The 71,761-nt window shown below is 42.6% G+C and overlaps 4 protein-coding genes across 5 annotated transcripts; 1 reads left to right on the top strand and 3 right to left on the bottom strand.

Annotated features, from left to right (window-relative positions):
* Nucleotides 1-19,397: 19,397 nt before the first annotated feature.
* emp2 (epithelial membrane protein 2) lies at nt 19,398-32,441 on the top strand. Its single transcript, XM_080008956.1, has 5 exons — nt 19,398-19,459; nt 27,178-27,333; nt 27,452-27,560; nt 27,883-28,023; nt 28,974-32,441. Exons 2-5 carry the CDS (start codon nt 27,256-27,258, stop codon nt 29,141-29,143), a joined length of 498 nt encoding a protein of 165 aa, XP_079865082.1. The 5' UTR covers nt 19,398-19,459; nt 27,178-27,255; the 3' UTR covers nt 29,144-32,441.
* A 2,018-nt stretch (nt 32,442-34,459) lies between these two features.
* On the bottom strand, nt 34,460-39,844 carry lin7b (lin-7 homolog B (C. elegans)). The gene is made up of 6 exons (XM_080009089.1): nt 39,732-39,844; nt 38,489-38,607; nt 37,027-37,098; nt 36,667-36,876; nt 35,744-35,907; nt 34,460-34,561 (listed from the first exon to the last, which is right to left on the bottom strand). Exons 1-6 carry the CDS (start codon nt 39,805-39,807, stop codon nt 34,540-34,542), a joined length of 663 nt encoding a protein of 220 aa, XP_079865215.1. The 5' UTR covers nt 39,808-39,844; the 3' UTR covers nt 34,460-34,539.
* A 256-nt stretch (nt 39,845-40,100) lies between these two features.
* Nucleotides 40,101-48,689, bottom strand: snrnp70 (small nuclear ribonucleoprotein 70 (U1)). Its single transcript, XM_080008855.1, has 10 exons — nt 48,521-48,689; nt 47,792-47,945; nt 47,642-47,704; nt 47,466-47,520; nt 45,850-45,914; nt 45,687-45,749; nt 45,516-45,597; nt 42,099-42,200; nt 41,575-41,674; nt 40,101-41,415 (listed from the first exon to the last, which is right to left on the bottom strand). Exons 2-10 carry the CDS (start codon nt 47,936-47,938, stop codon nt 40,602-40,604), a joined length of 1,491 nt encoding a protein of 496 aa, XP_079864981.1. The 5' UTR covers nt 47,939-47,945; nt 48,521-48,689; the 3' UTR covers nt 40,101-40,601.
* A 15,800-nt stretch (nt 48,690-64,489) lies between these two features.
* On the bottom strand, nt 64,490-69,359 carry prmt1 (protein arginine methyltransferase 1). Of its 2 annotated transcripts, none has more exons than XM_080009691.1 (10): nt 69,310-69,359; nt 68,168-68,254; nt 67,876-68,031; nt 67,354-67,417; nt 67,117-67,259; nt 66,723-66,810; nt 66,517-66,632; nt 65,957-66,107; nt 65,699-65,820; nt 64,490-65,577 (listed from the first exon to the last, which is right to left on the bottom strand). In XM_080009691.1, exons 1-10 carry the CDS (start codon nt 69,334-69,336, stop codon nt 65,494-65,496), a joined length of 1,038 nt encoding a protein of 345 aa, XP_079865817.1. In that variant the 5' UTR covers nt 69,337-69,359; the 3' UTR covers nt 64,490-65,493. The 2 variants fall into 2 exon arrangements, with proteins under 2 accessions (XP_079865817.1, XP_079865818.1); XM_080009692.1 differs by having other exon boundaries at nt 68,168-68,263; nt 69,310-69,356.
* Between the last annotated feature and the right edge of the window lie 2,402 nt (nt 69,360-71,761).

The following is a 71,761-nucleotide window of genomic DNA, read 5'->3' as shown; positions in this document are numbered from 1 at the left end:
AAAAAGAGAAGAAGGTATGAAGTTAATTGGCTTAATAGAAATCACGTAATAACAAACAAAATGGTTATAATGTACCCTTCTGACCATGCTTAGTCATAGCAATACAGTAAATTTGTGGAGTGTGAGAGCGAAAAACCCATCTGGCAGCTTACTTTCTTAGTACATCCATCAAACAATCTAGACAGGAAAACTCTCTAACGGTGCCTCTGCCCCAAGCAACCACTTTTTGTACTCCAAATCAATTAACAGAAAAAGAAGAAGGGTTTAAAAAACTGTATAGGATGTTACATATAAATGCATACATTTAGAACCTCAGAAATAAATCAAAAAATTTGGCCAAAGTCATGCTGGTCAACCCATAGGACCTTCCAGTGGACCTTTCCCTGCCTAACACCAATGTCCCTCAAGACCACAAAAAAAGAAAACACTTGAGGTCCCAATGTATTCACTTCACCCTGTTACAGACAACTCAAAGAAAACAATACTAAATCAAAGTAATATGTCTTGCTAAAAATATCTAGTGTAGAGTACAGACTATTCATCCATATTACAGGTTACATTGCAATAAACAAACTCCAATATTATAAAAACATGCAGGACACATATGTATGTATTGAACTGTTGCTTTTTAACACCATCAACTTTTAATGATATTTCACTCGACACCCCTGATCATGATGCCCTCATTCAGGATCCTCCATCCATTTTCATCCTCCATTTTTGAGTGTCCATGTTTGAGTGTTCAAGTCCATTAGGCTACTAGGATCTCTGAACACAGCCACCCTCTGACCGGTCCTGGAAGAAAAATCACCAGCCAGTATCTTGCAAAAACATCAAATACAGTATAATAATTTCACTTTTGCATTATACTTCAACATTATTCCAATATATGATTAACATTTTCCATTTCCCCCCTTTGTCCATGCATTTTCCCATTCAAAAATAGTATTGAATATATGACGGAATCAGATATTCAGAATGGATATTTCTCTACTAGTGCTAGGTCCTCCTCCATCACTATTTCCTTCTCATCTTCACTGAAGTCATTACCACCCAATAGTGGCATCTGAACATTTTCTCCCGGCATTACAACTCCTACCCATCTCAATATCATGGCCGTAGCAAAGGTCAACAACACCGTACAAAAACAAAACATCACACACAGTGATAGAAGAGTAGCCTCCAGAACCTGAACTACTATAGCTCCTAGCGGTCCTAATTCATCTTGCAACCAAGCATTAGCTGACCACCCAGCTCCTTCTGATGGCCCAAACGCATCCCTTATAAGTTTCAACGCATCTATGACATTAGTCATGTTATCAGCGACATCAGGGATCAACGTATAACAGGCATCTCTGGTTAGATTTAAAGCCATGCAGAGACCACCTTGTTTGGCCAAAATATAATCAAGAGCCATGTGTTTCAGCAACATCAATCGATGACTCCTCTGGGTGTTTGACAAATATTCAAACCCTCTAAGGTCTCATTTGCAAAATCTTGTAGGGTATATGTGATATTATCAATATGATCGGCTAAGAATGTGACCCCATACCATGGAAACAATCTGATGGCCGATTTTTCTCCTAAAGATATCCTCCAATGACAAGACTCCAAATTGTGAAACTGTGCCAAGTCTCTTTTCTTCCTACTGTTGGAAGTCTTTGTAGAGTTACCCTCGTCTGGCCCTTGTCCCTTCCGGATAACAAAAACCTCATAAGGAAGTTTCAACTGTGCCATATAGCAACATCCAATCCACCCATACTGCAGAAATAAGTATGCTTTATCACCACATACCCACCAAATATCTTTAAATGTTTCTATAGTCACATTACCCGGTAAAGTTTGATTCTTTACGCTTAAAGTTTTACTCTGTCGACGATGTGGTGCATGAAAGGTCACTGTATATGTATCATCAACCGTCCTTTGTACACTTTGTCCAAATTGCATCATATAGCTTTCACATTCTGATATCTCCATACACATACCATCTCCACCATGAGTATCATTTGAACAAAAACAAGCTCTACCTTTCGCAGGTGTCACTTCCATAGCATCAGGTATTGCTGTTCTAATATCTTCATACTTATCAAAAGGATTTACATATGATAATTCTTTCAACCAGGAACAACTACGTCGATTGGTAGTGGATCTCATCCTCACAACCTCACTTGTATGATTACTAGGAGTTACAGAAGTAGAAGTTGTCATCATCGTTGTTGTAACATCCTTTTCTGCCACTGTTGTAGCTAGAGTAGTAACTGACGATGATACGTTAATACTCCTAGTTATTCCCCGAGCTAAGGTAATAGATGTCATCGGTCCAAGAGTAACCCTTGGTGTGGCTAGTTTATTTTGAATTTCTTGAGCAATCGTACTTATTTAGTAGGTTTAGTAACCAGACCTTTTACTACAAGCATTATCTTATGAGTTCTATATCCCGCTTCCCAATAATTTTGCCTTGGGATATATTTAAACTCTGGATCATCTGTACCACTTGTGGTTGTCCTTGTCCTTGAGCTGAGATCATGATTTCCATGAACTTCCGTTCTTCACTCAACCAGATAGCAAGATTCTCCTTTATTGGTGCAAAAATGGCTTCCTCAGATTCTGCCAACATTTCTCCTATATGCTTCTGCTCAAATCCTTCAGCCACCATTAAAGTCACATGTGGCACAGTTTTCACAATGTCATGCTCTTTATCAAGATAATCATCAGTGTTTATCTTCATAGCTGCTCCTTGTGGTCTCAAAATTATGTAGCACGAGGTCAGCTGTACATGCTTGGGTTGACTACTAAACCACTCCTCCGGATCCAGTTGGCCAGCTTTCTTTAAATATTTAAGAGTGCAATGATGTGGATACTCAGGGGGCTGAGCATCAGGGATATTTGCCACAATGAACTTCTCCCACATCTTGGCTGGCTCTAATAGCTCTGGACTAAGATTTCCAATCCAATACACTGAAGAAGTCTCGGTCTCTGGTGCCATTAATAATTGGTGGTAGACATCAGGTGGCACATCCACCAGACAACCGTCCGGTGTACACAGTATTGTACAATTTAGTTTGCACATAGCATCTCTTCCCAAGAGTGCAATGGGCATATGTTCTGATACCAATATAGGTAGTGTGATTTTCCGATTTTTATAGCTCAATTGGTTTTGTGAGAGGAATCAGCTGTCTCACATCCTCAAACCCGATTGTCCGTACCAATTGGTCAGACATAGGGAGATGTATAGCATCCTCAGGGCGAACACAGGTGAAAGCTGCTCCGTAATCTGCCATTACTTCCAATGGTTTATCATTTATTTTCACCTCTATTTTTGGATCTTGCTCCGGACCTGACACTACCACCTGACACCTCTCTTTTGAGTCTTCCGGGCACCCCTAGAAACCAGGTTCCGGACCCCTGTAAGGGTTTGCCAGTCCCCTGGGTGGCCGTGGTTGTCCTCTGAAACCTCCTCTGAAGCCTCCTCTGAAGCCTCCTCTGAACCTATAACAGTCACAAGCAAAGTGGCCAAGTTGTCCACAATTATGACACGCTCCTTGAGGCTGTTGGAAATTTCCTCCTCTACTGCTTCCGAAATTTCCTTGACCTCTTCCTCTCCATATTTGTGGTTGATCAAAAACTGGCTGTGGAAAGGAGACAGTGGGGACCACAGGTGGTTGAACCTGAATCTGTCCTTGCTGTGGTTGTGGTGGTAATTGATTTGGTTGTGACTGGCTCTGCATAACCACAGCTTCTTTCCTTTCCTTCTTCTTATTGTCCACCAACTGAATTTGGTTGAGTTTTCTGAGAGTCCCCTGGTCCTGTTCTTCTGGTCATGCTCCTTTTTCCGAAATAGCTCCACTTGATGTGCTATGTGATCCGTATGTGACACCTTTGGTTATGTTTCCAAGACCAACCACTTCTGCCAATTTGCTCCTCACTTGCAGAGACAGCCCCTTCTGTATTTTGGCTCAGAGAATGGATTTCTCCATTTGATTCAAATCTGGATCATTTCCTGTGACATTTCTCCACACTTGATGAGCCCTTGACACATAAGCTCTTCGATTTTAATGTGGGCCCAATGACTCAATCAAGATGTTGTCCAGGTGTACGTTTGTTGGAAATGCATCTCTCAATGCTCTCCACATCTGACCTCTACTTGCAGCAAACAATTCTGTATCATACACTGCAGTTGCCACGTATTTGTTAAGGCCTGCCGCCTGCAGGGTCTCCTCCATATCTGGGACTCCAATGAGGCTAGCCAAAAGTCTCTTAATATCTCCCATGGCAGGCTGTGTTCCCACCAAAACCTCTTCCAGCTTTGAGATCCACAGATGTGCTCCATCTTGAAGAGTGGGTAACTTTTCATGTATGTCAGACATGTGTATTCTGCCAAGGCTTGTACTCTAAATTTTGACCTTGAATTATCACTGGACACATTTTGTCCGGTCTCTTTCCTTTTCTTGGATGTAGTCCATACCTCAAAGTGTCTGGTGGCTTTTGAGGCTTTTTCTTCTGTCGTTTGTTCTCCGTTATTAGCAGTTATTGTAATTGTTTTTCTAATGTTTGTTGAACTCCTGGACAGGTGGAGTCACTTATGTCCTCGAGGCATCTGTCTATACTCCTCTCAATCTCTCTTAAAACCATGCGTCTGTCATCTCCTACCCCTGTACTGGCTGCTAACGGGTAAAAACAGGAAGGACCTTTTTTCTTCATCACTTTCATCCTGTTCACTCTCATCCGTGTTGTCCGTTCCTGGAACCACTTTCCTCACTGGTCGATCTCTATTTTCTCCGCTTTAGCCAACATTCGTCGTATCCTCCAATAGCTTCGTCTGAATCACTCAAAATCTATTTTCTAATTTCCAGACTTCTGACTCGTTGTCTGCTTCCCAAATGGTTCCTTCTCTTTGTACTGTTGGAGCTTGGGTACATCTTTATCGTTGTTTTAGCCTTGCCCATCTCTATTATTTGCTCATCCTCATCTTTGAAGAGGTAGTTGCCCTCATGTGTAATCAGTGGGAGCTGGGGATAAACATCAGTGAACTTCATCTCCTTCTCATAAGGCGGGGGCTTCTTTACAGATGCTGTATGTGAGAAGGGTGCCTTAATCTTCTCCATCAATTTTTCTGTTTCCTTATCATTTTTCTTTACTTGTTTTATACTCCGTTCCCATTTTTCTTTTGCAGCGTCGAACTATTTCTGTCCCTTCTTTTGGAACAGCTGCAGAATGCCAAGTTGTTTGTCTTTTCTCCGTGCCTCTCTTTCCTTTCTTACCTTTCTTTTGATTTACTTTATATGTGGACACAAGCACCTGCATTGTTTTAATCACATCCAGGTTAAGAGTTCCTTCAACTGGCCACAGTTGTTCAATGTCAGGCCAACGCTTGCTCCATTTTCCTGATATTTTTGCAATATCTTCAATAAGGGAATTATTCTTTCGCACTACATCAACAGGAGTGATTGCTTCTGTAATTTTAGTATCCATTTTTGACATCATCATGACCCTCTTATTTTCTTTTATTGTAAATCGAATCAAATTATTTAAAAATTATTCATAAAGCACCGTGTAATCACACTCAACCAAAAACAACTGAATTTACCAACCCCAAAGGAGACAAATAGCTTCCCACTCATGAAAGCAAAATCACTTGATCATCATCTGATGCATCTGATCACACTCATTTATCTTAAATTATCAAAATTATATCAATGTTCAATCCCAAAACAGCCTTAATCAAGGTAAACCATACTCAGATAATGACACCAATATTCACAGCACTCAACAGTATTTAAATCAAATCAGCTTTTCCACAAGTGATGAATCAAATCAATAATACTCCATTAATTAAGCAAATGCCATAATTAGTCAGTCCGTTGCCAAGTCTCCCACTAAATAATTGCAAATGTAATATATGAAAAATAACTACTGTAAGCCTATCTGTGAAAACAAGCTAAACATGTATCAATTATGTAGGTTATAACTAAATATATACACAAATAGGTAAATGCAGGTGTCTATTGAAAGAGTTTGTGGATAAAACCGCACTGGCCTTGTTCAAACTGGATTCAAGATTCCTATGCGCTGTAATCCGCAAGCTCCAGTGTCTGTGAAGCACTGCCAGATGTCTTGTCATCTGCCCTTTGGATGATCCAATTCAGACACATTCCATCTTCTCTGTCTTTCCTCCAGCTCTCACAAAGCATTGTAAAAGAGAGGAAGAAAGAAAAAAGAAAAAGAACAACACAAGAGTTCAGTGTCTTAGGATCACTCTAAATTCTTATACACACTGTAATACAATTCAGTGAGACATGCATTATCAGCTTTCTCATTTCTCGCGCATTTGAAATAAAGCAATGTTTACCTTTATTCATACAATGCATTTAAAAATCTTAAAAGTATATTAGTCAATCTGATATCACCTTCAATTAATTATTCTTATTCTAATTATCTATTTAATTTAATTTAATTTAATTTAATTTTTTTTTCTTCCAACACACTGAGAGAAAAGAGTAGAGGGGGGGCTTCTTCGCAGCTCCTCTTGTCAGGAAGAGTTAACTAATCTCCCACTCTGTATGAAGCACCACTACTTGCTCCACCTCTTAAATTTTAGCAAAAACTTCCAGTATAGACTGGTCGTCAGCGAGTGAACATCCTGTCTTAGCTCCCTTAGGATCAGTCCAATCCAATGCAGTAAAGCACAGAGTCAAAGAGCACACACAAGAGTCAGAGCTGTTTTCTCTCACTCAGCAGCCGAAACACAACACCTATCCTCTGGCAGCAAAAACCAGCTTCTCCTTCTATTTCAACAACGACTATCTGTTCTTTTAAGTGTAGTCACATACACACAACAAGCACGAAAAAGACAAAGAAAAAACCCACACACCAATCAAACAATCCACAAATCCTACTTACAAAATCAGACCAGGAGATTTTCTTTCTTTTTCTGAATGTGTACATGCATGTGTAAGCAAACTGTTGCTGTATACTCTACTCTACTCTTCTCTCAGAGGGCTCATATTTTTATAAAATGTATAAACATCCTGTAAAAGGCTCATATTTTTTATCAAATGTGCAAACTTCCTTAAAAAAGGCTCAAATATGTTTTATCACTAAAGAGGCCCAAAATGTCTCTCCTTATGTATTACTCCAACCACTTACCACCTATGTATACCTATTTAGTAGCACATATATTCTATATATCATTTACAAATACACACAAATATTACACAGATCTCTCCACGCATCATCAGCCGCGGCCCACACACACACACACACACACATACAAACACACACACACAGACATGTCTGTCCAGAAGCACATATGATCCTCCAAAGACTCCAACAGCGCTTAACTTTATATTTTAACGTAGACAAATTTATAATTCTGTAATTTAATCAAAATTTTCACTTTGGCCAAGCTTTTAACAAATTATCTTTTTAATCAGATTCTTTCATCATGCATGCTCAATGTACACTAGTTCTCCTAGGCTGGTTCAGCCCTGTTTTTCCACTTTTCTTAAACTTTATTTTTCATCTTATTTCCTCTTTTAAGCCTTTAACTTTTAACTCTTTTTCACTTCACTTTCATCTTTTTCATCTTATTTCATATTTAGCTAATTCCCCTGGCCAGGGTTATTTCCTCTTTGTTTTTCTTACACATATTTGACTATATTATATCTTCTTACGGCCAACTTTCACTCAGCAGCTAATGTACAGATGTCTTACCGTTAAGAAGATATGGGCCCTGTCTTCATTTATCATGCAGGGTTATTTAGTTACCTTTAGGTTACTAGCTCTGCCATTCTACTATTACTTTTTACTCCAACTTAATTCTCTTTTAACTTATTTCGTTCTCTTGTCTCTATTCTCTATTTCTCTTTTTCTTCATTTATTATTCTCTCATTCCCCTTATTTACATCTTTTACAACTTAATAAAGCCCAATTTAGATGGAAACTCACTCCACACATCAACACATCATCTCTCATCTCCGCACAATGTGCTCTTGTCAGTGCAGCCTACCTGCACAAAACACCACCGCTTCACAGACCACACCGCAGCTCATATTTGTGAGAGAACACTCACCCTGAGGTGTCAAAGTGGTAACTCGCTGAAGCTGACGGCAGTGGCAGGTGAGGCCCAACAGATCCTGTTCGTGACGCCACTTTTTTGTTTCTTTGTTGTCGCTGATGTGCTGATGAAGAAGGAATCTCTGCTGACGCTGACTTGATTATAATAATACGTTTATTACAAGGAAGAACAGCATCAAACCAGACTTGCCATGGATGTCTGGGAGAGCAAGGCAGCCAAATGCATTCTCTCTCGAATGAAGCAAGAGACTGTATTTTATACCTGTACAGACATACAACATAACATAACACATCTGGTTCCAATACATAGGACACAGTTCAGCACCTGTCTGACATAAATCTAAGCATATTCCTATTCTCTTCTCACAGGGGCCCCTTCCACTTCGCTTCTCACAGGGGCCCCAAAATAGACACTCTAATGTTGACGTTCTTCGTGTAACAATAGAAGCAACATAATAGAAGCAGCATATGTTAGTAATTATACTATACTATGGGCTCTTTCTTGGGCACCCAGTGCCCTTCTTCACCCCAAACATTCCAGACACCTCACTACCTACCTACCTATCTACAATATCTATCTACAGTATCTATCATGGAATACATGCAAACTGGCTCTTGTGGTGCAAGATCAAAATTGCGAGGCTATACCAATTCATCAGTTCCAGCCAGAACAGCAGCTATTTGACAGAACAAGCTCAAGTTTCACACAGAGTGAGAAGTATTCCGCGTGATGAAAGGTTTGACTCCTTTTTAAGATTCGGTAATTGACGAGTCACTCAGCAAAGATTAACAAATTTTTCAATTGATTCAGTTTGCGTCTCATGGTATCTTGCACGGTGAAGGAGGGAGGACTTCCAGTGAACGATGGACGAGAATCAGTAGACATCGGTGGTGGTTTAATTAAGAATTTGCCCAAGAATCGTTTCATTCTATCAAATCTTTTTGTGGAATGCGAAGAGATAATCATTCACACTCAACGTCAATTATGTCAAATGCCAAGACCTTTTTTGCCTTGTACTGTAATTTAGTCCTCCAGTAATTATTTTCAGTTCAGAAGTCGAACACTCACACGTCCACTATTTTGCCAGACTGACTCCTGATTCCTGAGTCATTTAAAAGATTTGTTCACAACGAATGAAGTGTTTGCGAGTCTTGCATCACTAATTATGAGTATGCCATACTAATGAGCACAGTCGAATGGGTTTTGTGACGTTTTTAGTGGATTTTTAGTCGATAACAGGACAGCGGTGTCCGGTGGGATTATTTCATTGTCAAAAAAAGTGTGCCATGGCAGAAAAAAAGGTTGGCAAACACAGGGATAGCAGGGATAGAGTGTGAAAAATCCAAAGCATAATAGTGGTCATAGGGGTACTGAACCGTAAAAGATAAGGGGCTATATGTTTAAATATCAATATACAAAGTGCCTTTGAACACACAGCTTTTGACAGTTTTCATTGCGTTTTAAGATGATAATTCTCTATATCAAGGGTCAGGAACCTTTTTGGCTGGGAGAGCCATAAAAGCCAAATATTTATAAATGTATTTCCTTGTGAGCCATATAATATTTAATAAAATGTAATGCAACTTAATGCGTGCAGTTTTTAAGTAAGGCATACATTTTTACCGATAACACATCTCTGAGTACTTAAAAAAGCGCTATATATAATAAATTTCTCTTTATTCTTCTTAATAATATTGTTGTTATACTGTAGCTAACCAATAACAAATGAAATACTTTTACCATTAATGTGACTCCTGGTGCTGCATGGGTTTGCTGATGGCCTTGTCTGGTTCATACGTAGTGAGGTTAAGCTTCATGCAGGTGTTGAGTGTGTGTGTTGAGTTGTGTTCCATCAGTTAAACGTGAGCGTAGCTTGGTCTTAATGTTTCTCAGATGCGAGAAAGACTGCTCACATGCATATGTAAAGCCAAACATGGTCAATACGGCAGTACTCACACGCTGCATTGTGTGGTATGTGACGCAAAGCTCGTTCCAAGTTTTAAGAATCAACTGGTCTTCAGTTTCAAGTTCAAGAGATTATTTGTCACATACATCTTGAAGTTTTCCCCATCTCTGTCCACTTGTGTTCAGCTGATTGGTCCGACTCGAGGCACGGAGTTTTCTTAATGTTTGTCTGTCTTACAGAGGGGATCGGCGCACAGGCTTGTAAGCAGCCCAGCAGTGGAACGCCCTTCCTCCTGCGCCCAAGAGGATCATTATTATCCACAATTATTATAATAATCCTCAGTGATATATATAATTGTGGCCTGCGTGCCGCATATTGAAATGAACAATAAAACTCTCGCCATGTCGGCGCACCACGGCCAGAAAGACTCCATCTCCCTCCCTAAACCCTCACCTGTGGGCAGAGACTCCCATAAGTGGCACCTGAGCAGAGACCCGGGAGGGGCAGGACGCAGGGTAAACGGCGGCCCAGAGTCTTTCTGTGGTCCGTAGCCGGTGCTTGACTACGCCCCTTTGTCCGCCACATTTAGATTTTGAATTTTATTTTCAAAATTGTAATTTCTCTTACTTGTTTTACTTTAAAATGACACAGAATAATGATTTATTACTTGTAAATTGTGATGAACAATTTTAGCTCAAAATTGTCTGGGAGCCATATACACTCATCGAAAGAGCCATAATTGGTTCCCGAGCCACAGGTTCCCGACCCCTGATCTATATACTGTAGTTCTCTCAACTCAGCACATTAAAACATTGCCATGCACTCCACACACACACACACACACACACACACACACACACACACACACACACACACACACACACACACACACACACACACACACACACACGCGCACATTAGTGGAATTGGGATTTCAGATGTTCTTCAGGGTTATTTGAGTTGGGGGGCGCCGACCAAAGGAATCCCAGACATCTGAACCACCATGGACTGCCACCCCGACCCCCACCACATTCCCATCCAACACCCAAAACCCATTACCCCCTGGCCTCATACACTACAGCCCCAACCCTACACCCCAACCCCTAAATCATAATCGCCACACTCCATCACCCCCACCTCATCCATTCTTCTCTCATGCTATTGAAGCACAGAATACGAACAGAACAGAACTTGACTTCCACCAAGAAGCCGACCCTTAACAGATACTTCCCTCGGCCGGTTTTAGAAGTTTTGTGCTTGTGCGGTATCGTTGGTGAAGCCCGGTGTTCAGCTGTGAATTAAGCAAACAGAGCGCTGCATTTAAACAGCTGGGGGGAGGGGTGCAACGCTAGATTCAAACAAAAATAGAAAGGAGACTATTTACGGAAGTGCTGGAGAAGTATTTACACTGTCGCGGGGGCCGAGCCGTGGGAGGGGTTCAGGGTGTGGCATAGGTAGGTTGGGTGCCCCGGCTTGACCTTTGACCGACAAAAAGGTCACCTTCGGGAGGATTAAAGACTGTCGAACGGTGTTGATTATTGTTTTTTTAAAGGTTTGCATTATAATTGATCTAGTTGGGGCCTACACTTTTCCACATGCTCATTAGTTAGATGTACCTCTGTCCCTCTCTAATCATTCAGAAGAGATACATAAAGAGCCACACACTAGAATGTCTCCATGGGTCAGGGTTCATCTAAGGTTACAGCTGTTCCAGCTGAGTGCCTGAACAGAATGACCCTGAGGGCTTACCGTCCCTCCAGAATTATGAGGATGTGTGTCTGTTGAGGGCTGGCGGGGTCGTCATAGTGGGCGGTGGCATTGCTGATGACAATGAAAATTTAAATATTTTCATAGTGTCTCAAGGAAGGAAAAGCCTGTTTGAGTGCACGGCTCTGTGTCAATTTGTGTGTCTGTAAATAGAGTTTGTGTAAAGGAAGCGCATTGAGCCTGGCTTGGGGCTTATTTTTGGTCACACAATGTCGGATATGTATTTTCCACAACACGAACGTGCGCATGCACGCACGCCGGCATGCAGGCACACACACACGCACACGCACACGCACACACACACACACACAGTCAAGAGACTTCAACTTTGAGGACAAAAGAAATAGCTGGACAGTTTATTTCCTACCAAACAAAAGGACAAGAGTGCTCGATACTTTCTGTGAATAGCAAACGTGGGGGGTCGCTGCAGAGCAAGAGCGAGAGGGAGAGACGAGAGTGAAGTGAAGCATTCATGAAGAATGGAGGAAGAAAGGAATTTTTTTATGGGGATTTTTTAGTTTTTTATTACCTGCATATTCCTGCTCAGGGTTGCCAGGGCACACGTTGACATCCACTGACAACCCAAATGGATCTACTGTATATCAGCCTTCCAGACAGTGAACCCTTTTTGAAGGCATTTTTGAACGCCCTGCTCTGACGTTGTCTGTTTTCTGGGAGGTGCTGCTTAAACAATGCCGAGTGTATTAATCACACTTCTACGTGATGGCAGCATTCTTATCAGAGTCAAACTTGCTCCAGCTGCCCTCTTTCCTTGTTGACCTGCATGTGTAGGGCGGCTCCACTGTATTTGTGTGTTGGATGTGAACCACAACATCGCTCAGTACGAGAGGCCTCTTGACCTACATGTTCCAGTCACTTCGCATTCAAGCTCTTTATTTTCAGGTTGCGGTGCGGGGATGGTGTGGTTTGAGCAGCCACACCTAACCTGGATCGAGGTAATTTAACCTAGGATCAGAATGAGGAGAGAGGAGCCCTGTCATGACCTGTGTCCATCTGCTCTGGGGCTTGTTATATCAAGCCCCTTCTCCACAATAAACTTGTGTTTTTTCTACAACCTTGTCTTCTGTGTCTCTGTGCCAGAGGGCCCTGACTGCCACACAGGTGTTTTGTTTTTTGTTTTGTTATGTCCCCTTTTCAGGCACTTTTATCACTTGATTCATTCATTTAATTTCTTTGTCTTAACATTTGTCCATTTGTCTTTGTCTTCTCTGGCAGCCCATCAGCCATCAATTTCTCTCTCTTCTCCCTCTCTGTCATCTTAAGTTATTGAAGCTTCATTGCATATCGACAAAAGAAAAAGTTAACATAGCATAAACATAATGCCTCTGTATTGATTTAATGATCCTTTACTGTCTTATATTTGGTTCAAATGTATACCCGACCAATGCCCTCATGCCAATGAAGCTTCATTGAAATTAAATTGAACAAACAATGAATAATCCATGTGCTCCTCTGTCTCCTTCTGGCTGTCTGGCCTACAAGGCAGTTGCACTTTAAACAAATAAATTTAAATCAAGGTATGCAAATAAAATGGAAAATAGCAATACACACTGGCTCCTCTGGACCTTGTTGTATACTAAGCTGGTTTGGCAACACACCCAGTTTGGCTTCCGATGTCCTATGTTAACTTTGTTTTTTCTGTGTCTTTTACTGGTTGGCAGCAGAAGAGCAGTTCATAGTCTTTTATGGACACACACACATGCAATTCAAATATCAGACAGGAAGCCCCTTGTATCGTCAAAAAGTTCCTGTTTGTGGTGTGGTCTGGTGTGGTGTGGGGATGGGATGGTTTGAGCAGCCACACTTGACCTGGAATTAGGTGATCAGGGTGGCAGCATAGCAGTTGCTCATTGGTTGGGCTAACAAGCAGCAGGTTAAAACCCCCATCCGCACACACACTCAGAATAGGGGCTCTGTCATGACATATTCAATCTGCTTCCTGACTAATTCCACCTAGCTTCCTCTCTACCATAAACTAATGTCTACAACCCATCGTCATCCGTGTCTCCGTGCCGAAGGGCCCTGAAAAGGCCACTTGGGTGGTGTGTGGCAGATAGAATTGCCACAGTGGCACCTGTACAGGGACTCTCCGGCATGAGTAAGGGACACAGAGGGCCCAGGCACCAACCCTCTCCTGACTGGCAGCAGCAGCACCCGGGGGTCCGGCGTAGGACCGGGGGAGAAGCAGGCGCAGCAACCACCATGGGTAATGGATAGAAACCCTATTTCAGAGTCCGGTGTTTGTATTATTTAAGGTATTGGAACCCTGTGTCAGAGTGTTGTTTTTTAGGTATAGTAAACCTGTGTCAGAGTCTGGTTTGAACATTTCTAACCAGCCTCAGTTTGGTGTTGAGAGTATGTGGTGTGGTGTGCTATGGGGATGGTTTGAGCAGCCACATCTGATCTGGATCTAGGTGATTGGGTCAGAGTGGCTACATACCAGTTGTTCATTGGTTGGGCTAATGATCAGCAGGTTAAAACCCCCATCTACTTACACACTCAGGATAGGAGCCCTGTCATGACATGTTCCATCTGCTCCTGGCTAATTCCACCTAGCCTCCTCTCTACAATAAGCTGATGTCTACAGCCCATCGTTGTCTGTGTCTCTGTGCCCGAGAGCCCTGGAAATGCCACTTGGGTGGCGTGTGGCAGACAGAACTGCCACACTGTCCATGACAGCTTGTGTGTTTTTGCATGTGTGTGTGTGTGTGTGTGTAGGAGATTCACCATTGTAGATGTAACACATAGAATATACCTTTCCATTCTATTAGCGTGGAAGTCCCGGGGGAAACACAAACGGCACATAGGCATAAATATATTTGTAGATTAACACTGCTGTGGGGTTGAGGTTGAGAGCTTGTGTTCAGTGGGAATCGAGGGCTTTTAGAGTATTTTGCAAATAAAGCAGTGTGTGTGTGTGTGTGTGTGTGTGTGTATATGTGTGTGTGTGTCTCCTCAGTGACCTCTCCTCAGTTGACCCACCTCCCAAACACCAGCAACCCATTTTTTCACCTTAACAATCACCAAGAAAATGATATTACTCAAAAGGAAAAACAGAGATTATCTCACCACACACCAATGGTTACATTTATCAATAAAATACATCTCAATGGAAAAGACTATTGGCAATATCCAAAAAGAACACTAGGGGACAGTTTTGTCCGGTGTGGGGTGAGTGCTCGGGGGTTGTGTCCTGGAGGGGTATTTCGCTGGTTGTGGTATGGCGGGCCTCGCCTTTTCTCGGGGTTGGTGAGTGTGAGGGCGCTCCGCCGGCTCGCCTTGGGGCGGGTGGTCCTAGCGGGGTGTCGGCCTGTCGGCCGCTGGACACGGCATCAAGCCTGTGGTCTGTGCCTGGTGCCTGGGGCCTGGGTTCTGTGCTTGCAAGGCCGTCTCATGCCTGCATATGTGGGTTGTATGTACACCTCAGGGGTGCAGAGTCACTTTGTGCTCTCTGGGACTGGTTTGTGCACCTTGGGGTCATAAGTGGGTGCTACACCACGGGCTCCCGGCTTCTCTGTGGTTGAAGGGTCTTCTGTGGCTGCGGTGCATTGTGCTCTGAGCTCAAGCACATATTCTTGCTTGTTGCTATGTTTACCTTCTCACCCGTGGTGATTCTCCCCCCATGTCCTTGGAGTAGTAATGATGATTAGGCGTTTATAGATCAAAACATGGTAAGATCGTTCTCCAAAGAGGGGGATTGGTGGCACCCGATAACAAAAAAACTGCACTCTCGTCATCCTTCAGGTCATCCACAGGACAGCGTTATTGGGGCAATTCTTGATGATTAATAAATAGCGGCATTGCAGGTTGAGAACTTGAACTCCACCTGCAGACTAACTGTGTCCTAGATTCAATGGCATACAAATACTCTGTGTTGTATGCCCAGCATGCTGACAGCACAGGTTAAAAATACATAAATAATCAATAAATGAATAAAGTCATAAGCTGTGTAAAGCTTGTCAAGGTAAGTGGCCAAAAGAAATGAAATAAGGTTTTCTTTCACATTTGAGCATGGATTTTTTTTTAAGGTCATCTCTAGACAATTTGAATGTCACGTATTGGCCACACCATGGCAACCAGTGATAAATAAACTGAAGCCAACTCTCGCCAAATCAAAGCATCGATAACAGAGAAGGAAAAAGTCTATGTAGTAACTGTTCAAACTGGAGTTTTGTGGTGGAGGATTTTTCAATATATGACAGTCACCCAAACAAAAATGTACTACTTACTAACCTCTACATACATCAATAAAGTATTGAATCAATGGTTATCTCAAAGGGAAGATTTTTTGTGCTACTCTGTCATTTCATGAGTCACCTACAGTGTATTTTTGGATTGCCAGAAGGAAAATATCGGGTGGAGATCTATGTTCATATTGTTACCACCTGCACTTTTATGACAAATAACTGTATGACAGTAACTGACACTTAGTGTAAAATGAACCATAGTGTGTGTGTGTGTGTGTGTGCGTGTGTGTGTGTGCGTGTGTGTGTGTGTGTGTGTGTGTGTGTGTGTGTGTGTGTGTGTGTGTGTGTGTGTGTGTGTGTGTGTGTGTGTGTGTGTGTGTGTTAATATTTGCAGTGCGTCAACCCATGTGGTCGACACTCGACACCTGGCAAAAGAGGCAGAACCTGTTCCCCCCTTCCTCATGTCCCTTTTGCACAGTATGTCTCTCTTCCATGCTTAGTCTCTAGCTCAGTTGGTCCAAGCCGTTATCGACAGCCTCCACCAATGGCCAAGCAGCATTGTGACAAAATGCCCATGAAGTTCAACATTCAAATTAAACTCCGCTCTCCAATGCTCCCATGCATTATTTGATCAAATATCAAATATCAAATACTGCATGGGCGCGTTGGAGAGCTGTTCCACCAAAATCCGAGACTCTTAGGAGGTAGATAATATACGGGCTGGGCTTTTGTAAAAAACATTGAAAAAAATAAAAGGTTTAGAAAGGAGGGACTCACTTGTAGGTAAGATGGTGTTATGGGATGGTATCCATGCTATTTCACAGCAAGGATCTTCGTCAATGCAGGAGAGAGACAGAGTCTATCTCCACTAATTAAGTCATACAATGTGACAGGGTTAAGCTTAGCCTACAGATTCCAGCCATTCCTGCCCTGTCTGGCAAGCAGAGAGAGAGAGAGGAGTGTGTGTGTGTGTGTGTGTGTGTGTGTGTGTGTGTGTGTGTGTGTGTGTGTGTGTGTGTGTGTGTGTGTGTGTGTGTGTGTGTGTGTGTGTGGCCATTATTAAGTGAGCATCAACAGATCCATCGGGGTGTCTGTAACAAGAACACTCAGATAGAAGGGTTAAGGAACGAGTATCCTCTAAACTTGCCGGGTAGTTTTAGCGTAGCTACTACGCTACTACGTTCACATACTATTTTGACGTACTAACTTAATCTAAACTAAAACGAAAACTCAATGAATGAATACAGGTTCGAGAAGAGTAACGAACCAAATCATTGTCACAAATCAGGTGAAATAATACAAACTGCTTCCAATAACAAACAAACTTCAACATCACATTGTTGGGCAACTTTTAGTTGACCGTACTCCAGTTACTACCATGACAGCGAACATGAGTTGTTCTCGATAAGTGGTTCATTTCTAAATGACTATATTAATGTACACTATGAACTATTAAGGACCCACAGCCCATGAGCCTCAAGTTTGAATCTTTATATACGTATGTGTGTGTGTGTGTGTGTGTGTGTGTGTGTGTGTGTGTGTGTGTGTGTGTGTGTGTGTGTGTGTGTGTGTGTGTGTGTTACTCTCTTAAGCAGATTAGCACATCCTCCCCGTGTTTAAATAAAGAATGATTTACAGGCCACACAGCAACCATCGTCCTTCGTGGCCTCATCCGTCAACAGTGTCCTAATTGTCTTCTTGTGACATCACAAAAAATAAAAATGCCAGATTCTGACAAGGTCTTCTGTCTAACGAGGCAAAATGGCATCCGTGGCTGGTTGCCACCCTTGCTATGGCGATGGACTAGCGCGTGACCCAGCTCCGAGATCGTCTGAGATCACAGTGCACAAATATTTCTGACATAGAAGACAATGGGAAAAGTAAAAAAAAAAATGTATACAGGAAAAAGTGAGAGATGGAGGGGGTGAGGTGTTATGTGCCTCTCAAATTTGTATTCACTCGTATAATGCTTGTCATACGTTATATTTGTTCGGAACTTTTTCGCCTTCCATGTCTTCCATTGCACGTTTTGCATCACAGCAATATCACATTGTATTTAGAACTACTTTTTCCAAATTGCCCCAGTACATCCAAAGCGTAGCAGGTTGCCGGTAGGAAGTGGCGCAACTTCCTGTTTCTAGTCTCTTACGTTAGCGCGGACGTTGCTGCACGACCTGTAAAATTCACTGTTTGCGACAATTTTTCTGTCCAGTACAACATACAAAAACTATATTGTGAGCGTCCTGTGTTGAAAAATGGTGAAGCCATCCTTTAAGGCTCATCCTACTATCTGGATAAAAGTTGACGGTACAAGTCAGGTGTAAACAAAAAGTCTGAATGTCAGAAGTGGCAAATATGGTGTCGGCAGCCTTATTGCACGTCATAGGATTTTTACCTGTTTCTTGTGTGAAGTGCTTCTAAATGAAAAGGTTGGTGTGTAACTGTGTGCAGTGAAGACCTCTTGGAGCTGTGTCTGATCTTCATCTTTTGATTTGCATGGACTTTTGGGTGTGCCACCTATATTTCACGGACGTCTCTACATGAACAACTAAGTACCGACACCAATCCACTTTTCCATGATGTGATTTGCAGGCTATAGACTTCCACCATAAGGCTGGCTTTTATGAACTTTTATCGTTTTAATTTCTTCTCTCAGTTTTTAATATTGAGTATTATTTGAGTGTGTTTTGAAATAAAAAATGTTATTCCGTTCCACCCATCCCGTCTTTTTTTTTGGTGTCGTGGCCGGGGCGTAAAACTTGCAAAATTATTTAGTTGTGACTCAAATACAGATTATTATCACAAATGCAAATTAAAATGCCATGCAACGTGGCAACATCAGAATCTATTTGTCACATGCTACCAGACCACGAGAACGCGTCTGCAAATTGTCTTGTGTTTTTCAGCATTTCCTTTGAAAAAAAGTAGAGATTTTACCTGTTTTACCAAACCTGAATGTCTCTGACTCTCTCTCTCTCACACACGCACGCACACGCACACACACACACACACACACACACACACACACACACACACACTTTAGTGTTTCGGATTTTCTCATTAAAAACTGATAGACTGCTTTTGTCTCGGTCTATAATAATACTGTCTCTGTCTACGCTCTAGCTGACCACTCTCTGCAACACACACACACGCACGCACGCAGGCACACACACACACACACACACACCCCTCGTCTCCTGCCATCCCATCCCATTCAAATATAAAACCACACCCACCACTCGAGGCCTGGGGTTCGCGTCGGCCGGGGCAGTGGACGCGCATCGTGAACGCGCATCGTGAACGCGCATCGTGAACGCCCACCTTCCAACTTTTTTTTTTTTTTTTTTAGGAGCTACTGGGAGCCCCGAGCCGCCGCTTCGTCCCCGTTTCCTCCCTCGGCACCGCCGCCTCTCCCTCCCTCCCTCCCTCTCTCTCTCTCCTTCCCTCTCCACCACCTTTACGCGGAAAACAAACGTGGGTTTCCATTGCACCTGAATTTCGGTGAGTTCACTGGCTTTTTTTTTTTGACTTTTGCTTTCGGGTTTTGAGCGCTGTATTGTTGGGATAGGGTTGGTAGGGCTTTTGTTTTGGTTTTTCTCGTGTGAAGCGGAGCCTGTGTATTTCCTCATGTTTGTTTTTCTTGTTTGTTTATCCTCTTGAGATATGTGACGTGCATTGTATTGTTGTGCGTTTTGGGATAGGACTCTAGAACGATGGTTATTTTGCATGGACGTGAAGTGCGGTGGGAGGATGGTGGTGGTACATATACACACACATACATACATACATACATACATACATACATACATACATACATACATATACACACAATTTTTTTATTATTGTTTGTTTTTTGGGGGGGGTTTTCCCCCGCAGTATAACTGTTTAAAAAGACAGCTGCCATCTCCCCCACGCACTGCGAAGTTATTCCCACACCCCCTCGGTTCGATCTGGTTATAGTTCGTCAAGGTCGCCCCCTTGTGTTCGCAATGGGGAACAGCTTCTGGTTTTACGCACTTGGCAGAAGCAGAAGTGAGTCAAGTTCGTCGATCAGTTCATATAAGCTGAGCGCTGTCTGCCATGTTTGTACCATTTCTAGTTTTCCAGATAAAGAGCGGTGTTTTACACTGTAGTGGGGAAAACAGATGAGAATTGGCCCATCTTGCCCTTGGTTGGAATTTGATAAATAAAGAAAGGTTAAGAAAGTTAAGTCCAATGAATGTGTTTTATTTTTTGACAAAGGGTATATATATATATAGCTGTTTGGTTATATTTATTTTATATGTTGGAACTTAAAATGATCTTGTAAGTATAAATCTCATGATGTGGTTCACACACACACACACACACACACACACACACACCACTAGAGACCCGGACCGATCGGGATGTTACAACACTGTCTAGCAAAGAAAGTCTGAAAGTCCTTCCAAAGTAGGCTCCAGAGAGATTCCTCATATGATCGTCTGGCCTAGATTTGGGGAAGAGACTGTCCAGAAACCTTAATTAAATGTTCCATTACTCCCCAATATGTTTCCCCTTGTACAAGGAAAAGGGAAATAGTCCTGGTAGTCGATTGCATTTATTCCTGGGGGGGGGTGCAGATGGAACTAAGGATTTTCCCCCTGTGGAGTAATACCAACAACTGTGGAAAGAATCAACAAGAGCCAAGTTGTGCACTTCAGCTACAAGTGGAAATAAAAGGAGGTGAACTGGATGAAGGCGAATAGAGGTACTGCCCCTCCGCGCCCCCCTTCTTGGCCTCTTCTTTACAGTCACAGCTTTCTCCAGCAAATGTTTCTCCCTTTGTTAAAAAGCGTCAAAGCAACCAGTAACGGTCCTCGGCAATCCGACAGCGACATCCTCGTTGTTCTCCGGTATGTTTTGGAGTTGGTTCTATCCGCGCAACGAAGCTGGATTCCCTTCAATTAGCAGCACATTGGTCACGAGGTCGAAGGCAAAAATCTTAAGTGTGACGCTGCATAGTCAGCAAGTCTAAAAGGGAATGAAACTGCAGCCTGTGCCTTGCGGTGCAGTATTTCTCCCAAGTGCAAAGTGGAGATGAAAGTCAACAGGAGACAAACAAACAAAGGAAGGAAAAATTAATTGTGCTGGAGGTAGAGGTCCAACCCCATCAGGTGGACCGGACCCTCTTGGGTCATAAAAAGAGGTGTGCGACAGCCAATAGGAGTATGTTTGGCAGAGGGGGTTAAAAGAATCAACGGACAAAAGGTTTCCCTTAACAAGACACGGGGTGGAGTGATGGAGAGAACTATATGGAAGGTGGAGGAGGAGGAGGAGGAGCAGGATGAGGGGGAGGGAAGGAGGAACAGGTTGATGGATGAATGGAACCGCTGAGGGTCAGACTGGTCAAGGGAGATGCGGAGGGGAGGCGAGGAGCAAGAGGGCGTCAAAAAGGCCAAACCTTCCGTTTCTCTATCCGTCTCCGTCTCCCCCTCCTTCTCTTTGGTGTTCCCACACTCCTCCTCTCCCCCTTATACCATGTGGGAGTCATTACTCACTCCCGTCACCCTTGGAATGTCGTGAAACATACACACACACACACACACACACACACACACACACACACACACACACACACACACACACACACGCAAAAAGAGGAATAGTGTGTGACATTGGACATGAAAGTCATCTTGTTTGTGTGTGTTTGAGTGTTTTGAGCTGTGCATTTTACAGTCTCCTGAAATGAATGAATAAGCAATTTACCCCCCCCCCCCCCCCCCCACACACACACACACACACAATGATAGAGTCCTAAGTCTACATAACAGTGCCTGCAGTTAGATGTCGATCTGGTGATCAATCGATCGGGCGCTCTACCTGAATAAATTTCGGTCTATCTTTCTTTCCCTCCAAATGACAGCCTTGGGTTTAGAAGCAGAATCAGCGACACTGTGCTAAAGTCTAAATGTAGATCTTTCTTCCACATTGAAGGCGACTACATTGCTTTCATTTGTACAAAGTTGGATAGGCCGCGTCGTCTACAGTAATGACCGTCTTTCTCTTTCTCTCTCTCTCTCTCTCTCTCTCTCTCTCTCTCTCCCTCTCCCTCTCTCTGTCAGGGCCGACATTCCTGATATTTGGGGATTTCATCTGCATCTTGGCTTCCCGCCACAAACTGCCCGAACACTGCCCCCCGACCCGCCCCAACCCACCCCTGGCTGCTCATAGCTCCTCTGTTTCAGTGGCTCTGTCAGACGGAGCCTTCTTTCCCCTCGCTGCGATGAATCGCGACAATTTTAGAATGATCTATCTATCGATCTTCAAAAGGCGGGTAAATGTTCTAAGGGGAATGTTTTAGCATTCCCTACGCCGTACGGCGCTCGGTCATTGAGGAGCTGTGTCCGTCTGTGCATTGAGGTACAGCTTTTTTTATTTGGACGGCAAAACTGTGTCACCAAAAAATGGCATAGCTTTATGCCAGGGCAATGGGATGGCACTGAAAGACACAGAATATTAATGTCAAGGTATCACCCTGTCTGGGTCCCCCGTTTTGTAGACCTTTTGGAGTTAAAAGGAGTGTATCTTCCTCCCTAACACACCCTAGATAGGAGGGGGAAAAGGTCGACCGCAGCTGCTGACTACTGTTTAGTGTGTGTGCGTGCGTGCATGCGTGTGTGGTGAGTGCGTGCGTGCGTACGCTCTGTCCCAAACAAAGGCTTGTTTTGGTCATTGGCTTCACTCCAGAGATGAGCTGCCTTTTGTGTTTTCTCTAAAATTAAGACAGGATGGCAATTATTGTTTTGTACACGTACGCACACACACACTAGATGACACCTTGGTCAGCGGATGGGGATTTTTAAAGTAGCATATGCATTTAAGTGTACGCTTGGTTTTTGAGGTATAAGGACATACAGTAAGTAGGGCTGATACCTCCCTGAACACATCTTGTTTTCAATTCCCAATTTCTTGTTTTATTCCAAAACTACTGAGTTAAAAGCCGTAACAAAATGACCCCACCCCTTTTTTTCCCAATCACCATGAAAAAAAAGCTTTAATTTTTATTTTTGTATCGCCGAGGTTGAAGTTATGAAATAGGTATCCTAAATGACCAGCTTACTAACCACAGCTCTGCAAATAGTTCAAATTGTCAAACTCTCGAAAATAAATAGTTGCTTTTCTTCTAGAATACTCATGACAGTAGTTTGAGTGAGGCATGGGGATGCTGAAGCCTGTATGTCCTTTCCGTGTATATGAACATTTATTATGAATGAATTGAGATGAGTTGTCTGGATATGAAGGAAAAAAGTGCATTTCACCATTTTGCTTCATTACTCAGGCATTTCAATCCTTGTGTTTGTTTTCGTGGTCAGCTCCCGTCCACCACTGACAACAGATGCGTTTCACTTAAGCGCTGCAAAGGAAGGCATTGGGCGAAATAGGGTTAGGGAGAGGCTGTTTGGGGGTGACAAGCCACTGTTTTGGCGGTTCCAAGCCCTATTCCCCGGCATTTGGTTCAGGTCAGTTTTAGGCAGGGGGTCGAGCTTAAAAATAAAAAATAAAAATAGAGCACAGAAGACCGAATATCACTGCAAATGAATCCCTTCTGGAAATAAAGACTTGGGGATGGCATATTATAGGGAGAGTCCCATCTCTGTTCTCGGACGTTTGATGTCTAATGGAGTTGTCCCCTCTTTTCCTCTGTCCCGTCCCCCTTTTTTTCCACGGGCTTTTTGAATGAAAAGAGAACAAGACCTAGAGAGAGAGCAGGGGCGAGATAGAGACCGAGATTTTGAGGCCCTGTTAAGTCTGTGGATTTGTGTTTCATGAAAAGACAAAAAAAAAAAAAAGACAAAAAAAAAAGAAGACATGAAAAAGTCAGCGTTTTCCACCGGTCAGAACACACACACACACACACACACACACACACACACACACACACACACACACACACACACACACACACACACACACACACACACACACACACACACACACACACACACACACAGCCCCCGGGCCCATTACAAGGCTGAGTGGAGGGGAGGCATGTCTGTATTTCTAACCGTGTGTCTGTCTGTCTGCAAACGAATGCTGCGCCGTAATGAGGAAGTCGGGGCATGCTGGGTTCTCCACACTAAGGCAGACAGAACGCTGTTTACCAAAATACCACCACCATCCACCAACGCCTCTGTTTTCCACTGCTGATATGCCCATTCTGACTGCTTTATGAATCAGACAAGCGCTCATTCCAAGCCATTCCTTTGACCCTTAACCAGGTTGGGGTTACCTCGGTAACCTTAGTCACCCCAACCCCAATCATTCCCCCAATTCTTCCCTTAACGTATAGGTTGGCTGTTTTTCCAATCCAGGCCTTATTCAAATGCTAGTTCCCATCATTTATATTTGTTCATAGCACAACCTCACCGAAACTTACCACTCTGTTGCAGCTTAAATGTAATGCAATGGGGCATATGTTTGAGCCTTTTCAAAAACATTATAGTCAGACATTCTTTATAAGTTATACCGAACAAGAATGCTTGCAAATTATGCATTTCCTCAGGTTTTTCAGGGTTTTGTTGACTCCTCTGTATTTATGCAAATTAGCTGTTTTGGCTGGTAACAGGAAACTGTGTTTCTTTCTACTGGCAAACTGCTGTAGCCAATGTTGCACTTTTAATGCAAAAAATTGTTAAGCTGTTACACTTTGGAAGCAAAGAACACACAAAGAAACACATGTGTTTCCAGTTCTCAAAATGGATATTAGACATGTTTATAACATATTTAATATTTGCCCCATTGGACAGTAAGAAGCAGCAGCAGAGAGGTAAGCTTAGCCAATGATTTGGATGATATTAAGCAATTTCAAAATTTGTTTTATATAAAACTTGATATTACTGTTTTTCAAAGCATCCTCAAAAATGTCATGTGTGACTGCAAAGTGAGTTTCACATTGGAAAAGGAGATTTAATTTGTTTTTAGGGCTTAAACATTTGCCCCATTGGACTGCATTTAAGCACGGTGAGAAGCTGCAGCATAGTGGTGTGTTTCTCAATAGTCAAGTGTTCATGGAGGTTGTGCTATGAACAGTTATAAATAATGGGAACCGACATTTTAATATGCCGTGGGCCGAAAAACTGCCAACCCGTCCTTTAAGAGCAGCCTCCCTCTCTTCCCTTCAACCTTCCAGTTGAGGTTTGTTCTGTTGCTATGAACCTACAGTGAACATTCTCGCGAAGACTAGAAGTGTGCACATGTGTGTACTTGGTGCGTGCGTCCTCTCTTCCTTTCCTGCGCTCCTCTCCTCCATGTGGCCCTCCTGTGGGGTTTCCTTCATTCCTTCTACCCCCCACAAAGACCACCGCAAAGCATCGAGGTGTGTGTGCGGGTGTGTGTGTGTGTGTGTGTGTGTGTGTGTGTGTGTGTGCCCATGGGAATGCATACCTACACCTGTCTAGGAGATTTTGTTAGAGCTGGTGCTCCCCACTCTTGTGTCAAAATTCAAAGTGAGACGTTTCGTTGCTTCATTGCCCTTCTGGATGTAATTATCATTAATTACAACTGAAATTTTAAATACAAAAAAAACATTAACTCTCAAACACTCAAATTACTTGAGACGAAAGCGATCTAAATTTATGCTGTTATCAGGCGGACTCGATGATGAATGAAGTCAGCCGTCGAAATGCTCTTTTTGGGTTAGGGTTAGTTTTAACTGGTTGTTTGGCCTATTTGTTAGAACGATACATTATTCATTGATTTTTATAATGCTTTGACTCGCTTCACCATGTTGGAATGCCATATTCTTGTGTAAGCCAAAGGGCCGATCGCATATTGACAAAATTACGATAAATCTGTTCATTTTGCATCTCTAACGTCCTTGTGTGAGTTGAGGGAGTGTATCGGTCACTGTAAACATGGCATCTCACTTTAGAAAAGTCCAGCCCTTGTGGAACATAAACCGCCTCTAGGTGCTTCGTTTCGTCTGGAGCATCTGGCCAAGACTGTAACTACTGTTTACTTCCAGAAACAACAATAAACCCTGTCTCTTGTGGCTCAAAGTGCACAGTTCTCTTACGTTTTGATGTGTTCTCTCAGTCAACATACCCCCCCCCCCCCCCCCCCCCCCAAACCCAGACAGGGGGCTGGTTTAACCGCACATGCACATGTGTACACACACACACACACACACACACACACACACAGGGCTTCCTGTTGGCGGAACAAGGCTGGTTTTACTGTGACTGTGGAGGGGCCTAATTCCTCTGCTGACTGGTTTTGTGTGTGTGTGTGTGTGTGTGTGTGTGTGTGTGTGTGTGTGTGTGTGTGTGTGTGTGTGTGTGTGTGTGTGTGTGTGTGTGTGTGTGTGTGTGTGTGTGTGTGTGTGTGTGTGTGTGTGTGTGTGTGTGCGCGCCTTGCGTATCATAACATGGGAATGGCCATTCAAAACAATTGGGGTTTGTATTGAAAAAGGTTGTATTGATTGGATTGTTGCGCGCGTGCACACACACACACACACACACACACATACACACACACACACACACACACTAAATCTAACCTGCAATCAACCAAACACAGCACAGGAGTTTAAGAGTCTGAAATACTTGGTTTGAATGAATGAATATTATGAATATGAAAACTGAATCAACACGATCCAGCCTGAATACAAACTCTCCTGCCGCTGGTTATTCCCTCTCATGTCATCATCTCACCAAAGACCCAAGTTAAATACAGGTGCCCACTCCTTTTATTTTTTCATCCCTTTCATGTCAACAAGTTATTTCTTCAGCTCTTTCAAATCAATGTCTAGACTGGGGCTCACAATCACTTTAGAGTAAATACTGTCTTCCCGCGTACTATAGTATGTACTGTTAAGTATACACTACATTGTACACATGCATCATTGGAACGTCGGTCATTTTCAGTCATTTGAGGCAAGACTTTTTAAAGTGTAAATATTCTTGGGGCCTATATCATTAACGTGAGTTATTTTATTTTACAGTTGTTTGGAAATATGTATGCAAATTGGTTGCAGACAGGATGGCTTTCTTCTACGATATATATACACACATCCACCTCATTTTCTGTGGGTTCAGGGCTGAGGAGGATTTCGGTAGATTTTCTGAGCCTCCCCCCCCTGGGCGGCCACAGTCACATATTTGGCCTTTCATAACAAACATGTTGTGTCTGTGTGTGTGTGTGTGTGCGCGTGTGTGTCTGTGTGTGTGTGTGTGTGTGTGTTTGTGTGTGTCTAGGTCTACACCGAAGCGCTGCGTCCCCTGTCGGATTGGCAGGACAAGTGAGTCCGGTCAAGACGGAACGCACAGGCCGACATGTTGGTCATCCTCGCCCTCATCATCCTCTTCCACCTGGCTTCGGCCGTGCTGCTCTTCGTGGCCACCATACACAATGTGAGCGCTTTAAACGTGTTCGACTGAATGAACTGATGAGGACGCCACACACATCTGGATAACCCAAGTTGGGATTGAGATACTGTGTCCCCTCTCTCTCTCTCTCTCTCTCCTGTAGGCATGGTGGATGGTGTCCACGTCAGGGGATAACGTGATCTACTCGGACCTGTGGTACACTTGTAACGAAACCTGCTACTCTGTGGCCAAGAGCCACACGTCTGACGCAGGTACAACAACTGTGTGAGGGTGCGAGAAACGTAGGGACATGAGTTTCCACTCCACTCTCATTAAGTCTCTTGACTGTCTCGATTCCTCTGCCGTCTTGTTTTCGAAACAAATGTCACAGATGTGATCGGCAGTGTGACAGATGTGGTGTGTGTGCTCGTAACCGATTAGGGTTTAATAACGCCAGCACTTTCTGAAATGTGAATAAAATCAATTTATTTGATGTTTCCCATTCTTTGGCTTTACATGTCTCTGTTATCCTCAAATTAAGGTGACATTTTTAAATGTTGTTTTTTCAACTTGATAATGTTTTTCCCCCACCAGCCTACCTGCAGGCGGTCCAGGCCGCCATGATCCTGGCGACCATCCTCTGTTGCGTAGGCTTCTTCGTCTTCATCCTGCAGCTGTTCAGGCTCAAGCAGGGAGAGAGATTCGTCTTCACCGCCATCATCCAGCTGCTGGCCTGTGAGCAATATACACACAGACACACACACACACACACACACACACACTAGTAGTAGTAGATATTTTACACTCATACTGTGCAAAAGACATGCATTCGGGCTGGTAGGCAAGAAAATGGTTACACCCTGGATATGATCTCTCACACACACACACACACACACACACACACACACACACTCTGTCAAATAAAGTCTGGCCTAAGGTTCTGAGGTGTATTTACCTCAATACCATTAAATCTTGGTATTCAGCAAGATAAACGCTGACGTGTACCTGAAGTGTATTTAAGGAACCATTTAAAGTGGCTTAGGTCGGAGATATTTTTAGTTTACGTTATACTGGATCATATTAAATATATCATTATTCATAATAATATTTAGGAGGATACGGCATAATAAGGAGCCATACGGCAGACAAAAATCGGTAATAGAGTAAAAGTTTATCCCTTGACTAAATACTATTTTTACACATATAAGCCTCTATCCCCAACAAGATGCAGGAACTCAATGAGGAACGAATTAGGCCTGGAACCTTCTGACCCGGGAACCTGAAAGACTTACAATAACTACATTTTGACGGTAGCATCAAACCACTGTATATCACAGTGACAGCCAGCTAAACTAGGAACCCTCTAGGTATTAATTAGCATCAGTGGAGTTAGAGATTGTTATTATTTTTTCCCCCGCACAGCACTTAGGAACACAGAGATAATACTAATTTGTAAATATTTAGCAATATTAAAAATAAATCGCAATTGTTTGTTCAGTACTCCAAACTCGCCGCCAGATGCTTCCTAAGCCCCAGGAGCTTAAGTTCCTGAAATGGTCCCTGGGATGGAGTGGAAAGACAAAAGCTGGAAGACATTATAACGAGCACTGTCACCTTCCAATCAGCCATTCCGCAGACATTCTTTCCAACATTATTTTCTTTTCGTCCCCGTCCCCCACCCCCAGCTCTGTGCGTGATGGTGGCTGCGTCCGTCTACACGGCCCAGAAGGACACCTTCCACGTGGGCAACCTGAAGACAGGCTCCTACAGCTCCTCCTACATCCTGGCCTGGGTCAGCTTTCCCATGACCCTCGTCAGCGGCCTCATGTACCTGGTGCTCCGGAAACGCAAATGAATACGCGTTCACGCTGCTGTCAATGGCCAATGCTGCCACCTATTGGCGCCATAACCCAATTGTATCAACCATGAGCGCAATCAATTCAAATTAAGCATCCTAACATTAAAATGGACAATACATATCGGAGGTTCCATGGTAAGAAAAAAGAATTGAGAATTGGGAATATTAAAAATGCTTTTATCTCTGTTCACAGGGAATATTTAAGAACCACTGATTGCAAATGGACCTGCTTCAGACACAGTTAAGCTATATAGTTCCAGGAGTTTAGCTTGTACATATTTGCTTTTTATGTATAGTTCAGGTAAATGCCACACGCAAAAAAACAACAATCTTTCTCAGAATATGAGTCATAAAAATATAATTTAATACATTTTAAAAAAGGAGGAAAAAAAGAGGAAAAGCGATATGTTAAGCCTAGTAGCAAACTGGAAGTGTAGTGTGAAGGTGTAGTCAAGATACGATGTGTAGGATTTTAACTCTCTGATTGATTTGTTTTGTTTATTTCATGGTGTTACTGACTTTTATCCTGTGACTCATGTTTTGATGGTGAAAAGGAACCAATGCTGTGCTGTGATTTTTTTTTTTTTTTTTTTTTTTTTTTTTTAAGACAAACTTCGGAATGAAATTATGATTTATTTGTTTCTGCTCTTATGATATTGTGTTGGAAGATTTTTTTTATTTAAAAACTTAAACTTAAAAAGGTATTTATTTGTTTTTAAACCACTGCGTCAAACAGAACCCCATGCTTTGGTCACCCCGCCCCAAGAAATAGAATTATTTAAAGATAATTCAATTTTGACTCGCTATATCTTAATTGTCCTACGGGGGAAACATGCCAGAGACAAAACAATGTGACATTTTCTCAAAGCATGTGCCTCCATTTTTCTGTTTTGTTTACAAACTATTTAATAGGTCCAAACTTTTTCCTTTTTTTTTTTTTTTTTTTTTGCATGTTTGACTATTTGATTTTCGAACTTTTCTTAAATCCAAGATAAATGCATGAAACAGGATCATTTCTCTGTGCTTATGTTGCGACTGTGAAACAATTTAAATACATTTTGGAGTAATTTGGTTTAGACAGCATAATGATTCCAATCCACACACACATACAAAAACAGTTTTTCAATGAAAACAAAGTCACAGCAATTGTTGTTTGTACACTATTTGCCACGTTATCAGACTTATTTTTAAGTGCCAACTTGGGATTACCTTGGAACATGGGCGTGATCATGTACAATTAAAAAGTTTGTGTTTGGGTAAACATAGGTTGCATTAAACTAAAAGCGGTAATTGCGTTGTCATGGTTTTCTGGCGCACTGCTGCCCCCAACTGACGAGAGTATGCACTGCATATGTATGCTATTTTTTCTATCTTTTTCTTTTAATTAAAAGGTGCAGTGTGTAGAATTTAGTGGTATTTAGCGGTGAAGTTGCATATCGCAACCCCCATAGCCCGCAACATGGCAGCCTCCGTGGAAGAGACGGTGGCTGCGAAACTTGCGACAAACACAAAAGGCCCTCTCTAGAGTAGAGCCAGTGTTTGCTTTGTCCGTTCTGGGCTACTGTAGAAGAAACATGGCGGTGCAACATGGCGGCCTCCATGAAGCGTACCCACTCCCGATGTAGATAAAAATGGCTCATTCTAAGGTCATGCCAACACAATGATTCTTATTTTCATGGGATTATACATTAATTAAATCATACTTATGAAAATTATATTCCATTTCTGCCAAGTCTCCTCCGTAAATTCTACACACTGCACCTTTAATGGAGGCCAGTCGAGTACAGTATTTACTGGTATTCTGACCGACCTAAATGGAACAAATCCATACCTTAACTTCTAAGCTACACCTGTATTAACCTGGCAAAGACACCTCCATGTACACCAATCAGCCACAACATTATACCACCACTAATAACCACCAATATTGTGTAGGTCCCCCTTGTGCCGCCAAAACAGATCTGACCCGTCAAGGCATGGACTCCACAAGACCTCTGAAGGTGTCCTGTGGTATCGGGCACCAAGACGTTAGCAGCAGATCCTTTAAGTCCTGGAAGTTGCGAGGTGGGGCCTCCATGGATCGGGCTTGTTGTTCCAGGACATCCCAAAGATGCTCGATCAGATCAGACCCTAAGTGACCCGGACCCTATGTGACCATCCACATGATGTAGAAGAAATCATGATCCATCAGACCAGGCCACCTTCCTCCATTGCTCCATGGTCCAGTTCTGACGCTCACATGCCCATTGTTGGTGCTTTCGGTGGTGGACAGGGGAGAGCATGGACACTCTGAGCGGTCTGCAGCTACACAGCCCCATACGCAGCAAGCTGTGATGCACTGTGTGTTCTGACAACCTTTCTATCATAGCAGCATCAACTTTTTCAGCAATTTGTACTACAGTAGATCTTCAGTGGGATCGGATAAGACGGGCAAGACTTTGCTGCCCAGATGCATCAATGATCCTTGGGCACCCGTGACCCTGTCACCGGTTCACCCGTTCACCCGTTTTGGTACACCACTTTTGGTAGGTGCTAACCACTGCATACCGGGAACACCCACAAGACCTGTCATTTTTTAGCATTAGCTATCTCAATTTGGCCCTTTTCAAAGCCGCTCAGATCGTACACGTGCCCATTTTTCCTGCTTTCAACACATCAACTTGAATAACTGACTGTTCACTTGCTGCCTAATACATCCCACCCCTTGACAGATGCCATTGGAAGAAGATGATCAATGTTATGCACTTCACCTGTCAGTGCTTTTAATGTTGTGGCTGATGGTGTTGATCTGATGGTCCACGGAATGGAAGCATATTGCTCTCAAGCACATGTCAAGTAGAAAGTATCGTAAATTAATTTCTTGGGTCAGTTCTGTGTTCAAAATGATTTTGTTTGTTTGTTTTCTATCTTAAATATATTTTGTTGCATTTGAGATGTTTGTAGTGGTTAATGAAGTATTATTTTTTACAGGTTCAAATGACAACTCACCATGCTCCAATGTTGACATGAGTGAAGTAAAGTAAAGTAATGATGTTTTTTGAGGGGTAGGGGAGGGCGTTTATAGAATCTGTCACTGTAATGGATCAGACCTGAGTGAGATGTAATTGTAGATGAAATGTGAGATGAAATTGTTGATGAAAGTCTAAAACAGAGTAGTGTTTATTTACAAACTTTTAATATACAACATTTAATATACCTGTACCGTATCACGCTTGACGGATTCTATGGTTTCTCACTGATGGAGGAACTTGCATTACCACTAGGGTCTTTTATTTTCACTGAATTTAATACACAACAACCCAACTGACCTTTTTGTTGATCTCAATAAAGAATATTTTCCAAAAATTATATATATATATCCTTGTCTGCTCTGACTTTTTAGTTCATTGCCTACTTTCAAACCATGGAGCGGATGTCATATATGTAAATACATAGCGCATCGCTATATATTTGTTAAGATACATCATACATTTACATTATACTCCGGCTACCTTTACGTGGATGTCAGTGATCTATCTGTCAGTGATGTTTTCTATCTAAGAATGACCCAAACACATGATGCACAGATTTACTGTCAGTAGGAAGGAGGGGAGTCATGTCGGGCGCATCATAAATATTTAAAATAACCCATAATTACCCAATCAGCACTCTGTGTGTGTGTGTGTGTGTGTGTGTGTGTGTGTGTGTGTGTGTGTGTGTGTGTGTGTGTGTGTGTGTGTGTGTGTGTGTGTGTGTGTGTGTGTGTGTGTGTGTGTGTGTGTGCGTGTGTGTTTATATATGTGTATCTGTATATATATATACATATACACTGCTCACAAAAAGTTAGGGATATTCGGCTTTCGGGTGAAATTTCAGGATGAACCTAAAATGCACTATAACCTTTACAGGTGAACTTAATTTGACCTTCTCTAAACTTTTGAATGCACATGTCCAACTGTTCAATGTTTCAGTACTTTTTGCACAACTTGCTGTTCTCTAACAAGGAGCTGTATATAGATGAATATAGCACACTGTATATAGCAGCACTTTTTCATGCTGTTTTCATTCGTTTGAATGGAAACATCCGGAACTGTTGAGCCGTGTGTGTATATGTGTATATAGTGTATATATATGTATGTATGTGTGTGATGTTTATATAGATATATAAACAAACTTTTCTCATAATAATATGAGCAACAAGGGAATTGGAAAATAGCAAAATGATTAACATCTGGTAGTGCCATGGAAATTAGGAAAAGTGAAGAGTTAAATAAAATTGCTTGCAAATGATAAACAAGGGAGTGAAATATCTAAATCTTACTATATTTCCACCACTGATTTTACTCAAAGGAAATCAATCAAATAGATTTAAATTAAACACACTGTATTATTTATTGTCATGTTGAATAATATTTTAAGCCTATTACTGACTTTTGGCCTCTTTGGGAATCCATAATTGAGGTGAAAGGTTTTTAGAGTCGTTACTCTCACTAGCCATGAATGGGCGCCAGTCTATGGGGTGTCGCTGTCTGTGGTGCTGAAACTTACTGTTCACTGTTTTTAGTACTGGGATCGATGCCCTGAGTGGATGGTTTCAAAAACAACCAGCCTTAATCTTTTATTAGAGAGATAATAGCAATTTTCTTCATTTAACTATTTGTATATAATAAACATTTTTAATCAAATATAAAAAAATATAATTTAGTATAGATCTACAAATGAGTCTTGCTTTGAGAACCTGTTATCTTTTTCTTGTCATGTGAAAACACCACTTTCTCAAGTTCGAGGCTTTCATAAAAAAATGGATGGAGAAAAAATAAGAGAACTTCATCGCAGTTATAGTTTATTTCATGAATAAGTTAAACAAATAAACACATTGATAAACGACTCCTGAGAGTCTTAAGTCGTCCCTCTACCCTACCACTGATATCAGATCCCTCGTTTCACCCCAAACAAGCGAATGGTGAGCCACAGCGGGGCGGCGGTTATGTGATGTGATAAGACGGGGGGTCCACAATAACACCATTATGAGGCTAACTTCACTGCACTGCCATGACCCAGGCGGTGCGTGCAACTAAAAGTATTCCAGAGTGGTGTAATCTCGCATCACAATATAAAAAGTAAACGCGCTATGAGAAATCCGAACGCTATACACCTACACGCATAGACGACAGTCAAAACAGAGCCGCCCTAGGGGAAGGAGGCCGAGAGGGAGGGGGAGATCACACAAACATCTAAATTGTAATGGCTTCATAAACATAAATACCTAGTGGGTTAACAGGTCTTGGTTGGCTACTTTGGTATATATATATTAATATATTTATCATTTTCTTTTTTTGCTAAGGTCTTTCCTCTCACTGGAGAACAGCAGTAAGGTGGGTGGGTTGTTGAGGTGGATGGTGCCGTGCTGGGGGCTAGCCCCGGGACTCCAGAGATCTGTTTGGGAAAGGAAACAAAAGAGAAGCAGTTTTTAAATGCTGTTTTTGTACCTTTACGTACTGTATGGAACATGGATGTATGGAACCCAGCTCTTGTGTTGCAAGATCAAAATTGCAACGCTGCCCTTATTGATCTCATTCATCAGTCCCAGCCAGAGTAGCAGCTCAGGGCAAGCTTAAGTTTCACAATAATGAAAGGTTTGACTATTTTTTTGAGATAGCGTTTTTGATGAGTCACTTAGTAAAGAGTTGTTCATTGTGAGAGAAAAATGCTTACGATCATTTATATTGAATGAGGACAAAGGCCTCTACCTCCAGAGGGGGAGTCTTTTCAAAACATTGTCTCTGTTTTCTCAGGAACCCTCCAACTTTATGTAAAGAGAAATGTTCATTCTCTCTACAATGTCAATTATAACATGAAAGAACCAGATCACATTTCGTCCTGTTTACCTTGTATGGAGATGAAGAATAACCCCAGGGGAGCCTAGAGGTGCATTGTCAGGGATTGTAATCTGCGTCTGCCAGGTCATTTACAAATTCCTGTGAATTGACTGTTTGAGGTTGGCATCCAGGGAGACAGTTGAGGGACACAGACTTGTAAATGACTTCTGACCTAAGCCACACCCTCTGTTGTTGTATAAAGGTCTCTTGATCAGAAATGAGATCAGACTGGTCTGAACACTGCTTTGGAGCAGTACTGAACCTTTCTCTTTATTCTAAAGAGTAAATAATCTTGAATATTCTCGGTTTTGTTTTCTTGTAGCGGGCAGATTAACCTCACCGATCATTGCGGAAGAATTTCTTCCACATCATTCACTACAAACAAATCATTCGTACTTCATCTATACGTAGGCCATAACAATAATAATAATCACAGTTCTATGGGGGGGGTGTGCGTGTGTGTGTGAGAGCTCATGTCCAGGTGCAATCATTCGTGTGTGTCTGTGTGTGTGTGTGTGTGTGTGTGTGTGTGTGTGTGTGTGTGTGTGTGTGTGTGTGTGTGTGTGTGTGTGTGTGTGTGTGTGTGTGTGTGTGTGTGTGTGTGTGTGTGTGTGTGTGTGTTGCGCACAGGCCAGCAGCTGGATGGTTCACTACGAACAAATCATTCTTGCTTCACTAACTACAGTATACGTAGTAGACCCGCTGCATAAAAAGAAGTTGGAAAAAAAAGCCTCCTCACGAGTAGCTGGTGTGCTGCTGGCGTCGACGGGCGCTCCTCATCTTCTCGAAGCGCGCCTCCATCTCCTCCAGCACCTTGGGTGTGTAGCGTACCACCAGCTTGACGGAGCCCTGGGCGGCCTTCAGCAGCTCCACCGCCTTCTCGTGGTGCTCCCCCTCCACACTCTGCGCGGTCACAAAATGGCCGATGAGCCCTCATAAATTACATAGTTTTTTTGTCTTATCCACAATGATTCTCAATCATCGCAAAAACTCAGGGAACATTCTTGCCCCAATTAATATTCATGAGCTAACACCTCTGTGTGACGGGTCAAAGTTCAATACCTTTCAAATGTACCTCACCAGGATAAATAAAAAAAATCCCTGACATTTCAAATATTATAAATATGTATCTTTTTCATCATACAAGTTGAGCCTGGCACCATAACCCTCACAAAAAAAACTTCTCTTGACATAACTTATAACCTATATTAAATATACCTTTAAATTGTGGTATAACTTTGATGCAGGGTAAACTCTTCCTGGCTTTTGTCATTGGTTCACATTTATATTACATTATGTCGTTTATCAGACGCTTTTGTCCAAAGCGACTTACAATCAGATGGAACACGTCCCTGAAAATCTGGCAAAGTAAATATACAAGTGAAAATTAAATAAATGCAAAAAAACCCTGTAGTTTATGCCGATTAACTGACATTAGTTTTAATTGTGTTAGGGTTAGGGTTTGTGTATATTGCCGTGAAATACACACAAATCCCAAAAGAACTGTGTCGGAAAAGCAAGAGTAAAGGAGTAAACTAAACCTTTTCTGTACTTAGGTCATCGCGCCTGGAAAAAGGTTTAGCGTTTCAAAAACAAATATAACACCATTCAAGTGGAGGTTAAGATCACCACCACTGCACTACTGCAAACTGCGCGACCCACCACCCCGTTGACGGAGAGCAGCTGGTCTCCTCTCTTCAGGCCGCCCTGGCGGTCCGCCACGCCGCCGGGGATCACCCGGGAGATGTAGATGGGGGAGTTCTGCTCCTTGCCCCCCATGATGTTGAAGCCCAGGCCCTCCTCCGTCTTGGGCAGCTCAACCACCCGTGGGTGGGCGTGGCCCTCGCTGGCCGCGAAGGCCGCTACCGTTGCCTTTTTGGGCCAGAGGGATAGATATGGATTTAGTTTACGTAGCGGAAATGTACTTAAAAATGTTCATGGGTGAGGGTTCGATTTATTGGGGTTAGGGTTAGGGCCAGGGTTAGGGTTAGGGTTAAACCCCCAAAAGATCACGGCAAATACCTTGGCAGTGGCCTGCGCGCGGACTTCTGGTCCTCCTACGATGTCTAAGGTGTCATAGAGCTGCTCGTAAACCTGCAGGGAGGATGCAGCGGCCAGGGGAGCAAGAGGATGGGTCAACCAGATATATATATAGAAAGAAATGGTGTGTGACATACAGTTATAGTGCTTGGGATTAGTGCCAAATTGACTTCAGGCATGTTAATGTGGACATGCAACACACAGACTCTTTTCTTTGAGTACCATTCAGCACCGTTTTACAAACTTTTTGGAATTAAAATGTTTAAGGGAGCATGCAAAATATTCCAACTGACACAGTGTGCTACTTTTGGTTGATTCCATACAGAATTTCACAGTCTTCATCAATTCTTTCAAATAGGCTCAAATTAGTACTTTAGCAACAGGTAACTCCAGATCGGTGCGTTGCTTTTCTACTCCAACAAGCTACTTACATAACTATCAACCAATGGACCCATTTGAACGAACATAAGGCGTCCGATCAGTCGGGTGAGGAGGTGGGGGGAGTTTGCGCTGACACACATGCCACTTTCCTTGAAATGTCACGGATGTCCAATATAGTGTAAAACCCCTTCAACCAGACAGGAGCACAGACGTCTGGGGAAAGCTTTCAGAGGCGTTGGGCGAGTGATATTAAGTACTTGGCAGGTGGATGGGTGCAGGTGGACATTGATGCGGAGGCACATTGTGAGCGGAGGCTCGTCTAACCGGGACTCTAGTGGTTCTAGTATCGTTTGCGGGGATTGGATCAACTCTGTTGCTTTGAAAACATCGCTGCCATCCAAGATCTTAGATAAATCGTCCGCAATTCCAGCAGAAGCTTAACCAATTGTAAGGGTCAAATGTTGGGTATTTTTTGTACCAAACAACAAAAATTGATTCCAAGCCCCGTTGAAGAGGGAGGGTGGGACAGCGTGGTTTGGGGGTGCTGCACACGGAGGTGGTGGTGGTGAACACTTATTTGAGGTGCTGGGTGACATACCTACGCAAAGAGTAGGTTCTTACTGGCTGTAACCACTGCAAATGGTTGAGACATGGATCATAATTAAACCCTTAATTAGCTTCAGAGAACTTAAAGCGTCAGAATTATCACGTTGTTATTCCAAACAAGTTTAAAAAAACACACCTGTTCCAAGTTCAACGGCAAGTTTGGCATTTGCAAGGGAAACTTTTGCCTTACGATCGAAGAATTTGAATCTGAAGAATCTCACAGTCCCGCAAACCCTTATTCATTGATGCATTCCACTTAAGATACAGTGGGACTTTCTTAATCCCCAAAAAGGTACAGACTGCATACGAAAACGAGGCTGAACCTTAGTGCAGCGGTACCTGTGGCTCCCACACCGGTTTACCATGGGGTGTCGTGGTACGAATGGGTCGCCTCGCCGCACTGGCCACATGGGTAGTGGAGGTAATGATGTGACAGGATTCCAAACTCGGTACCCACCTCTCTTATGGCCGCGCAGAACTTGCTCTGCAGGACTCTCTGCAGGGCCTGCAGTTTGGGAGGGGGCAGCTCCCCGCTTCGCTGCAGCCGGTCCAACAGCTCGATCACCCGGCACACGTCTGGGAGACGGCAAGTCCAGTTACGTCAAGTTAGGGAGGGAATGGAGCCAGATCGGTCTGGCTTCTAAAATGGAATTTTCTCAATTACAGCTGCGCGCGAATCTCATTTTAGGTATAACGCAGCTATATTCCCCGACCAAATGAAGCCCTAGAAACACATGCATGCCGTTTTTCACCCGTACCTTCTGTTCCTTTTTAGGTTTATAATAATATAACTACTTTACCCATGAGGCCATTGCATCAAGATGCATAACAAAATGGCGCAGAATTCAAAAAGTCGTTTTTGTAGTTGGCTAGGGTTAGGGTTGGAAACGTTTATAAATAATTGCGTAAATATTATGCTATGCATATATATACAGGAAAATATAATTTATTTATTTTTGCTCCTGTAGAAGCCACAAGTCTGTATGATATCTGGGTGATGGGTACATTCCAATTTTCAGCGCAAACACTGTCATTTATATACAGTTAAATTGTATCTATGAATGAAATGCACACTGAGGGTATGGCCATATGTCCCTATTCTCGCCCAAACTTGAATGTGATAGACCATTCAATAGAGAGAAAGCGAAACCCCATACATTTTAAATTGTAATACATCCATGCCCCCCGCGCCCCGTCTCTTCGACACCGCTGCCCTATGACCACATTTATATTATGATGATCGATAGGCTGTTACGATACAATGGTTGACATCCAGTTTCATTGAATCAAATAAAAAATTGTTAAAAAAAAAAACACGTATTAATGGTTTACTTGCGGTATACAGTATATATATCAACTGAGGAGGGGGAAAGGCTTAATTTCCCCCGGTGCGTCCATTCAGGTAGCGCATAGCTACACACGGATTAACGGAGGTTGGTTGTTTAAGCTACACCGTAGTACATCGTTTATTCAGTGTCATTTGTTAAATAAAGATTTTAAAAAAATGTTCCGAGGGGATAACGAGTCTTCAACGCTCCACTAATCCGCTTCCAAGAGCGAATACGTCGTTAAAACGCACAATGACGCCATCGGACCGGCGAGGGGGCGTAGATGTCCTGTAGGGTTTTTTTGGTTGTTTTTTTTTTAAGAAACGCGTCCTTTTGGTTGTTATAAATACAAAACGTTAAATTGAAAGTCACCTCTTTCCAGGCAGAGCGGCTCTGCCATGGTGGCCATGTCCACGTCCTTCCCGGAGTGATAGTAGGATGACATCATGGAGCCTCCAGTCTGGACCAGGAATCCCAAGGCGGAGGTGTGTGCGAGGTCGTTCGTCGAAACCGGCCGCGTCTCAGATGAAAATAAGACTTACGAATTGATCAAACCGCCATCTATATTCGGCGCGCTACGGTCGCGATCTTGAACCTGCCCGGAAAACCAGAGCGAGTCCCGATGTGCGACTCTGCTGGAGAACATTGGAACCAGGCAGGATTTACGCAATCTATACGTAAGGAAATGTCATTCGTTCATCCCTCTCCTTATGTAGTGGTTGCAATAATTGACGAGTCATGAATTAGAAAATCGTATTTTATTTTAAGTGAACAAAAAAAATTACAAAAAAAAAAAAAAAAAAAAAAGCTAATTTGTTTTACAATGGAAAATTAGTCCACTTGCGACCGTGTAGTACATGTAATACATTTGAAGTTTGACATTCTTTAAGTATCTAGATTAAATTGAATAATCAAATTGCAATTTCCAACCTTCAGCCTATAAAAGCTTTAAATCAATTGCACACAGGGTGAGCCCTGATAATGATGCCAAACAATTGTTTTTGGGGAAAAAATAAAACACAGAACATTTGCTGGCATTGATTTGGGGAAAGTAGCCAATACCACTGCTGCTATTGCTATTCAAACTATACTAAATTATAAGAGGCAACTAAACATGGAAAACTTGGTGTAGAGGCCTGAACCAGGGTCCGTTGAGCATACAGTGTCATTCTTCATACACAACGGTGGATTGCAAATGATGGAGTGAGTCTCTTAAATGAAAAACCAAGCATGATGGTGGAATCAGTACTCCTCTCCCTGGGCCTCCATCTTGTAGCCGTTCTCATTGGAGACATATCCTTCCCCAGACTGCACAGACTCCTGGTCCATCATCATGCCATCTTGGCTGTACTCCTCCATGGGGGGTGGGGCCTCACCCTCATCCCCGTTGCCCATGTCATCCTGGGGCCCCGTGTCATCTCGGGGGAGCATGGAGGCGTGCCTGTCGTCCCGGCGGTCCCCCCCGCCCCTCTCCCTGTCTCCACGCTCCCTCTTGTGCTCCCTGTCTCGGTCCCTCTCCCCCCTGCGTCTGTCTCTGTCTCTGTCCCTGTCCTTGTCCCTGTGACTGCGCCTACGCTCCCTGTCGCGATCCCTCTCCCTGCTGCGCTCGTCCGGCCCCTCCACCCCTTCCTCCGGCTCCTCTGGCATTCTGTCTGCCGCCTCGCCCACGGGGCCGTCCCCTGGGCCCACGCTGCCCTCCTCCCCGTCCACGCCCTTGCCCCTCTCGCGGTCCCGCTTGCGGTCACGGCTACGGCTGCGTCTCTTCCTGTCTCTGTCTCGGCTCCTCTCCCTACTGTGGCTGTGGCCCCCCCCGGCCGCCCCACCGCGCTCCCTCTCCCGACGCCTGCTGCCGCCGCCGCCGCCCCCCCCACTGCTCTCCTCCACGGGCACCGCCACGGGCATGCCGGGCACGCGCTCCCTCTCACGCTCTCGTGAGCGCGAGCGGCGCCGGCGGTCACGGGAGCGAGACCTCCGCCTCTCCCGGTCTTTGTCGCGTTCCCGCTCTCTGCTGCGCTCCCGCCGCTCCCGGGGCTCTCGTGGCTCCCGCTCACGCTCCCTGAAAAGAAAATTAACGATCAGAGAACCGCATGAGTGACATGGGCAGATATCCAGTTTAATGATGACGGGGTTCTTCTATTGGAACCATTCGTTAAGCCTTGTTAAGACTCTCGGTCTGTGCGTTCTGCAGAACGTCGAGGCACACGAACTCGCTCACCCTCCAAGACCGCGGTCGTCGTAACGTGATGCGTCGTCTCTACCCGAATGCTTGATGTTCACATCGGCTCCACCTCTTCGGGTGCCGCCCAGTCCACCACCTGAATAGAACATCAGTTCAATTTCATTTCTGATTGTGGTCAGTAGTATATAGTTAGATTTTTATTTCCTTAAAAAAAAAATGTAATTAAAAAAATTCTAGTTTTTTTCAGTTAAGAAATTCTAGTTAAGTATTTCGGCCATTTCAGTTCTAGAAGCAGATTGAATGCTATTGAGCCTTTTTATTGTCCAATCTTTTAGAATTCCAGAATGGGCAAGGCATTATAAAGGGGTCAGGTCTACAAGCAAGAAGATACTTCATCTGACTGAGGTGAGACATGGAAGACATGAATTCCCGTTAACACCCTCGTAACTTTGATCCCAAAACATATACATATAAGGCTGAAAAAGGAACTGCTCCCATGATTGATCCATTTCCTTCTAGCTGTGCTGCATCATATATTCTGTCATTAAAAGGAGTCTCACCTAGCCTGCGTGGGTGCCATCCTTTAACAGTGCGCCCACGTTCCACATCCACCAGCACTCTCCGGCCGTCAATCTTCTTCCCGTCTGCATGCTTGTAGGCAGCTGGAGGGTCGGGGTGGGGGGGTCGGGGAGAAGAAGGGGAAAAAAATAAGAGTGAGCAGGGAACACGCTGGCAGGACTATGGCCAAGGAAACAAAAGAGTGCATGTTCATACTGACCAGGAGCAGGAGAAGATAAAAGCCGCAGTATATTGGGAGCTGACTGCCTTCCACCACACCCCAGGACCAGCCAGTTATAGTTTTACCTGCACCGTTTTGCGTAACGAGCGTCTACTCATTTCACAATCATGACACCTGAACCATGTCCATAGTGTGAATTTGTAATGGAGTTTATCTTAGAAATCTGGGAAAATCTCTTCTACAGCCAGTCAATTACTACATTTGGGCTTCTCATTGCGTGAAAACGAGCAAATATGAGGTCCACGATACACTTCAAATAGAATTTATAAAAGTCTCCTCTAAGAATTTCCCATATACACAAAATTGAACAACAAGAGTTGAGTGGTTTGATGGCCCACATTCTATACCACAGTAATCATCCTTTAAAGTTGGAAGTGAGTGAAAACACACACTTAAGGGAAAATTTACCTTCAAACGGGACAAATTTAGTAATTACTGTGTAAATACTTCAGATTTTCACTGTGGTAATACAAATCATTTGCTAGTGACCACAAAGAACCTTGATGCAATTCACACTTACCAAATCAACATATACAAACCTAATGTATTCTGTAAAAAGTCCAAAGTGCTGGGTGACAGGGCTCAGCCATCACGATACTCTTGATAATGTGAACCATTTTTTTAAACATTCCTTTTAATCACAATATCAGCAGTGTGATTTTCAATAGCACTTACCAGTGGCAAATTATATCAACACCATGTGTGGGAAAACTCGAAATCTAGTCCGGTTGAGTTCGACCTTAGTATGTCTTACCAAAACTTTGACACAGGTACAGCAAAGCCAGAAATCAAAAACATACATTTCTCCTTTATCCACTCAGAAAGTATGTGTTGCATTTCAAAATGTCCACAATCTACCATAGTCCCCAACCCTTGATCACCCCATTTCTCACAATTCAGTGTTGGAATAAATATCTTATGACCGAAGACCTGAAATCCAGCCGGCTGCTACACTGGTCTGCTGTGGCGACGTTCCCAGGACGCAGGGCCTTAGCCTTCCTTTTTACCTCCAAGAAGAGCGCCTCAACCAAAAATCTCCCTCACGGGCCTTACCAAAGCCCACTGAACCACTACGAGGGCCTTACCAGAATCCCTCAAGATTTTACAGAGGGCCTTACCAGTTCCCCCTAATGCCACAAAACAACATGACACATACGGTCACAACAGCTAACCAGATTACAGGACAGGGGGGCCTTACCACAACCCCTCCACTTACAGGCTTAACAGAAGGCACTCAATTCAATCCGTAATAGGGCCTTACCAAAACCCTCAGCTCTATAGGAAGTGACATCTAAAATATTTTACTTTTGACTAACCTGCATCTTCCTGGGTGTTGCCTTACCACAACCCCTACCAAATCATACAACTGGTACATGCTTGTCGACGATATGCTCAGAGATTTCCTAGACGTTTGAAATATATGATATTTTAAAAAGGTATTCAATCTAATGCTTGAGCTTAAGTGTAGTCTGATGCCTTTACTTATTAAAACGCAACTTATTTATTAAAACTAATCCCTTGTTCGGTATATCATGAGCTATAATAGTGGAATTAAGAACTTTTGTCAAAATGCGCAGATGTGCATATATCTGTAATGTTCCTGTTGTCTTTAGTTGGATGCAACACTGTATGAATAGCCTATGTAGGGGTTTTATCAAGTAGGTCCCCTCGTCAGCCTATTCTATTAAAGCCAGCTCATTACCAAATGTACATATATCTTGGGTTTCTAAAACAAAACATCCTTGCGCTGAACAGGCCTCTAAACCATCATTATGGTAGTTGGCAGGAGGAAGAGCCAACTATACATGAAAACTGTTTGATAGTCACTTTAAATATAATTTGTCCGTCTGCAATGCACATATGCAAATGCATAATCTAACATACCATTACTTTCCAACGCTTCCTATATAAATAAGGGACATTAAATGGCAATGTGCTCTCAAATATTCTTACAAGATAAAAGGCTGTCTTCATGGCCCGTGGTTGGCTAAATCCCAGTTACCCAAGATGGCTTTAACACAAAGGGCAGATTCATCGGGCACTTATTAATAGACTAACGGCCCAGGGTGAGTTCAATGGCGAAAGCTGCGAGACCCATCAAGTGCAGTTCAAGGTGCCTTGGTCATTGAACAGGACCCCTCTTACCTAAGTAAGATGGAGGGTGGAAAGAAATCTTACCCATCATACAAACCCATTATACCAACCATATACTGAGCTGTGGTAGTAGGGTGTAGATGTATCATAACCATCATCATCTGCAAGCCAGCTCTGGCCAATAGCCATCACAGATAGGCGGCTGCAGTGGCAATGAGAACAACACACAGTTAATATACTGCACGAGTCCCACACTTCCCCCTCTAAGTCAATCCATCACTCTGACAATAAACCAGGGGTTTGACAACTCTGGTCCTGAAGAGCCCAGATGCCCTTTGCTTTGGCCATTAGTTATAAAATATCCACAGAATCTGTGTTTAGTTGATGGCAACTGTTCATTTTATAAAAAATGTGGATAGCGCATCATGTCAATCATATCCACTGTGGCATGTGACTGCCTTACAAGACTAGGATGGGTTAGCAGTGTGAAACACAGGTCTAAGCTCACCATGACCAGGGTTGGAGACCACTGATGGCTGCTTGAGGAAACAACTCAATATCTGAGAACATGGATGACTCATACCCACACTATTCTTACCTATTCCCATCTATTACAAGAAGGTGACACTTGGCAACCAATCTGACCAGGGGCTTACCATTGGGTTCCAACCGGGAGACATGCTCTTCCAGAGAGCTACCACGCATACCAATTTAAAAGAACCTGCCCTATGACAGGCAAAGATGTTGAGATTTACAGGAGGAAAAGTCTGAGACATTTCTAACTAATTTCACCCCCACTTCCTCATGGAGTCCACTGAGACAACCACAGGAGGGGCCTGCCTGAGAAGTATGGTGCTCTGCAGGCCTCACTTTACCAACCGCACTAGTATTAGTCAACTCAAAATACACACTGGCCACGTCACAGAACCAACACACTTGTATGGAAATTAGTGAAATGACATTGATAGTTGTATAGAAAATGGTTAAGTACAAAATGCTACTTTGATAAACAATTGTTTGATGCATGAAAAAGCCCTAATGAAAAGGTGATGTATAGATGTCTGTGTCTCCTGGTCGTACTTACAGTGCATGTCTCTCTCGTGCTCGTATTCGATGAACGCATAACCTCTGGGTTTCCCGGTCCCCTTGTTGTAAACTATGTAGATCTGGAGGAGGAACACAGTCAGGCAGGGCACATGCCTACATGAACTCTAATAACAGCAACCCAAGAACTAAATTGGCAAAAAAAACCTACCCGTTTGATGGGTCCGTAAACTTCAAACTCACGACGCAACTTTGACTCTGTAGTATCATAGTTCTGAAACAATAAAATGGTAATTAGAGATAAGTATACCACAAGCTCAAATATTCCCAACATTCAAAATGTAATTGACAGCTTATGGTTTTTATATACTTACCACACGTGCAACAAACAATGTCTTAAACGCATCTCCCTGTGCATTTGGGTCATTGTGGGGATCCCCTGAAAACAAAAAACACAAATTCAGCAGGCTCTAAGGTAATAAAGCAGCAAAATAAACCGCTTTTAGGCCTGTCACGATAACAAATTTTGTTGGACGATATATTGTCCCAGAAATAATTGCAATAAACGATATTGTCTTTTTTAGACCACTTGCCACTGACATAATGATACTGCGGTACCTCGACATACGACTGCATCTACTTATGGCTAATCCAAGATACGAGTAGCGATAGTCACGAAAATTTGTATCAACTTGCGACGATTGCTCCAAGATAAGACCGTGGAAATTTGCAGTTGGCACGCTGGCGGCCAGTCAGCAGTCAGCCAGCGGGCGACCCACAACGTGTGTGCACCTAGTTCGTGGCTTATCGATATTTTTTTCATATTTACTGTGTTTGTGCTGTGTATTTTGTTTATTTTCACCCTTCATGATTAATGAGAAAAATTGCTTCGACATACGACTGTTTTAACATACAACCGTTCTCATAGAACGAATTACAGCCATAAGTCAGGGTACCACTGTAATACCATAATAATGCACGTTCACCCTTTCAAATGGGAACAAACTTTTCATTCTAAAGAATATTCAGAAATTGTAATGTGGAAAAAAAAAAAATATATATATATATATATATATATATATATATATATATATATGTCCTAAATAAATTAATAAAAAAACAAATACAATGGTCTCTGGTTCTGGTAACGTTATCGTCACCTGGTTCGCTCTGTGTGTGTGAGAGCTGCCTGAGCCGTGCCCACGGTGAAATACCGACATTTTGTGGACTTAAAAATTTGAATTGTCCGATTTTTTTTTTACCTTACAGATTTGAAGTATTTATCAATCTTTCCCAATTGTATTTATTGCATTATATGCATTTGTGAATTCTGGCAATCCTCATCTTTTTTTTTTTTTTTTTTCATTAACTTTGAAACGTACAACATTTTGGCTACATAAGATCATTTGGCTGGCACTTTTGTTCAAATTAATTTCCAAAGGTGTTTTTCCATAAGTTTAAATAAACGTTGAGTAGTTATGGATATAAAAAACAGATTGATGTTACGAACATCGTAAAAACAACAGTGGTGAGTCCACCGTGTATTCTAGCATGGATAAAATTCAATTAGGGACTATGATCGTGGTAACTGAAAACTCCAAAAGATAAGGAGGAGTCGCAATTTCGAAGGATTCTTCGGTGGCCCAGGTACTGTTTAGGTTTTGTCACATTGAACTTTGAGTAGCAGCGTCGATCCCCACTGCCCCCAAGTCATCCAATGGTAGGGAATAGCCTGCTGTTTATTCTGACAATTTACGCCAAAGTGTTGGTGATATTCTTATACAAACAAAAACGCATGTAAAACCCAACAGGGAATTATCAAGGTCATGTCAATACAACAAGTTGATATAGTAATTATAGTGAGAACTAAAGGGTTTACTATCTACTTAGAATCAGTGAGGTTCAGGTGATCAGAGTTTTGACTGCATCAGCCAGACATATACACACACAAACAATACCACAGCTTGCTGACATCACCAAGTAAACTTACAAAGTTTGAGTTCAGTCTCCACCACTGCTTGCCTTCTCTCAATTTTCTCTCGTCTCTGCAACAAAGGTTTAAAGGACATGCTAAATACATTTAGTTTGGCGCAACTGTGAATATTATTGTGGTTTTAAAATCTGTGTTTTGAAAAGGGCCCACACATGTAATGGTTGTCATCTTACCTTTCGCTCCAATCTCTCATCACGTGTTTCTGCCCTAGTTGGTGGAGGGGCATCTCTGGGGTCCTATTACATATTAAAATCCACCAACTTCAGTGAAACGTAGTTATCGATTGAAATTATGAAGAGTTGACATTTGTTTTTGTTTTTTACCTCGAAGTGCCTAATGAATGGTGCAATGCCACAGTAGGGTTGGTTGTGATGCTTTTCGTGAGGCAGCTTCTCTAACTGAGGCAAAAAGGGGATCGGGTCCCGCGGCGCAAAGAGAGCCAGCAGGTTCGGGGGTAGAAACTGCGTCATCTTTGACCTAAAAAAAATAGAAATTAGATCAACTTTCTTAACAGATATTGTTGGAATGAAGGCTTGCATCCAATTTTAATGTCGCATTGCCGCCCTCTTGTGTTGATAATTTCTACATCGAGTGTGTGTCTTCCTTATTTGGGTTTTTAAATCGCGGCTTACATCCTGTTTTGTTGTGTTTCCGCCCTCTCCTGTCGTTTAACTTATCCACTGGGCCAAGACCATCTAAAAAGGCATGGTTAGCTGTCGACGGGGAAGTGGAGAGCGCGAATAAAGGCCCCGATCGCTCAAGTTCACTCAGAAAAACGGCTTTCAGCTACCTTCGCGCTAACGAGCACACGCTAACAAACTAGCTTGTGAACGCATTCTGCGCGTTGCATGTAACTGACTTAGATCGGTGTTCAGAGCAACACAACTAACTAAAATACAATAACCCAACATAACGTTGCCGTAAAAGCCCTAGTACATAATCATGTGAATACTACTTTGTGCCACACGTTCGCTTGGGATGCGGCTAACACTTAGCTTAGCATAGCACGCTAAAGTCGGGCCTCGTGTAACGAGCCAACCTTATTGTCTCACCTTAAAAACCTCCAGTTTCTTCACAACCCTTTCAGCTCGACACGGGCGAAGATGAAGGCGAGTGTTGCCCTCCCCCTCGCCAACGAACCGTGTAGCGGGGTGCGGGACGGAAAAGGCATAAACGTGTAAAACGCTGACGAGATGATGTTGTAGCTGTGTGCGCGAGTCGCTTGCGTTACCTAAAATGGCGGGATGCCGTAAAGTCTCTACGACTGTTGTGAAAGGGGCGGGGTTTTTTTTTGTTTTTTTTTTTTTGTTTTTTTTTAACAAAACCTTTATTTTCCACGTTGCCGTGGTACATGACACAATGTCGGTGGAATGCACGTATATGCTGCGTGTGTTCCATTGAAAGTGTGAAAACACGTCGAACTTCAGTCTACTAGACTGAACATAACATAGTCACTACTATGTGGTGTCTATGTTGTGTTACATGTACAATTCACAACCTGGACAAACAAACACACATTGTCTGAGAGCCTCCATGTTTTGAGTTGCGATGGAATATACCACACACCACATGCCGGGATAAGGATAAAACATTGCAGAAGTCTAGTGTTTTGGTTCCTCTTCCAAAAGTGATCGGTACATAGTGATAACTTTTTCTGGGGCTCCTTTCATAGGAAAAAGCATATTTTATGATATACCTTGAAATAATATATTTCTTCACAGGACCACCAGAGCAGGTAATGGACTGAGCCGTGTGCGTTTAGAATGATGATTATGACGTGATTATGATTTCACGCACAGTGTCACAGGCCTATATTTTAAAATATTCTTTGTTATTTCACACTGTTCATATGTTTTTATATGCACAGAATCCTGCTTGCGTTGGTTGCTATATTATTCATTGCTAAATATATGTTAATTGCATTATAAGTTCTATAATACGCAATATTATACAATAGAACACAATATAAAATATTAAAGTAAAACAATATAAAATATGAATAATACTTATAATAATAATCTGACGCCTATCAATTTCATCAATTTAGCATTTTTTTCATGTAAGCCGAGGCTGATTAATCATGACTAGCTATTTAAAGGAATAAACAGATTCTATATTTACATTAATCTTTGATGAAGGGTTAGGGTTAGGGTTGTTATTGCTGCATCCTTGGAGTTTTCCAGGACATGTTTATTGAGTGTGATCAATGGCTGATCAGCTGCTTGTGACTGTCAAGAGAAGCCCTTCTTAGTTTACATAATGACAGGAAGCTGCAAATGTAAAATAATTTCAAGAAAATAGTCTTTAATTTCTGTACATATCCCTTAACATCCAGATGGGCCGATTATAAACTGGATTACAACATATTGTTTGACATTCCTCAATTTCGATTTTATTTGAGATGGCTTTTTTTCTGACCAATGCCACATTTTCACAATAATACGTTTTATCTTCATGTGAACAACACAACACGAAAAGTCACAACTAGACATGTGGTGCTGATGCACAGTGCGGTTCATGATTACCAAGCAATGGATACGGCAGGATCTGTTTGCTGCTCGTCATCTAAACTCAATCACCTGCACAAACAGCAAATGGCCTTAAAAATACAAATATGAACCGGCACTCCTTCATTTTATATTTATATCTATATCTTGTGCAGTACACAGATATATTTCTGTTTACTGCTACAATGTCCAATTTTTAGTTTTTTCGTTTTAGGATTATTTTCTTATTTTATGTACATACGCTGCGACCTCTTGCCCTTATTTGTAACCCGACTGTTACTTTTTTTATATTCGACTCTTATTTTATTTTACTATTTTTTTTTTCATTTCCTCCTTATCTTTGCCTTGTTATTTTATCTTTTTATGCCCATTACGTAGTTGTTGCCTGTCATGCCCTAAGAATTTCATTGTACCAAATGACCTTGTGTGGGACTGTACACTTGACTAATAAAACACTTTGAACTTTGAACTTTGAACTCGGCACATACGCCATACGACCTAGGCGGTAGTAGTTCGCGGGCGGGTCGCGGCGGGTTGACTTTGGGATGTGTGCTTAGCCAGGGGTGGTGACCAGGTGGAACTCCTGTCTCTAGGTTTCTATGTTTATGTTTTGTCAAGTACACCTTGTTTGCTGCTATGATGATGATGATTAGTTGTTTAGCTTATCAAAACGTGCTGAGATCGTGCTCCGAAGATGGGGATTGGTGGCATCCTAAAATGTAGGGCAGGAACGCTGCGCTCGGAACATTCCACAGGACCACCAAAGGACGGAGTTATCGTAAGTGGTTCTTGATGATTCATAGAGAATTTGAGAATTTGAACTCCACTTGCAGATTAACTCTGTCTCGGATGCAGTGGCACAGAAATAATAATAATAAATAAACTTTATTAATCCATAGAGGGAAATTCAGGCATTACAGCAGCAAAAACTATGCAGTCAAGAAGAGAAATAAATTAAAATGAGATAAGAACTAACACATATGGACACATCTATCTACATAAGATAACATGAAGCAACACTATACTAACTTGTAGCACTATGCTAACAAGTGACTACGGGTAGTTAGCATAAGTCACAATATAGATAGATATACTTTATTCATCTCTGGAGGGAAATTGCAGTGTCAACGCAGCTTACATAAAAACATAGGAAATAATAATAAACCAATGAAATAAAAATATAAAAAAGAAAATGGCATTGTATGGAAAAATGTGAAAATATATAATAAAACCTAGCGGTTAGCTGTACACGGTAAAATATGACAATATACAGTATACTAAACCTAATGATAAAAAAAACCCACAAAAAAAAACCAGATAAACAACAAAGAAATGAGATAGAAATAAGATCTTTCAAAAATTAAAATTAATTTAAAACAATAGAAGTGATCCCAAAAATAAACCAGAAAAATAACTCATGAACCAGAAAGATGAACCTTAAGTAGAAAAAAAAAATATTGATTTTGTAACTTTAACTCTCACTATCATTATCTTCATACCAGATCATTCCATTGATCTGCGTTGATCATGAATCAAGATTCAAGATTCAAGAGGTTATTTGTCACATACATATACATGCGTTCATGACCATATCACCGGGTGTCATGACATTTCACTGGATATTATGCAGTTAAATGTCACACCCGGTGATCATAGTAAGTTGAACAATGACTGCAGTTTAGCAATGCAACTACGACTACTATTACTACTACTACTACTACTACTATTACTACTACTACTACTACTACTATGACTGCCACTACTACTACTACTATTATTACTTCTACTACTACTACTTATACTACAACTACTTATACTACTACTACTACTACTACTACTACTATTACTACAACTACAACAACTACTACTACTATTACTACTATGTTGTGGTTAATTAGTAACCCTACATGAAAATAACTTATTACATGTTATACTTAACCACCAATTCTCTAGATATATGTATCAAAAAAGACTTTTATAAATGTATGCTATAAAGCCCCAAAAAGGGAAATAATGAAATAACAAAATATTTTAAAAATGTATCAAAAACTTAAAAAAAAAATGTATGATATAAAACCAAAAGAGGGAACTCAAGTTTTCTACAAAAACAGGAGGGAAAAATGTAGCTGAAACAAAGAGAACAGCTCAAGGTCACGTCCAACAGTCGGAAAAGGAAATATGCCCATATATGGTAAAATATGATGCGGGTGTTCCAGGAAAGGAGAAATTGCCCAGTCACAAGGCTGTGATTGGTTGTCTGGTAGACCACCCCAAAACGCCTGGTGACAGGACTGAGAGCTGCGATTGGCTCAACCCCACAAAGAATGCGATTGATTATTCAACTCCCAAAAAAAAAGGTAAAACTCTGGCAACAGGATTGTGAGTGATTCGGGTGCTGAAAGGGGCAGAACATATAATAGGAGAAGGGTACTTTTTGGACATAGAGAAGCACAAACAGTTTGGTTGTTCAGTCGGTTCCATGAAGTCTACTCAAAGTTTTATTGATGTATTTGACTCTCTGATATACAATAAACTCAATCATCGTCAGTCCCAGGCGAGTTAGGTGGAAGACGGGCAAGAGGGCACACATGGTCGGACACTCCGAAGGAGACGAGTCAATAAGGTTAGAATATACATTTACATTTACATTTACATTTACATTTCGTCATTTAGCGGATGCTTTTATCCAAAGCGACTTACAATTGTTCAAACACCGACGGACGCAGCCATCAGGAGCAATTAGGGGTTAAGTGTCTTGCTCAAGGACACTACAGCATGCTAGCAGGGATCGAACCAGCAACCTTTAGATTACTAGATGACCAGCTCTACCTCCTGAGCTACCACCCCAATATAACCTCAAAGGAAGGAATAAATTCAAAGCCGGGGTCACTGCAGGGAAACTAATTGTACTAATTAGAACAAGGGAGCTCGACAAGGAACCAGAAATACCTCGGTCTCTATCAACGGCGCATGACAAGGATATATGGGGGCTGACCAAGGGAGGAGCAGAGGGGGGTCAGCGGCCGGCAGGGAGAAGGGGTCCCAAGCAGAGCTTAACGAGATGGAGACAAACATAAAACATCACAAAGCCAAAGACACGGGTGACAAGAGGGCAGAGAAAAGAACTAAAGAAAGGGAAGTGCTAAGTTGGTTCAGACAAGAGGGAAGCAATCACCAACAGGGTTAGAGTTAACCCTTAGTTAGAGCAATATGAAAGATCGTGATGGAGGATAATAAGGAGCCAGGGAAATGAGACAAAGGAAAAGTGAAAGAAATAGAAGAAGATCAGAGGCCCCACCCCATAGCTCCCCCTTATTCAACTAACCGCCTTACCCCCGTGATAAAAACCTGTTTAGAATAGGACAGTACCCACTGAGCCTTAGCCAAGACAAAAATGAGAAGTGACCAGCAAGTAACAGGGAGACTTCACCCCTACACCAAGGGAGGGACCGACAGACCAAAGAAGAAAATACATGATAAATAAGTAGACAGTATAGATCGGACACTATAGATTCAAAAGTGATATTGCATGAGTGAACTGTCAGTTTTGGTATGATATACAGCAGTGTTTATGTGTTCAAATCCTTACCGATCACTTTTTCCAGTAAGGCTGGTAATTGTTTGTTGATCGAACAGCATTATTTTTATTTTTTACTCTAGAAGTAATCTCTACTTGACATTGAATAAGGTAGCTGTTGATATACAGTATAAAAAATTGAAACACTAAAATAAATGTGAAATATGTTTGCCATTTCAATGGCTTTTTATTCAATTGCATTCCAAAGTTTACATTTGAAAATATCTTGTGAATAGATTAATTTGTAGTTGTGTATTGATAAATATTAACCAACCTGTCTATTCAGTGTTTTATTTCTGCAGTTTTAAGAATTTAAACAGGAATCCACTGGACTGCAGTTTGACCTTTGACCAGTGTAGAAGTGACTGATTGGGAAGACTTAAAGGACAACAGGATTTGTCAAAGAGAAATGCTCTAAGGCCATAACATCTAGCATCTAGCATAACATCTAACATCCAGCATTCAAAGGACCTTGTAAATTATTGCTATTATTGCTATTTGTATTTAACTAATTTGCAAATACGTTTAATTAAAAGGCTAAATTGGAATTATTGTGAGATAAGCATATAAATGAAAAAACCTTGACTGAATTTAGCTCTGTACCTCATATTGAGCTCCATCGTTAAAATTATTGTCAGATATTTTAGAGTGTCCTATAGAACCAGAATCATTTTGATTAGTTCTTATTTAATTGTGACATTCTCCTAAATTTACCTAGTTGTTGAAGCGATGTTCAGAAGTTGAGTTAATGATTACTGTAATATCACTTGGAGACATTGTTGTCAGTGAACCCTGGAGTGATTTCCTTTATGACACTGCCCGTTACTATGGTAGACCTCTTCTTTCATTTTTTGATGTCTGCAGCAAACACATTAAGCGCCCAGGGGCTTCACCGAGGCCCAAAGGACATTTCAATTTGCCTGATATTCTGCTGGGAGCCACTCTACTCCTACATTGCCGAGAAGGTCTGTGAAGACCCTGTGTACAGAGATCCAGTTTGGCCAACATCAGGCTGAATGACTTGGGACAATTTCTGAACAGCGAACAAAGTTCTATTAGGGGAAATGAAATGCTCGTGTTGACTTCTGCTGCTCCTCCCTTCCATCGACGAACATGAAGTGTTTGGCCTCCGAGTGCCGCAAACGCACAACTAACCCTAACTTACTATGCTCCCCTGGACCTGCGTTCGGTGATGTCACTGCAGCAGACAAAAACATCAAACTGAATAACTGCAATTGGAATGTTTTTATGCTCCAACTGGGAACTGTGGGATGGTTGATCGCCTCAAGTCCTGCTGGAAATTATATCTTTGTGATCCCCGGAAGGTTGCTTTTGTGTGTGTTCGCAGCCGTTGTTTAATCAATCTCAAGATTCAAGATTCAAGATTCAAGATTTTTATTCGTCACTTACATATACATATTTTCATACATATATGCAGTGAAATGTAATGCAACGCACCCGGTGGTAACACACAATATGTCCTCGGAAAAAAATTCTAATAGCCCAACTAACTGACTCCTAAAACATAATACAGTAAGTCGAATACTTATAGAATAAAATAAAAATATATAGAATAAAATAAAATACAATAAAAATAAAATGAAATAAAATGGAATAGATAGAGGGAATATGCTTATGTACTGTATATGGAATAGGCAATTATGTATATACAGATATGTGCATTAAAGTGGCATGTGAATAAAGTGAGGTAGTGTTTGGGATAATACAGCATAGTATACAACAGTACGGCGCAGCAATACGGCATCACGAACAACCCTGAACAGTGACACAGTATGCGGTACAGTATGCTACATACAGTACAGAAGGTAGTGGAGCCTGTGTATGGCTCAGTGAGGACCCCTGGTGAGGTCAGCGTCGACAGTTCTGATGGCGTGCGGGAAAAAACTCTGTCTCAGTCTCTCTGTTCTCGCTGTGTGACTGCGGAGGCGCTTGCCTGACCGCAGCAGCTGGAACAGTCCGTTGTTGGGGTGATGAGGATCCTTCATGATCCTGCCGGCTCTGCTACTACACCTCCTGGTGTATGACTCCTGCAAGGGGGGAAGGGTAGTTCCAGCGGTACGTTCAGCTGAACGCACCACCCTCTGCAGGGCCCGCCTGTCCTGAGCAGTACAGCTCCCAAACCAGGCAGTAATGTTGCCTGTCAGGATGCTCTCCACTGCTCCAGAGTAGAAGGACTTGAGGATCCTCACCGAGACCCGGAATTTCCTCAGCTGCCTGAGGTGGTAAAGACGCTGCCTCGCCTTTCTCACCAGAGTGTCTGTGTGTACAGTCCATGTTAAGTCCTCTGTGATGTGGACTCCCAGGTATTTGAAGCTGCTCACCCTGTCGACAGAAGTCCCATTCATCACCAAGGGCGCGTGCGTCCTCGATTGTGATCCTCGCATAAAGTCCACAATCAGCTCCTTAGTTTTGCTGACATTCAGGTGGAGGCTGTTGTCCTGGCACCAGAGTGACAGGTCAGCCACCTCCTCATGGTAGGCCTTCTCGTCGCAGTCGGTGATCAGGCCCACGACCACGGTGTCGTCAGCAAACTTTATGATGGTGTTGGAGCTGGACCTGGCCACACAGTCATGTGTGTACAGGGAGTACAGGAGGGGGCTGAGGACGCAGCCCTGGGGGGATCCTGTATTCAGGGTGAGGGAGCTTGACATGTGCTTCCCCACCCTGACCACCTGGGGGCGGGCTGTGAGGAAGTCCAAGATCCAGGCGCACAGTGGAGCATTCAGTCCGAGCTCCTTCAGCTTGGCAGCCAGTCTGGAGGGGACTATGGTGTTGAAAGCTGAACTATAATCGATGAACAGCATTCTCACATAGGACCCTTCTGGCCATCCAGGTGCGTGAGCGTGGTGTGCAGTACCTGGGAGACCGCGTCATCCGTGGATCTGTTTTGCCGGTATGCGAACTGCAACGGGTCCAAAGTGCGGGGGAGGGAGGCGCAGATATAATCCTTAATCAGCCTCTCGAAACACTTCATGACCACCGAGGTGAGGGCCACCGGACGGTAGTCATTCAGGCAGGTTGGAGAGGCGATCTTCGGGACGGGAACGACGGTGGACCTCTTGAAGCAGGACGGGACCACTGATTCAGCCAGGGAGATGTTGAATATTGTAGTGAACACCGGAGCTAGCTGGTTAGCACAGGTCTTCAGTACTCGCCCAGATATGCCATCTGGGCCCGCAGCTTTCCTGGTGTTCACCCGCATCAAAGCCCTCAATCTGTCTCTCCTGATAGTACACAGATTATTAAATATTCTCTAAGAAAAACTACATTTTTTTGAGAGTATTGGCGAATTTGAATTAGATAATTTTCAACATTTGAGGAAAAGGTTTGAATAGTTTAAATTTAATCATTAAGTAGAAACAGGATTAGGCATAGATTATAGACAAAAATTTCCTCATTGATCATGTTTACTATGTTAATAATAGCCCTTCTAGGTTTAAGATGTTCTCAGTTTGAATGCTGGCTATGTTATTGTCATATATATATATTTTAAGTAAAGGTGTTAATTTGAAATGGAAAAAAACTTGGAAATGCCAAATAACCTGTCAATTTGTCTCTAATCGGACTGCAGCATGATGTGACTTTTTTCTTTAAGTTAAGTGACGCAAATTGACCATGAGATAATGGATAGTTGATCAAATGTTATTGATCAACGCCAGTCAGGCTTCTATTATCTTGATGACTGCTGAGATCTCAGGCTTATTGTTTGCAGTTATTAGTTGTACCTTTAAGGGTTTAAGTAAACATTTAATAAATAAATTAGGAATTTAATATTAAACACTACATTTTTTAAATGTTTTAATGTGTGAATTACATTATTTTTCCTTACCCTCTCTCGTTACTTAACTTATTGTTGAAGTTATGTGGAGCCTCCAGCAATGTTGTTTCTGCCACATTACGGAAATTTGTTTTGGCTGATACTGACTTTATTAATGGCAGCACATTAATTCGAAAGCTGATAGTTTATTGATCTGATGTGTCATGGATGCACAGGACTTCCGAAAATACTTAGAACGGGATGGTCACATAGGTTTTTTTTGCCTTATAACCCTAGCCGACACAAAATAACGTTCACTATTTAAGTCATGACATTTATTTTATTATTTAATTTCTCCTCAGGGCTGCAACCTTGCATGGCCCTTCTGGGCTGTGGTGGTTATTGTTGTTTTCAGATCGTGGAATGAGGCAACGTTCGCACAGTCATTACTGTAGACGAGAACGTTTTTGTTGCTTTCAAAACAAGCTTTTGCACCTGGTCCATGTGGGTTTGCTGGATTGCCAAACTGTGGATGAGGCAGATGGGTTTATGATTAACTGTGTTATTGCAATATTATGGAGATAAATTACATCTTGTTGCATACTATGCTCGGAACCTTGGTGCCAGCATTATTGGGTTGATTACATGTTGTAGCCTGTATTTTGATACGGAGCAAATCGGCTAATTTCTCTCTGACAACACCTCTCCATCATCAACATGTGCAACTTTCACTTTGCTCATGTCACTTTGAGGTGATGTACTGCTCCTACTCCAGCTACTTTTCCTCCCTCTCATGGAGATTCATATGACTGCTTGGCAGCGATAGCTGTTGTGGCTTCACCCCCCCGCCCAGATCTTGCTATTAAAGCTCTTGAAAAGTTAAGCTACGATGAGTTAGAATCACAAGTACAACTACTAGGGGGACTTTCATTTTGTCTGTCTGTCCATCATCTGTTTTTTTTTTTTGTATAAAACAGTGTTTGTCTATTGTGTACAACCGGTTGTGTTTGTATTTTTATCTGTTGTAAACTGTCTTTAGTTTTATTTTGATTCCATAAATGTGTACGGGCCAATGTGACACGGTGCGGTGTCGCTGATAAATGACATCTACAGAACATCCGTTTAATGTTTTGATGTCCTAACCCTCCTATTCTGATCTTCCTATTTGTGTTATTTACATTAATGTACTTAACCGCATCTCTATAGGAAATGTTGGAGCCAATACACCCAACAAAGCCACCATACCTGCTATTTCTCTTTTCTGATAATGGTTGTTTCCTCCTCCATTCAAGAAATGCATTCTAGGAAAATTTGAAAACCCTGCATGATTTACACACTGTCGGTTATTTTGTAGCCTAATCAATATTCTATGGACATTATCCCCTACATATAAGACATTGGTAATATTATTCTGTTGTTACACTAGGGTGCATGCATTTATTTTGGTACTGAGACTGTAGTCGGTTATTCAACATAACTGTTTTATTCCATCTACCCCACTTTTACAGTCGTGGACCTAGACCAAACAATGTTGTAATAATGTGTGTCTCTCACCCAAGTGTTTAAGTATATGTGCCTAGGTCAAAGCAACCCTACCTGGCCCACTTTAAGGACCACTACAAGAAAAAGTACAGCCTGTTCTCATCACAATTATCAAACAGGAAGATGAAGGTGTTTTGACCTACTTTTTGCTGTTAAATAATGTTATCTGTGTCACCATTCGTCGAATATTATTTGTTCAGCGTTCCAAAAAAATTTCTGGAGGTTCAATATTGGTTCTCTATAGCAAATTCAGCAATGCAATACCTGGGCTCCACAGTACAAGTGAGGCGTCGTCATGGCGCAGGTTTTTTCTTTTTGAAGAGGGGGATCCTGGAGTATGGCAAGTAAGGCTTTTCACCAGTTTTGGCTACTACTAAATCTACTACAACAACTACTACTACTACTATGACTACTTCTTCTACTACTACTACTACTACTACTATTACTACTACTACTACTACTGCTACATCTACTTCTACTACTTCTACTACAACTACTACTTCTACTAATACTAAATCTACTACTACTGCAACTACTACAACAACTACTACTACGACTACTTCTTCTACTACTACTACTACAACTACTACTAATACTACTACTACAGTACTTCTACTAAAACTACTACTACTACTTTTACTATTACTATTACTACTACTACTACTACTACTACAGTACTTCTACAACTACTACTACCACTACTACTACTACTTCTGCTACTACGACTTCTACTACTGTACTTCTAATGATAGGCAAATAACCATAACTGGATAAAAGTACAGCCTGTTGTCATTGCAATTATGAAATAGGAAGAAAGTGTTTTAACCTACTTTTTTGCTGTCAATAAATGTTATCGCTGTTACCATTCGTCAATTATTATTTGTTCAGCATTCCAAAATTATTGCTGGAGGTTCAATATGGGTTCTGTGTAGCAAACTCAGCAATGCAACACTTGGACTCCACAGTATGAGTGAGGCGTCGTCATGGCGCAGGTTTTTCCTTTTCGAAGAGGGGGATCCTGGAGTATGGCAAGTAAGCCTTTTCCCCAGTTTTGATTCATGAAAATACACAATCCTAATCATTGATCGGACAGAATGGTGCTTGGCGTTTACTGATTTCCAAATTAATCAGGACCCCACATTGACGTACTAATGAAAAAAAACGGATGATGCCCTTTTCTCATGACGTTTTCAAAATGACTGAACTTTTCATTATTTTGTCTCAACGGAATTTATCATTCCCTTTCTGAGGATATTGTGTATGTCTATATTATGACACAAGTAGGATACATTTGCCGGAATTTTCTCCCATAATCAAGCTGGTGAGTCAAGAATCTCATGATCTGACCCTGTGCTTCCTGCATGTGTGCTTGTCACAGGCCGAATGACAACACTTTAAAATAAACAATATGATCTTTTATAGCACCTGCACGCATTCATAAAAGGAGTTTATCAGGGAATATCATAGGTCAACAACCTTCCCAAGTGATCACTCCAGGTAAGAGAAGTATCTGATATATAAATGACTGTTTTATGTATGGGGGACATCTACAAAGTCAATGGGACTCATATTGTTTCACCCTTGATGTTTCAATCAAAATCAAAACAAAATCTTCTCATATGGCCTTACATGTATCAAATTCAGTGCACCCGATATGACAAAGTTTGAGAATCACTGCTTGATATCGATGTCTTACACAAGCACACAGTTATATTTATAACAACTGAGTTGGTATGGCAAGAAAGGATCTTGACTCTAAAGATCTCCTCACGGCAAAACTGATCATTAATTAATCAATACTGAATAATCAATATGCTGTTCCTAATATTTCATTGTCACGTAAAATATTAGTAGGTGGAGGTCATGCAGTCCTAGTGAAACAGCCTCTTTTTGGTTCAAGCGCTGAACAGCACATACACCAAGGGGCTTTGCATTGAAATGCTGACATGTACTATATAATTCTCTCAGCTTAAGGACATGACATGAATGCTTAAACAAACTTATTTAAGTGGCAGTTGTTTAGGTTCGGGGTTTGTATATTCAGATTAACAAGCGTGGAGCTTGGAAGACTTGGTAGAATGAGTTGAAATTATTTAAGGTGTTACACAGAGCAATGGGTGATTCCAAGTTAAATAGTGACAGCAAATTATTCTTTTCCATTGAAATGATCGTTCAGCTTTCCATCTTTCTGCTCCAACAGCATGTTCCAACCCCAACTCTCCTCAGCCTGCACTGGCAGAGGTGTTGCAAACGTCACAGCCCCCCAGTAAGTCCATTTGTTTCTGACAATATCTCTGTCTATTCGGCTGTATCTCTTCTACTAATGCCTGTTTCCTCTATGGTTTCTTCAAATTGTCTCAACAGAGGATTCGAGCGGGGAAACCCGAAGGCAAAAAAGGAGGAAAGGCAAGTGCTGTTCATTGAATGAAAAGCATGAATCAGTAATGCTCCCCTTTAAATGCAAAAGTGTACATTATGTCTTAGGGTTCTCCTTATTATGTGGACAGTATAACTACTAGAGATCTGGTAGGCAGCAGTCAGCAATGGGGAAGAAAACATTTAGAGTCAATAAATACCTCTGTAACAAAGGCTACAGTATAGATTGTGAAGGATATATTTATTCTAAAATGAAATAATGGCGAAACACAGATTGATGATTACATTGAGCTCTTTTCTAGGACCAAGAGACCGAAGGATCCTAGTCCTGGGCCTTCCCGGCTCAGGGAAAAGCACCGTGGGGAACGCCATCATGGGGAAGCAGCTTCTCCCGGTGCCATCGTGCTGCCCACGCTCGGGTTACGAAGTGGATAACTCATTTTTGGTTAAAACACGGAAAGTTGGGGGCAGGATAGTCACGGTGGTGGACACGCAAGATATGCCAGACATCCCCGGCCTCAACAACAAGGCCAGGGCGTGGTTGTCACAATGTTCCCCAGGGCCACACGCCTTTGTCTTAGTGATGGACCTGTACGCGTACCACCAGCAGCAGCACCAAGACGCCGACAGAGCGCACTGGGTAGCAGAGGGAGACGCTAAGGCGGGCACGGGTCCACAAAGCGTGGAGCTGGAAACGCAAGTAGAGTGGCAGACCACAGAGGGTGAGAGGGGGCCTGACCGCGACGTGGAAAGCTGTACGATCGAGAAGGAAAAGGCTGAAGATGAAATGGAAAGGGCCGCAGGGGGGAGGCCAGTGGAAGAACAAAACAAGCAGCAGAGCCGCAAGGCAGGGTTGTTTAGCGTCCAGAGATACTTTGGGGAAGAAGCGCTAAAGTATACTGTCTTGGTGTTCACTCACGGCGACTTGTTGAGTCACGAGAGGCGTAATGACTTGCTACGGGAAGACCTGCATTTAAAGCGGCTCATCCAAGCGCTCGGTGATGAGCAGCACATCCTCAGCAGCAAGAGCTGGCGAAAGAAACGCAAGACAAGTAAACTAATGAACATCATAGATCAGATGTTGATTAGGAACGGCGGGCAGCACTATGCTCCTCAGAGTCATGTCAAGGTGGAAAATGAAGTCAGCTTAGCCAAGTCACTGCATATGCCCTTCTCCGTTCCACCAGCATTGGCAACTTTGGATTTGTCACCTGCAGGGATAGTGAGATTACAAAAGATACTCAAGAGAATGGCTATGGGGGCGTTAACAGGAGCAATAACTGGGAGCGTGTTTGGGGTGAGTTTAAACATGGCTACATTCATCTTGGACAGACTGGGCCCAAGTATGATAGGCTACGTGGCATTGCTGGTGATGCCGTTACTATTGGGAGGTTCATCCGATTCCGGGGGAGCCTTCTCCTTCAGTTCCTTGTCTGGCGGAGTCATTGGTGGGTTTTTTCTCATAATGACCCTTGTCGGAGCTGTGTTTGGTAGTGTCCGAGGGGGCGAAGCTGCGGCAGGGGCAGAGACATTCAAAGAGGCGGCGCTCATGGGTGCGCAGGAGGTCTGCAAGAGGGAGAAGGCTGCCTTTTTCAAATCGTACAAAGCGGCAGTCCAGCGACTCTGTGGGGAAAGTGCACCACCAGAATCTGGAGCCTTGACAGAGGAGGCCGAGGGAGAAGCCGTCGAGGCCAAGACCGAAGAATCCTCGGAAAACAGGACTGTGGGCAAGAAGCCCCCGGCTGAAGGCAGTGTTGAAGTTCAAAGCCAGGAGGAAGGGGTAAATGGAGGAGCTCCTCCTACTTCCCCAACGGCTGGCCCGCAACTTCATGACAGCAGGCTGATAAGTACAGGGAACAATTTGGATAGAATCGCAGAAAGCAAACCATCCCCCCGGATAGTCGCACTCCAGTCCATCGAACCCACAGAGGCACGAATCAGCTCACCAGAGAGCAGTCCATGTGAAAACAACAACCAAGAGCCAGAACCAACCCAAGTGGATCATAACAAACCACAAGAGGGAGACCCCAAGGTTTATATGCACACACACCCAGAAGAGGCTCCTCCAACAGTGCCCAGTAATAGAGTTGGACAAAGCCACACATTAAAGATACACCCTGAGATAACACTGGTTTGAAATTGGATTTTGGGATATCAGTAAATGATGCATTTGACACATTTACATTCTTAACTCTTTTCATAGGTAATGTACTGTGTGTGTTTATATAAAGTAGATTTGGAAATGGGAAAAATGTGTAAATGTATTGATTTTCCTCCCACCTTTTTCTGTGGGGTGGGTGTAGTCAACTCTGACAGCAGAAAATTGATAATGCAACATAGATCACCAAGTAGCAGCTTGTTGGGATTTGTTGTGTACCAAGTGGTCGATACGATATTACTTACAATTCCTGTTGCATACCAGTGTCGTTCCATATTATTTTCTTTACCATTAATTAAATTTCTTTCACTCAATCAGCTGCAGATTCAATGACTCATGGGTCAAAGACAGAGACTGGAACTGGCTCTTAATCACTCCCCAATCTTACCCCTCCACTATTATAGAAAGAGACCAGAAACATCTGGTATATTTTTCTTACATATCATGGATTTTTCAGTTCCAAACCACACCACAATGTATGAAAGTGACTGATTAGGTTCTAATGTTCATCGAAAAGCAGTCAAAGCTTCCCTCTCAAAGTATAGGGATGGTTTCTGGTTTCTTGAACACTTTAAATGCATTTAATAGCTTCCCCGTGTACAGTAGAAAATATGCAAACATTTAGAGTCATTCAACTAACCCATCTATTAAATGTAAAGTGAACAATACGTTCAACGCTCAGTAGATTTTTGGTTAAATTTGAAATGACCCCCATCACAAATCAGATTAAAGCCACCATTATAACACAAAATACTTATAAATTAGTCGGGCTCCATGTAGAGTGGTTGCAGAGAATGTCAAGTATGTTCTAGGACTAGCAGATTTAATTGTTGCCTCAAGTAACTAATCTTTCTGAATCAGTTGTTTCATATGCAATTGTACCCTCTAAAATATATTTCATTCCCAGTCTACATAGAACCTACCTTGTTTTTTTTTTTAAAATATATCTGGATTTTAAACAGCAGTGGCCTTAGATACAAATATACCCAACTTAGATATTACTCAAAACTAACATTTTGTATCATGGACAAGCACGCTCACTGAACAAGCTGTTGAGACTAGTCAATCGTACAAGAAACTGGCCACATTTTGAAAGTTCAATAGTTTTATTATAAAATCGGCAAAAGCAAAAAACAAAAAACACATTTACAGTCTGGTCCTACAATGATCCACCACAAAGGCAATATAATTACCCCTGAGCCATTCTTAGACACTTTCAAAGTGCTCCACTTTGCTTAAAAACTGTTTCATGGGCACAAGACTCCACAACGGTTAAGGGTCGAGAACAAAAAAAATAAAAGAAATAAGAGTAAAGGAAAGGTTTTAAAGTTATACCACATACAAATAGTCCCAAACAGCAAACAAGTGGTGATCCTTTACATGGCAATTCATGATTCATGATGACTGAAGTCAGTCAACAGCCGTCCGCTGCGTATATGACAAAGGCGACACGTGCAGAACCTACATCTGCAAAGAGGGACACCACTTGTATGCTGTGTGGCACTGTCACTATACGAGTGTGACAGTAGGATTAGTGAAATGATTTGGCCCATTTAATATTGTGATTGGGTGAGACTTAGACAGCCAGAGAGCTCTATAAGAACTGGTGGAGAATATTATTTTTTAGAAAACAAAACGGACAGAGGAAGGGACCGAACTGGCTCATGGCTTCGGGATCCATGATCTGACAAGGAGACAAAAGTGACTTAAGAGTTACGCTATGTACAGGCAAGTCAGCCAAGGTCAAAACGCGAGTGTGCGCACTGTGTGGGGTCAGAGAGCGGCTGGGGTCAACAGAAACCCCCCCAAAAAGACATCAAGACGACGGCACACTGACAGACTTAATATTTTTTAAAAGGGTCTATTGCACAATGAATCACCGGGGCAATTCACTTTGGCCCCTAGAATATGTAAAAAAGAAAAAGAAAAATTTCCTTTTAAATATTCATACTATCCGAATGAGAAAAACTACAGTAAAGCATGTCTTCTGTCCCTACACAGAGCGACACACTAACCCTTCATCACTCCCCTTCCTTGCACACATGGACACACTAATTGTGGGGGGTGGGGGAGGGGGTGTTTAGGTCCTAGCGCATCCTGTATTCTGAGGTCTTTGACACCTCACACAGCTGACCCTTGAAGTCTATGTCTATGGTGAAGTCCAGATCTCTCTGAAAATGGAGGAAAAACAAAAACAGTAGCATGTCAGTTAAACAAAATGGCAAAACAACAACAGTGACAAATAGTTGCCGATATTGAGAGCCATATTAGCCAAGTGAGAGTTGCCCCTACATTGTTCTTGACATTTGGCTTCATGTTAATGGTGCCAAAGATTTCCTCCCCAGTTTTCACAGTCAGGTAGTCGTCCAGGTAGAAAACTGTCTGCTTCCAGTGAGTATACGGAGATTCGGGACCTGGGGAAAGTAGAACAGGAATGTATTTTTATCCATCAAAGCCTTACATTAATAAAAACAAAACTAGTAGAAACCAGGGCCGAACATGAATTACAACTGCATGCAAGACCCGAGTCTTAACGGGGGTGAGACTCACTGGTGGAGAAGCCAGTCCTCTTGTGACAGCGCGTGAACTCGATGTTAAAGTAGGTGACCAGGGCGTGGATGTAATCGTTCCTCTTCACCTGCAGGCAGAACGGTGAGGTGAAGGACAGGTCCTCAATCTTCACTGTGTAGATATCCACCTCCTGCGTGGACAGAGGAAAAGAAGTTAAGAGTGGGGAAAAAATTGTGATACGGATAAGGTTTTTATTGAATCTGCGTAAGAGTAAACATCAATGCCAATTATTGAAATGTTACATAAACACGGCTTTTCTTTCCAAACATTTTTAGAAGCCTCAAAGGCCAGCTCAAATGTCTCAAAGATGACAACAATCCCACTTCTGGCCAGCAGGTGCTATGAATACCAACAGACTAAAACGTAGATGGTGGCACTATAAAAGGTTGACCGGCTACCAAAAGTTCATGTGAACCGTTTGAGTCAACCGTAGCCACAAATTGATATTAAAATACAACTCCTAACGCCACGGAAACTCATTTCCTGCCAATCATGTGAAGAGACTCTGCGTCCCAGTGTCAGCCGATCCAACCACCCACCTTAATGAGACAGGCACTGCTGACCAACTGCTTGGGGTCCACTACGTCCACCAGGGGCTCTTTAATGGCCACTTCCTTGATGCAGGACATATCGAATCCATACACGTTCTCCCACCCTACGAGGCGAGCAGTAAAAATCAATGAGCTTTGCAGTTCCTACTATGGTGTCTTAAGCAATATGAAAGTTTGCCATCACAGCTGCTCACAGTGAATTTTGTAGTCCTTGTACTGCCTGTCTTCGATGGCTGTGACATAGAGGGTAGCCCTATCTGGGAAAATAAGCCCATCCGGTTTCTGTTCGTGGAGGCAAAAGCAAATCAGGGAGAACAGGTTAACACATTAAAACCAACATCACAGGGTGAGCCAGAACAAAGGCATTTGGTAGCAGCTAAACTAGACACTTAATCTGTGAAATAAATGAACAGTATCTCGGGCTAGATCCCAGAACTACTAAACTAATTACGGTTTGGGATGGGCATCCTGTAACTGGGCTTGTTTGAGTCATTTAGCCATTTAATTTAAAATATACTTGTTGGGGCAAATGTCAATTCTATGCATTCAGTGTACTTGGGGTACAACACATTGTTTCAGTATACATACCAGCCACTTGTCCCTGGCATAGATGACGGTGTTGAGCATGGACTCGTAGAAGAGGCAGTACCCCATCCACTCAGAGATGATGATGTCGACGCCCTCTACAGGGAGGTCCACCTCCTCCACCTTGCCCTTTATGATCGTAACGACTGCAAGACATGGGGGAGGAATACACTTTAGCAAAAGGCCCAGACAACTGGGTCTTCAAAGTGCTTTAACTTGCAAACACACTAAGACACTCACCATCGTCCATCTTGTTGGCCTTCACGATTTTCACCGCGTAGTCAGAGATGCTGCTGCACTCTATCTATAAACGAACGAGAAAAAGACTCAGTAAAACATGAGCCACATGTGTCTTGAAATCCCATTAAATTGCAGTATGTCTACAGGGAGGCGAATACTAATGATGCAGCCACTCCCCAATGTGCTTGGGAAGACAAAGATGCTCCTTTAGCTACTGAATTGTCACCAATTACTGTGGCGGTAACCTGCTACACGGGTAGCCAGTTACCCATTGACCTCCAGCAACCATTGAATCCAATACAGGCAAAGCTAAACGCTCACTATACAGCTACACCAAATAATCGACAAATGCAACAATAGGGCGCGTAAATATTCATACATATAATTACACATTACAGACTACTCAATGTTGGATTTTAGAGATACCGTGTCGTTAAAAAACATTTACAATACTAACTTGAATATGAAGTTGTGCTTTCGATTTAATAAACTCTAGACGTGTTTGTGTATAAAAACACTTACCCCGATGACCTTCTTGGCTCCGGCCTTGGCTGCAAACATGCAGAGGATCCCCGTACCGCTGCCCACGTCCAGCACCACCTTGTCCTTGAACAGGTGCTTGTTGTGGAACATGGAGTTACGGTAGGTGAGAGTTCTGACCTCGTCCTTCAGCATCTCCTACAATTGGCCAGAACAAATTAAACAAGCAAAAAAATTACTCCACATAAAAAAGCCACGTTAACAATTGTGGACAGAACATGGCCAGACAGTTTTAATGCTTGCATTAAAAGAAAGATCAAACAAAAACAATCACCTCGTGGATGCCGAAGTGGGCATACGAATCAAAGTAGTAGTCCTTTGAGGTCATGTCTTCAGCTGAAGGCTTGGCAGAGCTCTCCCCCTGAGAAATCTCACCAGAGAGACACAAAATCAAAATCGGGGCATGGTGAATGCTTTCAGGTCGGTTTGACTGGTAATTTAAACTTCAAATCAATATCACCTTAAATATCTTTTTAACTTAGAAAAAAATGAATGAAATCAAAACAGTAAAAAAAAAAGGAAAAGATTTTTTTAAATATATATATAATACGATTTATTTATCAGACATTTTTAGTTGGGGCTCTCGTGTATAAAGAAGGCCAAGACGACCCGTTGAGTTGAACGAGCTCCCAGCGTTAACTTTGTCCCACGCCACAAAGGATGCGAGCACATGGCTGCAAATGCGCCTGTATGACGATCCATCATTCACACGCAGAAAACCTTATAAAACGCGCCGCGTTCTAATGGATCACGTCGAGGGGCTCTTTCCCCACCACTGCCAAAGCCAAATCCCCCCCATCTACACCGTTCCCCTCGTACTGTGGGAGATAGTGCTCGTGTACGAATAGAGGGCCCATGCCGCTCACCCATTAGTTGCCATTAATCCTAGGCGCGACTCCCAAAAACCGAAATACGACAGGGGGCCACTCGGAACTTTAGGCCTCCTCTGTGCCTGGCGAGTAGACGGCTTTACGGCAGAGCCATGTGAGCATGAGGCAGCATTGGAGCCTAGAGGGGCTAGCAGCTAGCACGATAGCCCCCACGCGGTCTGGTCTGAACTGCTGGGCGGCGCGTCATAGTGTGGCCGACGTTAATAGTTTGGTTAAATAATGGTTTTAAATCGTCGACTACAGCCTCGATGATGTATTGAATATTTCAGGGACGGATGCATTTCGACACGTGATCGCGAACGACAAGGGCAGTGCAAAGCTGCCGCCGGTGCTCGTTAAGTAAAATGGATGCTTCGCTTGGAAAGTACGTATACCGAGGAATCAATGACCGGAGGCGAATAAAACCCTTCGCTTATTCGCGGCATAGTTACTCCGACACCGGGGCCGATTTCGCGACTAAGACTGCGCCTCCGCCACCGAGCGCCTCCTCCTAACAATGCGTTTCTTGTGCGTAATCTCCACTCACCTCCATTCTGTCCGCTGTCTCCGCCATTTCGGTCTCGTACTGCGCGAGCCAGCCTCGTGTGGAAGACTTGAAAGGCGCCATAGCAAGCCCGGCCCACCAAAGAAAATCCCGGCCTGTGATTGGAGGACTCACAATGACTCCGCCCGAGCGTTTCGCGCCGCGTTCCTTCTACCCGGCACTCCGGAAAAATCCCGAGTTATTTGAAAGATGCAACGGAACGGCCATTTCATACAGTAATGCCAATAACCACAACTCCAAGTCGCTATTTGGGGCCAGACTGCTCTGGCCCGAGTTGGAGGACAGGACGCGGCTCAGCGTCCACTCCGCCGGTATCCCCCCGGCGGGGGCTCACCACCGCCGGGGGGATACCGGCGTCGTGGGAATACCGGCGTTTGCCGCGCGGACTGCAGACACCGCCCTCTTTGACTATTATGCACATCTCATTACTACTATTATATATTTATATAATCTGATCGTTTTACCCGAGTTCCGCTCTACTCGCCCAGTTTTACACGCGAAATAGTTAAAAAAAAGGCACTAGTCACTAACGAATAAGTACTAGTATTACATGTTTAGAAACTAGTTAGATTGCAATAGATACTAGTAATAATGGAAATAGGTACTAGTCGGAGGCAAAGGAGCCCCATAGTATTCAATGACAAAATTGTCAAATTAGTTACTAGTAACATTGCAATAGTTCAGAGGAATTTATTGTTGTTTATTGCACTGATCTTTCACGGAACTGACTTGGCAGGAATGGAATATAATGTTCACAAGTATGTTTTGATTAGTGTACAATGCCATGAAAATAAGAGTCGTTGCGTTTTTGTTACCTCAGAATGAACTGTTTCTATCTACATAGGGAGCGGGTCCCCTTCCACGGAGGCTGCCATGTTGCACAGCCATGATGACTACAGCAGCCAGAACGGACAAACCAAACACTGGCTCTAGAGAGGGCCTTTCGCGTTTTTCGTGAGTTTCGCAGTCTCTCTCTTCCGTGGAGGTCACCATGTTGCTCCGCCATGGGGAGTTGGTTGCGACCTGCAACCTCACCACTAGATGCCACTATATTCTACACACTGCACCTATAATTAAAAACAGTTCCCTTTCCATCAGGTTTTATTTGAAAAAAACACGTCTAAATTACTGTAGCTATCCTGAAGTTTTTTATGTTTTGCATACAACAACATACGTGTTGTAGTATGCACAAGCTTGCCAAACAAAATTACTACACCCGTCCCAAACAGAGCCAAAAGAAACAGATTTAACTCTGAAATGGGGACTACCAACCAGGAATTAGGATTTTGAAGTTCCAATTTAACACAGCATCACCACAGGTTACTGATTGGTCATGTATTTTTATGAGCACCAAATCGCAAATTCAAATCTCAATTTCTTGAAAAAAAGAAATAGTCTTTATTCGTCACGCAACACACCACACTACAACACATGCTTGCACACACACACACATGCACATGCTTTGATGGTGGCCGGTGAAATGGATTCTCTGCTTTTGACCCATCCTGGCTTGTCCTTCCTCCGGGGCCACAGCCAGGAGCAGTGGGCAGCATACGTGGACGCGCCCGGGGACCAGGTGATAAATGTCCATTGCTGGTCAGACGATGATGGGTGCATGTTTTTGGTGGGGGTCCTTACTGACGTGAGGTGGAAGGTGGAAGGTGAAGGTGGAAATTAAGACAGAACAACAAGTAAAATCACACAGACAAATTGACTCTGCATTAAGGGGAGTGAATGCATGACTCATAACAATTTTTTTTTTTTATTAGTGCACAAAACATCAACAAAATTGTTGTGTTGTACTACAACCCTGGTTTTACGAATGAATAACAAGAGGTCTTACTATGTGATAAGCTGTCACCAGACAGCTTCACTGAATATAGCTCAAAGCCCTTTTAAACATACCAATTCTCAACTTGGCCCTGACAGGCTGTGATTGGGCCACTAGGGCACCCATCATAAGGCCCACCCCCCACTATATATACTGGGTCACTGCCTGTCATACTTCCTCTGACATATACTGATCAGCCAGAACATTAAAACCACTGAGAGGTGAAGTTAATAACATGGCTCATCTCGTTCTAATGGCACCTGTCAAGGTGTGGGATATAATAGGCAGCAAGTGAGCAGTCAGTTCTTGAAGTTGATGTGTTGGAAGCTGGAAGAATGGACAAGTGTAAGGATCTGAGTGACCACTGGTATGCAGTGGTTAGTCCCAACCAAAAGTAGTGCAAGGAAGGAAACAGGTGACAGGGTCATGGGTGCCCATGTGCTCATTGATACGCCTGGAGAGCGAAGTCTAGCCTGTCTGGGCCGATCCCACAGAAGAGTAACTATAACACAAATTGCTAAAAAAATTTCATGCTGGCTATGATAGAAAGGTGTCAGAACACACAGTGCATCGCAGCTTGCTGTGTATGGAGCTGAGTAGCTG

This window comes from Zeus faber, assembly GCF_960531495.2.
Source record: "Zeus faber genome assembly, chromosome: 11".
NCBI lineage: Eukaryota > Metazoa > Chordata > Actinopteri > Zeiformes > Zeidae > Zeus > Zeus faber.
Note: the sequence above shows the minus strand (reverse complement) of the source record. Positions and strands in the feature narration are given on the sequence as shown.

Bases quoted from the DNA above. Each gene is read 5' to 3' on its own strand.
- emp2 (XM_080008956.1), top strand. From the start codon at position 27,256: ATGTTGGTCATCCTCGCCCTCATCATCCTCTTCCACCTGGCTTCGGCC. The intron at 27,561-27,882 runs GTACAACAACTG...TTCCCCCACCAG, and splicing joins GAGCCACACGTCTGACGCAG to CCTACCTGCAGGCGGTCCAG. The intron at 28,024-28,973 runs GTGAGCAATATA...CCCCACCCCCAG, and splicing joins CATCATCCAGCTGCTGGCCT to CTCTGTGCGTGATGGTGGCT.
- lin7b (XM_080009089.1), bottom strand. From the start codon at position 39,807: ATGATGTCATCCTACTATCACTCCGGGAAGGACGTGGACATGGCCACC. The intron at 36,877-37,026 runs GTATTTGCCGTG...TGGCCCAAAAAG, and splicing joins GCGCGCAGGCCACTGCCAAG to GCAACGGTAGCGGCCTTCGC. The intron at 34,562-35,743 runs GTGAGGAGGCTT...TTTCCCAAACAG, and splicing joins CAGCAGCACACCAGCTACTC to ATCTCTGGAGTCCCGGGGCT.
- snrnp70 (XM_080008855.1), bottom strand. From the start codon at position 47,938: ATGACGCAGTTTCTACCCCCGAACCTGCTGGCTCTCTTTGCGCCGCGG. The intron at 47,521-47,641 runs GTAAGATGACAA...CCTTTGTTGCAG, and splicing joins ATGAGAGATTGGAGCGAAAG to AGACGAGAGAAAATTGAGAG. The intron at 41,416-41,574 runs GTGAGCGAGTTC...TTTTCTTTTCAG, and splicing joins GACGACCGCGGTCTTGGAGG to GGAGCGTGAGCGGGAGCCAC.
- prmt1 (XM_080009692.1), bottom strand. From the start codon at position 69,336: ATGGCGGAGACAGCGGACAGAATGGAG. The intron at 66,108-66,516 runs GTGGGTGGTTGG...CTGTCCACGCAG, and splicing joins GCAGTGCCTGTCTCATTAAG to GAGGTGGATATCTACACAGT. The intron at 65,578-65,698 runs GTAGGGGCAACT...CTCCATTTTCAG, and splicing joins AGCCAAATGTCAAGAACAAT to AGAGATCTGGACTTCACCAT.